The sequence below is a fragment of the Oncorhynchus tshawytscha genome, linkage group LG24 (genome assembly GCF_018296145.1).
Source record: "Oncorhynchus tshawytscha isolate Ot180627B linkage group LG24, Otsh_v2.0, whole genome shotgun sequence".
In the NCBI taxonomy this organism is placed as follows: Eukaryota; Metazoa; Chordata; class Actinopteri; order Salmoniformes; family Salmonidae; genus Oncorhynchus; species Oncorhynchus tshawytscha.
This window is the reverse complement of record NC_056452.1, coordinates 2348287-2420375: the sequence shown is the minus strand read 5'-3', so window position 1 is coordinate 2420375 and position 72089 is coordinate 2348287. Positions and strand designations below refer to the sequence as shown.

Genomic DNA, 72089 nt, shown 5'->3' with positions numbered 1-72089 from the left:
AGAACATGGGACGGTCCCCAGGTACTACAGAGAACAATTTAAGTCCTGTTTCTTAGCATCAAACAAAGGAAACAGAACCTCTATTTCCTGAATATTGAATTGCACGCACTTCATTTCTCGTTAATTTCAAAGCCATGCAATGTAGCAAATAATTCCATTCTCCTTTTGTTTTGATGAGATGGATGTTTTGTTATCCGTGTTTGTTCAGTTGCGTAAACACAGACAGCACTTATGAATTTACAGCTGACCTACTCACAAAGAAAATAGCCTTTGACCGGGTGATGCTCCTGAGACGGCTGAAGGAGGAAGAGTTAATTGTCCTAAAGGAAGTCTAGTAGCACTGGGAAAGCCTAAAGAGGGAATCTGAGAATGTGCAAGACCTTGCTTCACATGTGGCACTTGACCTAAGCAGGCAAAGTAGGGGAACGTTCATTAATATGTACAATTGATGTTGGCACCTTGTAAATGCTATTGTACTTAAGGAATACGTCATTGTATTTACCCTACACATTACGATTGTTGGTGTTAGGCTGGCAATTGAATCAGTCGGAAGCTGGGAGCAGAGGTCTCTTCTCCATGCTTCAGAGGAGAGTCAGCAGCCTCAGAAGACACCAGGACTTTGTCAAACTGATATACAGCAAAGCTATGGGCCAAGACACCTCCCTCCTAGAAAATAACTTCATAGATGACCTCCTGGAAGAGGACCTAGATGACATCTATGACAGCATCCACTATCACAGACTGAAGGTGTTCGTTTGGGTGGGTGCAGTTTTGTACGGGGTAAAAAGTGACTTTGTTTTGCATATGTGCTTTATCTGCCTTCCTAAGGAAAAAAAAGGTTGAACATTTTATGGAAAATAAACTTTTATGTTTATTCCTTGTTGACAATGTGATCATGTGGCAGATTTGAGAAGGGCGCTCGTCTGTTACTGCTTTTGCCCGGTTACATGACCAGGTCCGATGCACCCCTTTAAAATGGCCAATCTGCAGTTGCTACATCCACTTTTGGATTCTTTAAGAATATAAATGTATAAATGCCTTATGAATATAGTTCACCTGCCGTACCCCGTCAGATCCCAAAATATTTTTTTTTCTACTCGAATGTTTGACTTTGTTTACAATGTAAACATACGAGCGTGTGTCAAAACTCATTCCACGGGTGAGCAGAGTGTCTGCGCTCCTCCCATAATTGATTAATTAAGGTCACTAATTAGTAAGAAACTCCCCTCACCTGGTTGGTTAGGTCTTAATTGAAAGGGAAAAACAAAAACCAGCAGACACTAGGCTCTCCATGGAATGAGATTGACACCACTGGACTATAGCCGCGAAACATGGTTTAAACTATGGTTACATTTCTCCATCCCCATCCCTCTGCTTTTTACAGAACCACTGGTGGGGAGAACGATTTATTGTTTCACCTGGTGATTTCCGATTTAAACATTGTTAAACTGTAATGTACTGTGCTTGTTAGTTTGTATTAGTTTAGTTTTAAAAAATGAAAAGGTTATCCTTGTCTTCAAGTAATCGTTTGCATCCTGATGGAGCTACATTAGTCATGGGCTTTTAAGTCAACGATTCCTTATGTATGTATGTATGTATGTATGTATGTATGTATGAGGAAATGTACAAATGCTTAACTAGTACTGAGTACTTTGACCAGTTACTTATTTACTCTCAAGGAGCTTTACTTGTACTTGAGTACAAGAACTGACTCCCATCAGCTGCAGATGAAACCGGTTAGTTGAAAAATGTTGCCTAGAATCTACGGGCACTCGCAATGAATCATCAAAAGTATGGACACAGAATGATTGAAGTGATCCATATATAATATCTGTGTGGAGAAAAATTGTTTTTATAAATTAAGGACCATGACAAGAAAACCTGCCGATGAAAAGCAGAAAGTTTCACTGGAACTTTGTCAATATTATAATTGCAAAACAACATGAAGTTAAGGCCACCAAAAGTAGAGACATGATGAGGAATAAAATTCCAGATATAAGTGGGTCTTAGAAATTGTTTTATCCAATTGATCTTAAAAGTATTATTTGAAGTAGTCATATCCAGAAAATTCAGTCCACCATTCTCATAAGTGTTCATTCCAACAGTTTTCCTAATGTAATGGGTACGGTTTCTCCAAAGAAAGTTGAAAAGCATCTGGTCTATCTCCTTGCTTATTTTACTGTCAAGATATAGAGCGCCATATGTTAGTCTAGAGATTCCTAATAACCAAGGCCGAAGGTATCTCCCTTTTAAAAATAAGTCCCTCTGTAGCCATTGATTTAGCTTCTTCTGGGGTCTTCTTTTACTGGAATACCATAATATGAAGGTTACACACAATCTTTGACAGCTATGAGTTCACATTAATGTTAAGATATAGACCAGACGCTTTAGAAAAGGATTGTATCACATTGATCGATATGGGAATTTGGTTAGCGTCTTTCAGATAGTGTAGAATCTGCCAGCTGGCTTATAATAATTTCTTTACCAGCTATGGAAATACCTTGTACAGGACTATTATTTAAAGAATTTGCAAGAAGTTGGGTGATTAATAAAACAGGTACGGAGAGAGGACAACCTTGCCTAATTCCTCTCTTTAACTCAATTCTAGGCGAGGCGCCATATTTCAATTTGATAGAGCTGTTACCATTTGCATAGAGTGTCTTAATAGCCTTACAGAAAAAAATCCCTAAAGCCAAGTCTCTCAAGGGAGTGGAAGAGAAACTGATGCTCTACTGTGTCAAATGCTTTATAAAAATCTAAAAAATAATATGAAGCTATCCTCAGTTATTAGGTCTGAGTAGTCAAGTATGTCAAATACTAGTCTGACATTGTTAGAAATATGTCTGTTCCTCATGAAGCCAGACTGTGTTTCATCAATGATTGCATCCAAACTGTAGTAGGATGAGTCAAAGATGTAGGAGCAGTGAACGTAAACGATAAGGAACCGAGATCTGCACCATTAAGTCAATTTAAAGTGAAAATAGCTTATTCCATAACCTTTGAGCTAGACATTATCCGGCTTTGAAATTCAACTGAAAATTATGTTCAAGACCAAACCAAGGGTTATTGTAGTAAGAGAGACTAAAAACCCTCTTTAGTGTAATCAGGAACTATTCTGAGAAATAAAACAAATAATTTAAATAAAAGGGTACCTACTATTTTAAGTGCATATGAAACTGATCATAAAATAATTGAATAAAAAATGTTTTACATAAACGTTCCCAAGACCTTTTTTGGAATTAAGTATTAACTAAATAGAACAATAACCATGTAAAGTCATAGCAGACCTGTATGCCCTTTAAAACAGTATCTTAGTTACTGTATACATAAAAAAATAAATACAGCTTTCAATCTTCTTCGTAAGTTTGTAAACAAAATAGGTCTTCTGGTCATACAAGAACAAACTAATAAATTGAAATACCTGAGTATTCCTGAAAAATAGTCACCAGATGCTTGTTAGGTAAACAACATAAGGAAAATGAGAATGCCATGGCTGAAACCATCAACCTGTTCCTTCTAGTGAGATTTTAGGGAGGAATATGGATTTCTGAACCGTTGATGAAACCTCGTCCTCCGACGAAGTAAGCAGCTTTTCCGTCATTTCGTGCTATCTTGACCGTTGGCCACAACTTGTTCCTTCTTTCTATGTCCTCCGGGCTGAGATGCTCGGCGAAACGCATACCATGGCTCTGAAGGAAGGCGTTCATCCTAGCAGCTTGCATCCCTGTAGAATCTGGCAGTGAAGAGCACGATGAAACCCCTAGATCTTGAATAATTTTGCTGTTGTTTCTTGCCGAGGCGATGCACAACGTTGATGGTATCACCAACTTTGTTCTTCTCTGCAGGCAAAACTTCTTGGCAGATGCGGATAGCCTCTCCTCGCACATCTTCATTCTCCACCTCTGGCAAACCGTAGAGTCTCAGGTTCCATTTTCTTGTGTATTGTTCCAGATCAGTGAGACGTCTATGGTAGACATTGTTATTCTTTTCCACCCTTTTTTCAACTTTTGCCACTCTCGTTTTCACATCCTTGATTTCACCACATGCAAATTCCAGTCTTTTTCAAGCCTTCGATAACCATAGTGTTCGCGCCTACCATTTTCTCAATGGTAGGCGCACCTGGAGTTGATGAGTAAGGAGAGGATAGCCACGATGTCAGAGTTCATGTTGGGTTTTTTGGAGGGTGGAGGTTTGCACAGAGTAACCGGTAAAGAGGGGAATTTGTCATCTTCAGCAGCATTCTAAAGCATGATATTATCCATAGGCCAAGCGTAGTTGTGGCAGTTGTCTATAAGCACGTTTCTCTCGTTGATTAGCAATAGAACGGCTAACTTCTTCCTTTTTTGTCACGACTTTGCCTGGACATGCCGAAATAAATTATCATTCCAGTCACAGGAAAGGTCTTATATCTTGAACAAATAAAAATAGTAATGACTGTAAACTTGTTTTTTTTCACAATCTTTCTGAAGTTTGGTACGGTGCTCGGTAAAAACAGCGTCTGTTCAAGCCGCCATATTGGCACCTCAATCCCTCAGAGTTTATGTGCGTCGCAATGCCCGTGACGTAATAGACTATGTTTCTAAATTTTCTGATTACATTTTTAAACTATTCAAATTATTCTTGCGCAATGTTACATTAATTTGAATGTCGTAAACATTGTCGGATTCTATTAAATAATTGATGTAACAGATAAATTCTTATGTTACAGAAACCGGAAAAGTTGTGAACTACAAATGTGGCGCCATTTTGTAGTTTTTTACTAACCCTAACCAGTTTGTTTTTTATCAATATCTTCGACCAATATCATTCTAATTGATGTGTAGAATGATCTGTACATTCATTAGGACATACATAAAGCGGTACTGCATCAACACATGCCAATTCAATGTCTGAAGTAGTGCACTTTCTGAAATGTGTTTTTCGTCATAACTATTTAAGTTTGACATGTGCGATTCTTTTGATTTAATAAGGACCCCTTACTAAACCTTCATGTCAAATAACGTTCAGATATGTTTATCGATTGTTGATTTTTTAAAAATCATAAAAGTTTTGGGAAAAGTCAACTGTTGGTGGTGCTACTGAGCACTCGATGGCCACCAGGGGTATGGGATTGCATAATTATGTTTAATTCATGCATAGGATTATTTGTGCCAAGCCATAAATCTAAGCTAACAAAAAAATATATAATTATTTTGGGTGGGGGGGGGACTCTATGATGAGAGTTGAACTCTTCCAAAGGTTTCCGAGGCGTGTATAAAAGGTTCATGGCAGAAAAGTGTATGTATAGAAATACTTATATAAACATTGTTACATCGATATTGACGCTTCTAGAAGTTCAAAAATAGACATTCAACAGTCTATATGTGGCCTTTCAACCCCGATACCCATGACCCACATGGCCACTCCTCTATTGCCATGGTCCTCGGCACATCATGTTCCTGTTAAGCAACAATGATGAAAATTAACTCACTGCCTATTCAAAAAAAGGAGCTGTGAAATTATTTGCCTTTCACCTTCATTAAATATTTTCCATGGACAACTAGCCTAGAGACCGAGCAGATAGACGGTCTGCCTTTATGCGCTAAACATGTTGCATGCCAATATCACTCAGGGGTAGGCTTATATCCAACATATTTAATGCAGGTAAAGTAATATATGTAATAGATTATATATACAGTATACATAATGCTATGTTGATTTACACGTAGGCCTATATATTATAATATATAGCCTAGCCTATGGGCCTATAATAAACTTGGATATGAATTGCGAAGTTCATCGTCAGTTGGCCAAAATGCTGTCCCAAAATGCAACATTCTCAACACAAATCTAATCATGCATCTTGTATGCAACAAGGCACTGGAGTTAGTACTGAAAAAAAGTCAACAAACAGATCACTGACCATCTCGAATCCCACCGTACCTTCTCCGCTGTGCAATCTGGTTTCCGAGCCGGTCACGAGTGCACCTCAGCCACGCTCAAGGTACTAAACAATATCATAACCGCCATCGATAAAAGACAGTACTGTGCAGCCGTCTTCATCGACCTTGCCAAGGCTTTCGACTCTGTCAATCACCATATTCTTATCGGCAGACTCAGTAGCCTCGGTTTTTCTGATGACTGCCTTGCCTGGTTCACCAACTACTTTGCAGACAGAGTTCAGTGTGTCAAATCGGAGGGCATGCTGTCCGGTCCTCTGGCAGTCTCTATGGGGGTGCCACAGGGTTCAATTCTCGGGCCGACTCTTTTCTCTGTATATATCAATGATGTTGCTCTTGCTGCGGGCGATTCCCTGATCCACCTCTACGCAGACGACACCATTCTGTATACTTCCGGCCCGTCCTTGTACACTGTGCTATCTAACCTCCAAACGAGCTTCAATGCCATACAACACTCCTTCCGTGGCCTCCAACTGCTCTTAAATGCTAGTAAAACCAAATGCATGCTTTTCAACCGTTCGCTGCCTGCACCCGCACGCCCGACTAGCATCACCACCCTGGATGGTTCCGACCTTGAATATGTGGACATCTATAAGCACCTAGGTGTCTGGCTAGACTGTAAACTCTCCTTCCAGACTCATATCAAACATCTCCAATCGAAAATCAAATCTAGAGTCGGCTTTCTATTCCGCAACAAAGCCTCCTTCACTCACGCCGCCAAACTTACCCTAGTAAAACTGACTATCCTACCGATCCTTGACTTCGGCGATGTCATCTACAAAATAGCTTCCAACACTCTACTCAGCAAACTGGATGCAGTTTATCATCCGTTTTGTCACTAAAGCACCTTATACCACCCACCATTGCGACATGTATGCTCTAGTCGGCTGGCCCTCGCTACATATTCGTCGCCAGACCCACTGGCTCCAGGTCATCTACAAGTCCATGCTAGGTAAAGCTCCGCCTTATCTCAGTTCACTGGTCACGATGGCAACACCCACCCGTAGCACGCACTCCAGCAGGTGTATCTCACTGATCATCCCTAAAGCCAACACCTCATTTGGCCGCCTTTCGTTCCAGTTCTCTGCTGCCTGTGACTGGAACAAATTGCAAAAATCGCTGAAGTTGGAGACTTATCTCCCTCACCAACTTCAAATATCTGCTATCTGAGCAGCTAACCGATCGCTGCAGCTGTACATAGTCTATCGGTAAATAGCCCACCCAATTTGACCTCTACCTCATCCCCATACTGTTTTTATTTATTTACTTTTCTGCTCACCAATATCTCTACCTGTACATGACCATCTGCTCATTTATCACTCCAGTGTTAATCTGCAGAATTGTAATTATTCGCCTACCTCCTCATGCCTTTTGCACACAATGTATATAGACTTTTTTTCTACTGTGTTATTGACTTGTTAATTGTTTACTCCATGTGTAACTCTGTTGTCTGTTCACACTGCTATGCTTTATCTTGGCCAGGTTGCAGTTGCAAATGAGAACTTGTTCTCAACTAGCCTACCTGGTTAAATAAAGGTGAAATAAAATCAAATTTAAAAAATACTTTCTGGCCTAAAAGCCTGTTTTCCACCAGACACTGGGAAAGGAATCCACCTTTCAGCAGTACAATGACCTACAACACAATAACAAATCTACACTGGAGTTGCTTACCAAGAAGACAGTGAATGTTCCTGAGTTGCCAAGTTCAAGTTTATACTTAAATCTGATTGGAAATCTATTGTAAGACTTTTAAATTGTTGTCTAGGCATGATCCCCAACATATTGACAGAGCTTGAACAATTATAAAAAGAATAAATGGGGTAATTTTGCACAATCCTGGTGTGGTAAGCTCTAAAATACTTACCTAAGAAGTGTCACAGCTGTAATCACTGTCAAAGGCGTTTCCAAGGGGTCTGACTACTTTTGCAAGGCACTGTAACATCCAATACCAAGGTACAGCCAAAGCCATATTTCATATTTCGAGTGTGAAGCTAAAATTTGAAATTTGGATCTATACTCCAGAATTTTGTATTTGAAATAAAAGGTTTAATTTACTATAACTTTAATACACTAAGTGAATTTGTCCAAATACTTCAAATTGGGGGGACTATATACGTAAAATGATTTCCTCTCTAAATTGTGAAAAGGTGACCTGTACTATCGCCTCATATGAAACATTTGATTTCAAATCCAAATTGCTGGAGTTTAGAGTTAAATTGTAAATTTTAACTTCACTGTGCAAATACATATGGTGTTGAGTGTACAGTATATCCTCAATACATATGGTGTTGACTTCCGGCGCCGACAGAGATGGCCGCCTCGCTTCGCCTTCCTAGGAAACAGTCGAGAAGAACTACTGAACATAAGAGCAGCGTCAACTTACCATCAGTGCGACCAAGAATATGACTTTCGCGAAGCGGATCCTGTGTTCTGCCTTTCACCCAGGACAACGGAATGGATCCCAGCCGGCGACCCAAAAGAACGACTTCGTAAAAGGGGGAAACGGAGCGGTCTTCTGGTCAGACTCCGGAGACGGGCACATCGTGCACCACTCCCTAGCATTCTTCTCGCCAATGTCCAGTCTCTTGACAACAAGGTTGATGAAATCCAAGCACGGGTAGCATTCCATAGAGACATCAGAGACTAACGTTCTTTGCTTCACGGAAACATGGCTCACTGGAGAGACTATCGGAATCGGTGCAGCCAGCTGGTTTCTCCACGCATCGCGCAGACAGAAACAAACATCTTTCTGGTAAGAAGAGAGGCGGGGGTGTATGCTTCATGGTTAACGTGACGTGGTGTGATCATAACAACATACAGGTACTCAAAGTCCTTCTGTTCACCTGATTTAGAATTCCTCACAATCAAATGTCGACCACATTATCTACCAAGGGAATTCTCTTCGATTATAATCACAGCCGTATATATTCCCCCCCAAGCAGACACATCGATGGCTCTGAACGAACTTTATTTGACTCTTTGCAAACTGGAATCCATTTATCCGGAGGCTGCATTCATTGTAGCTGGGGATTTTAACAAAGCTAATCTGAAAACAAGACTCCCTAAATTTTATCAGCATATCGATTGTGCAACCAGGGCTGGCAAAACCTTGGATCACTGCTATTCTAACTTCCGTGACACATATAAGGCCCTGCCCCGCCCTCCTCTCGGAAAAGCTGACCACGACTCCATTTTGTTGATCCCTGCCTACAGACAGAAACTAAAACAAGAAGCTCCCACGCTGAGGTCTGTTCAACGCTGGTCCGACCAATCTGATTCCACACTCCAAGACTGCTTCCATCACGTGGACTGGGATATGTTTCGTATTGCGTCAGACAACAACATTGACGAATACGCTGATTCGGTGAGCGAGTTCATTAGAACGTGCGTTGAAGATGTCGTTCCCATAGCAACGATTAAAACATTCCCAAACCAGAAACCGTGGATTGATGGCAGCATTCGTGTGAAACTGAAAGCGCGAACCACTGCTTTTAATCAGGGCAAGGTGACCGGAACAATGACCGAATACAAACAGTGTAACTATTCCCTCCGCAAGGCAATCAAACAAGCTAAGCAGTATAGAGTCAGTATAGAGACAAAGTAGAATCTCAATTCAACAGCTCAGACACAAGAGGTATGTGGCAGGGTCTACAGTCAATCACGGATTACAAAAAGAAAACCAGCCCAGTCACGGACCAGGATGTCTTGCTCCCAGGCAGACTAAATAACTTTTTTGCCCGCATTAAGGACAATACAGTGCCACTGACACGGCCCGCAACTAAAACATGCGGACTCTCCTTCACTGCAGCCGACGTGAGGAAAACATTTAAACGTGTCAACCCTCGCAAGGCTGCAGGCCCAGACGGCATCCCCAGCCGCGCCCTCAGAGCATGCGTAGACCAGCTGGCTGGTGTGTTTACGGACATATTCAATCAATCGCTATCCCAGTCTGTTGTTCCAACATGCTTCAAGAGGGCCACTATTGTTCCTGTTCCCAAGAAAGCTAAGGTAACTGAGCTAAACAACTACCGCCCCGTAGCACTCACTTCCGTCATCATGAAGTGCTTTGAGAGACTAGTCAAGGACCATATCACCTCCACCCTACCTGACACCCTAGACCCACTCCAATTTGCTTACCGCCCAAATAGGTCCACAGACGATGCAATCTCAACCACACTGCACACTGCCCTAACCCATCTGGACAAGAGGAATACCTATGTGAGAATGCTGTTCATCGACTACAGCTCGGCATTTAACACCATAGTGCCCTCCAAGCTCGTCATCAAGCTCGAGACCCTGGGTCTCGACCCTGCCCTGTGCAACTGGGTACTGGACTTCCTGACGGGCTGCCCCCAGGTGGTGAGGGTAGGCAACAACATTTCCACCCCGCTGATCCTCAACACTTGGGCCCCACAAGGGTGCGTTCTGAGCCCTCTCCTGTACTCCCTGTTCACCCACGACTGCGTGGCCACGCACGCCTCCAACTCAATCATCAAGTTTGCGGACGACACAACAGTGGTAGGCTTGATTACCAACAACGACGAGACGGCCTACAGGGAGGAGGTGAGGGCCCTCGGAGTGTGGTGTCAGGAAAATAACCTCACACTCAACGTCAACAAAACTAAGGAGATGATTGTGGACTTCAGGAAACAGCAGAGGGAACACCCCCCTATCCACATTGATGGAACAGTAGTGGAGAGGGTAGTAAGTTTTAAGTTCCTCGGCGTACACATCACAGACAAACTGAATTGGTCCACCCACACAGACAGCATCGTGAAGAAGGCGCAGTAGAGCCTCTTCAACCTCAGGAGGCTGAAGAAATTTGGCTTGTCACCAAAAGCACTCAAACTTCTACAGATGCACAATCGAGAGCATCCTGTCGGGCTGTATCACCGCCTGGTACGGCAACTGCTCCGCCCACAACCGTAAGGCTCGCCAGAGGGTAGTGAGGTCTGTACAACGCATCACCGGGGGCAAACTACCTGCCCTCCAGGACACCTACACCACCCGATGTCACAGGAAGGCCATAAAGATCAAAGGACAACAACCACCCGAGCCACTGCCTGTTCACCCCGCTATCATCCAGAAGGCGAGGTCAGTACAGGGGCATCAAAGCTGGGACCGAGAGACTGAAAAACAGCTTCTATCTCAAGGCCATCAGACTGTTAAACAGCCACCACTAACATTGAGTGGCTGCTGCCAACACACTGACTCAACTCCAGCCACTTTAATAATGGGAATTGATGGGAAATGTCAAATATATCACTAGCCACTTTAAACAATGCTACCTAATATAATGTTTACATACCCCACATTATTCATCTCATGTATATACTGTACTCTATATCATCTACTGCATCTTTATGTAATACATGTATCACTAGCCACTTTAACTATGCCACTTTGTTTACATACTCATCTCATATGTATATACTGCACTCAATACCATCTACTGTATCTTGCCTATGCCGCTCTGTACCATCACTCACTCATATCTTTATGTACATATTCTTTATCCCCTTACACTTGTGTCTATAAGGTAGTAGTTTTGGAATTGTTAGCTAGATTACTTGTTGGTTATTACTGCATTGTCGGAACTAGAAGCACAAGCATTTCGCGACACTCGCATTAACATCTGCTAACCATGTGTATGTGACAAATAGAATTTGATTTGATTTGAGTGTACAGTATATCCTCAATACATATGGTGTAGAGTGTACAGTATATCCTCAATACATATGGTGTTGAATGTACAGTATATACTCAATACATTCTAGGAGATTAGTTGAAGTAAACATACCATCCAGAGCATGGCTTCCACCTCACTTTCTGCTCCTGACCCTTTATTATGAAACAAACAGTTTTATTTTAAAGCTGCACTATGCAGAAATCGCTCCACAATGTCATGGTAGCTAATATCAGCTGTTTGAAGCTGCTGTACAAAACCAAAGTAAAAGACTCAATAACAAAACGTAAGAACGGGAAGCATAGAAATAACGCACACTGTAGGAGAGATCTACCGCTTCTTAGACTTGCTTTCAAGTAGAATGATGATCTGTAACTAACATTTCTATGTGAATTTGGTCGGGCCACCCAGAAAGTTACATATTGCCACTAACTACAAGGTCTATGCACTGCAAGTTAACTACAATTGGTGTTGCACTAGGATTAGCCTGTAAATACAGTCACAGGAATGTCAATGTTCTGCAGATTTACCTCCTTTGAAGGTCTATTGGCAAGAATCTTGAGAATAGGGAAAATCGTTTGCCCCGGATGCACTGGACACTGAAACAATAAATGCATTAATATATTTAATCACCACCCACCAGAACATGAATAAAGTTAGGACAGTCAATTGCATTATTCATTTTTACATCTATGCCTAACCTTAGACTACACTCTTAGAAATGGTTATTTGGCTGTCACCATAGGAGAACCCTTTTTGGTTCTGGGTAGAACCCTTTTGTTTCCATGTAAAATCCAATAGAGTTCTACCTGGAACCAAAAAGGGTTCTCCTTTGGGGACAGCCGAAGAACCCTTTTGGAACCCTTCTTTCTAAGAGTGTACAGTATGCCTGCCTCCTGAAAAGTAGGGGACCATCAATCACTGGAATGGTTTTATACATGTATTAAAAACATCATTGAAATGATTGTTTATTCATAAATGTTAGTGATGTCAATATAAGTTAAGATACTAATTTACCTTTATGCATGTAGTCATATTTCCTCTTCCTTGGTCGGGGTAGGATGGGGTTGGATGGGGTTGACTGTGTCATGCTCAGCGAGTTGGAGGGTTTTTTGAGGGTGACAGGGAGACAGGACTTTCTCCCCGTCTTCTTTGGTTTGGTGTGGGTGAAGCTGGTCTCCTGGGTGGTGGGGGATATCAGGGGTTTACCCTGGTTGAGGATGAGGGTGTGGCTGGTCTCCTGGGTGGTGGGGGATATTGGGTGTTCAACCTGGTTGAGGATGGGGGAGAAGCTGGTCCCCTGGGTGGTGGGGGATATCGGGGGTTCAACCTGGTTGAGGATGAGGGTGTAAAAATCATACAATGTGATTCTGGATTTTTGTTTTAGATTCCGTGTCTCACAGTTGAAGTGTACCTATGATAAAAAGTACAGACCTCTACATGCTTTATTAGGAAAACCTGCAAAATCGGCAGTGTATCAAATACTTGTTCTCCCCACTGTATAATGCATGTTAGAATCAGGTATAAACGGGGCAAATAGAGGTAAGAAGGGCTCAAGGAAAGGGTGTGAAGTGTGAGTATGTGAGTGAGAAAGCAGGTGTGTGAGCGAGCAGGTGTTGCACGTATGTTTGTGTACGAGTGTGTGAAACAGAAGAGGTGTGTGTGGGAATGGTGGAGGGGGAGGTAAGGGTAGGCCATGGTGAAGAGGTGGGTTTTTAGGCAGGACTGAAAGATGGACTTCCAGAGTTCCAGAGCCTAGGAGCAACCCTGGAGAAGACCCTGTCACTGAAACTCTGGAGCTTGGACCTGGGTATGAAAAGGTGGCCAACTGTGGTTGAGCGGAGAGAGCATGGGGGCTGGTAGGAGAGAAGAAGGTCAGAGAGGTAAGGGGTAGCAAGGTGGGGGGAGAGCTTTTTAGGTCAGGAGGATCTTGTAATTAATGCGGTGGCAGACAGGGAGCCAGTGGAGTTCAGAGGATGATATGCTGCCAGGGTGATTTTGTGGGTTAGAAGACGTGCTGCCAGGGTGATTTAGTGGGTTAGAAGACGGGCTGCCAGGGTGATTTAGTGGGTTAGAAGACAGGCTGCCAGGGTGATTTAGTGGGTTAGACGACGGGCTGCCAGGATGATTTAGTGGGTTAGAAGACGGGCTGCTGAGTTTCAAACCATTTGGAGCTTATCGAGGGAGTTTGTGTTAGTGCCGTGGGGGGAGTGAGTTGCAATAGTCTGAATAGAAGGGTGGCAGGTGTAGGTCTGAATAGAAGGGTGGCAGGTGTAGGTCTGAATAGAAGGGTGGCAGGTGTAGGTCTGAATAGAAGGGTGGCAGGTGTAGGTCTGAATAGAAGGGTGGCAGGTGTAGGTCTGAGTGGTCTGAATAGAATTTGGAGCTGCAAATTAAAGAGAATAGAACAAGTTTAGAATTGTATTTCACCACTGTATATGTAGGATGCTTATTTTACTTTAAAAAATTAACAGATTAAAATGTACTTAATTTGTAAATGGATTACATCACAAAAAAATACAGGTGGTGTACAAAATTTTAAATGACGTGAATGATGCATAACACAATGACCATTGGATAGATACACATTCACTGTGGATGGGAGCATTGCTGTCTGGTGGTCCCAATTCATCCATTGTTTGGAATTATTTTCTCCATAAGATCTAAAGCTGTCTAATTTAGAAAGGCTTTGCAAAGACAAAGTTGAACTAGCTCTATTAGGCAGGGGTGTCAATCATTCCACAGAGAACACCTGGACAACCTAACCAGGTGAGGGGAGTTCCTTAAGTCATTTGTAACCTTCATTTATCAATCAAGGGTGGAGCAAAAACCTGCAGAAAATCGGACCTCCCATAGTAGGAGTTTGACCCGTGGATTAAAGTAATTAACCACTCAAACTAGTTTAATCAGGTGTGTAGATGTTGCCCAGAACAAAGCCCTGCGCCCACCATGAAACTCCATAGACTGTAGCCTAGCTCGCTAAAGCTAGCTGAAACTTGAGTCGGCCTATAGCTAAGATTTTGATTGAAAACCTTGACAGATCAGTGAAAATGTATCGTAGTTTGAGAAATGTCGTACAAAGCAATAAATCAATCTCCATAACATTACATACTAGAGATTACAACCACATGGTTTATTTGCATGCTTCACTTACCGGGAAAGAGAATGATCGCATGGGAGGATCGGGTACGTTCCAAGTTGCCTTCTTAGTTGAAGTCATGATGCGCACTTGTGCTGTAGGTCAAATTACACAGATTCTGCAAAGAATAAGAATATACATTCAAACTGCCTGGAAAAGCGTTTCTTAGATTCGTTTAATTTGATATTCTTATATAAACTGAACACAGAAAGTAACCTCCCCTGCAGCCGATTGTGTTGACGAGCTGGAACGCGCTCCGCATTACGTTGGCTTGAAGTTGCAGATGTACATTACTGATCTTGGGTGAGTCTTCCGTTATTTTCCCGTACGATTTGGGGAGAGAAAGCAACATCACCTGCAAGGGTTTTGATCGGCAAACATATGTTTTCTGACTGCAATGAGCGCAACACAAAGAGTGGAGTGGAAGATTAAGTACAGTACACTTCTTTCAATGGAAAAAATCACCCTTAAAATAAACCTGAAGACAGATATAGGCTATGTATGTACTATTGCCTCGTTCAGGTGCAGAGGAGAGGTGTGCGCAACATAATAACTTTGTGCTGCATCTATTCACTGCAGTTATTTCATCTCATCCAATATTAAAATACAAAAAACGGCAGCAGTGTGTCCCTTTTGTCAACACGCACCACAACACAATGCAGAACCGAAGTCAGAACGCAGTAGCCAGCGCATTTATACATAGGCACAGCCCGGCTACACTAACAATTAAGTTGCATTCATGAACATAGTAACTTAATTACTTGTGATTGTGTTAGTGTCTGGGAGAAATTGCATTAAATTAAGTCAGATATACATACAAGTAAAGTTATAAAGATATGAATAGTAAGAAACAATGGTGAAACTATTAAGAAAGCAATAGTAATTTACATGATAACAGGAGAATCTTTTCTTTAAAATTACAGTGTCAAAGCCCTGTAGGTAGACTGAAACTATAAAGAAATTACCAATAAGTTACGTAATAATTACTTAACTACAGTGCTTAAATAACAACAAGGTCGCATGGGAGCTACAACCAGCTACAAGCAAAGACCCAAAAGGTACGTTTTGGGTATCCTCCCCATCCAATACATTTTAAGAAATTTTAAGCTAATTTGTTGCATTTCTATACCAATTAATAACTCTTAAATGCTATTTGGGGAACAGCAAAAACAAGCTAAAATTACCATAGCCATTATCATATTGGTTGGTGTAGCTTCATTCACCTCAGTTGACACAAACTATACACTACACATTAACTCTGTACCGAGATTAAAAATGGTAATTTACTACATACAGAATGATCTGTTAGTAGAACTGTCACGCCCTGGTCTAAGTATTTTGTGTTTTTCTTGATGTATTGGGTCAGGCCAGGGTGTGGCATGGGGTTTTTGTGTTGTGGTGTGTTTTGTCTTGGGGTTTTGGTGTGTGTGTATTGGGATTGTAGCTAGTGGGGTTATCTAGCAAGGTCTATGGCTGTCTGGAGTGGTTCTCAATCAGAGGCAGGTGTTTATCGTTGTCTCTGATTGGGAACCATATTTAGGCAGCCATATTCTTTGAGTTTGTCGTGGGTGATTGTCCTTAGTGTCCTTGTTCCTGTCTATGTGTTAGGTTACACAAGTATAGGCTGTTTCGGTTTTCGTTACGTTTATTGTTTTGTGTTAATTCGTGTTTACGTTCATTAAACATGGATCGCAATCTACACACTGAAGTTTGGTCCGACTCTCCTTCACACCTAGAAAACCGTAACAAGAACAAGTATTTTATTAACAAAAATGAACAAATACGCTTGCTGTAAATAACTTTTTTATGCAGTTTTACAGTTAATTTCCTGCAATTCTACACATTTTTCCAAGACTTCTGGCATGTTAATAAGATCTGAGAGAGTGACTAACAGCATATGGGGCCCCCCTGGAGGTCAGGGCCTCTGGGCACGTGCCCTGCGTGCCTGTCCGATAACTCGGCCATGGTTACCACTTAAAGCTGCAGTACTTAACTTTTAGGGCAACCAACCAAATTTACATAGAAATGTAAGTTAAAGATCTGTCACTCATTGAATGGATGTCTAAGAAGCTGTAGATCTGTTCTATATGCACTATTTCTATGTTCCCAGTCTTCAGTTTAGTTTTTGCCTCTTTTACTTTAGGTTTTGTACACCAGCTTCAAACCGATGAATACAATATTTTTGGTTAAGGGAAAGATATTTTGCAGCGGTTTAGATGTTACAATGATTCTCTACACTATGCTTGTTTTGTCACAAACTGAAATTAGGAAAACTATTTAAAAAAATTTGCAACGAGAAAATAGCGGAGCGATTTCTGCATAGTGCATATTAAGTTTAAATAGCTGTCTAGACTAATTGATCAATCACTTTTTTTATCGACACGGGCTAACTAAGCGACTGTCAGTGAGTGACACTAACTAGAGAAACTGCTGATGCACAACCATGTTTCGAAATTGCACTTTGTGTATTCTATTCTAACTTTCAACAGTAAATTGAGACCCCGACTGAGTGGTGTCACTGCTGAATTTAATGTTATTGAGAAAACAAAGGTGTCAATGTATAATATATTTCCTTAACATCCTTTCTGAATTTAAAAGCAAACCAATATGTAATCATCTCGTATTTCTAGTGTCTAATCTGATTGCAATATTTTAGCTGGTAACGTAACTGATTAGTTCGTTTTTCCTCCAGATTACATGTAATTGATTACATGTAATAAATTACTCCCCAACCCACCATATGTCATGGCCATCTTCGTCACCAGATGTCAACCCATTTGAACACTTATTCTGATTCTGAAGCGGCACCTGAGATGTAATTTCCCCCCACAATTAACAAACTCGCCTTGGAGACCAGATGCTGATAACAGGTTACCCATCAGTTGGTGGGGAGGTGGAAGGTTGTTGGAAGACTGATGACGCAAACAGCAGGGGAGAGACACAAGTGGTGAGTTGACATACAGTATAAATACTCCAGTAGATGTATGTCCATTGTTTGAAAGAAAGGGAAGTGATGAGAGCATGAGTGTGCTCAAAGGTTAATCAGCAAGCGTGGTGGAATTGCCTTAGGGCGCCATGCACATAGGCTGAATTTTAGGTGAATGACATTCCACAAGCTTGCTAATGGTAAAGAAGAGAGACGTGAAGCTATGCTGATGAGTGACATCATTAACACTACCAACACTACCGTCCCTGTGGTCGGCGTCCTGCGGCCGGAGACGAACGCGCTGGGGAGAGGGTACTGTCACGTATGCTCTCTCCGGCGATCTAGGTCGTCATGCTTCCGCGCCTCAGACGGATCGACAGGTTTCCGCGCCTTAGCAGAGGTGGCCAGTCCGCTCCTGATCCCCGGGATCGTCATCTTGGTCGGCGTCCTGCGGCTGGATCCGTGCGTCGCGGAGGGGGTACTGTGACGTGTGCTCCCTCTCCGGCCTCTAGATCACCAGGCTGCTCGTTATGGCACGCGCGTTTGCACATAACACTCACCTGGACTCCATCATCTCATTGATTGCTGGTTAGTGTTTATTGGCTTATTTCACTATAGAGCCTCTAGTCCTGCTCACTATCTTATCCAACCTATTAGTTCCACCACCCACACATGCAATGACATCTCCTGGTTTCAATGATGTTTCTAGAGACAATATCTCTCTCCATCACTCAATACCTAGGTTTACCTCCACTGTATTCACATACTACCATACCTTTGTCTGTACATTATACCTTGATGCTATTTTACCGCCCCCAGAAACCTCCTTTTACTCTGTTCCAGACGTTCTAGACGACCAATTCTCATAGCTTTTAGCCGTACCCTTATTCTATTCCTCCTATGTTCCTCTGGCGATGTAGAGGTGAATCCAGGCCCTGCAGTGCCTAGCTCCACTCCTATTCCCCAGGCGCTCTCTTTTGACGACTTCTGTAACCGTAATAGCCTTGGTTTCATGCATGTTAACATTAGAAGCCTCCTCCCTAAGTTTGTTCTATTCACTGCTTTAGCACACTCTGCCAACCCGGATGTTCTAGCTGTGTCTGAATCCTGGCTTAGGAAGACCACCAAAAATTCAGAAATTTTAATTCCAAACTACAACATTTTCAGACAAGATAGAACTGCCAAAGGGGGCGGTGTTGCAATCTACTGCAAAGATAGCCTGCAGAGTTCTGTCCTACTATCCAGGTCTGTACCCAAACAATTTGAACTTCTACTTTTAAAAATCCACCTCTCTAAAAACAAGTCTCTCACCGTTGCCGCCTGCTATAGACCACCCTCTGCCCCCAGCTGTGCTCTGGACACCATATGTGAACTGATTGCCCCCATCTATCTTCAGAGTTCGTGCTGCTAGGCGACCTAAACTGGAACATGCTTAACACCCCAGCCATCCTACAATCTAAACTTGATGCCCTCAATCTCACACAAATTATCAATGAACCTACCAGGTACCTCCCCAAAGCCTTAAACACGGGCACCCTCATAGATATCATCCTAACCAACTTCCCCTCTAAATACACCTCTGCTGTCTTCAACCAAGGTCTCAGCGATCATTGCCTGCATCTGTAATGGGTCAGCGGTCAAACGACCTCCACTCATCACTGTAAAACGCTCCCTGAAACACTTCTGCGAGCAGTCCTTTCTAATCGACCTGGCCGGGGTATCCTGGAAGGATATTGATCTCATCCCGTCAGTAGAGGATGCCTGGATATTTTTTTTAAATGCCTTCCTAACCATCTTAAATAAACATGTCCCATTCAAGAAATTTAGAACCAGGAACAGATATAGCCCTTGGTTCTCCCCAGACCTGACTGCCCTTAACCAACACAAAAACATCCTATGGCGTTCTGCATTAGCATCGAACAGCCCCCGTGATATGCAGCTGTTCAGGGAAGCTAGAAACCATTATACACATGCAGTTAGAAAAGCCAAGGCTAGCTTTTTCAAGCAGAAATTTGCTTCCTGCAACACTAACTCAAAAAGTTCTGGGACACTGTAAAGTCCATGGAGAATAAGAACACCTCCTCCCAGCTGCCCACTGCACTGAAGATAGGAAACACTGTCACCACTGATAAATCCACCATAATTGAGAATTTCAATAAGCATTTTTCTTCGGCTGGCCATGCTTTCCACCTGGCTACTCCTACCCCGGTCAACAGCACTGCACCCCCAACAGCAACTCGCCCAAGCCTTCCCCATTTCTCCTTCTCCCAAATCCATTCAGCTGATGTTCTGAAAGAGCTGCAAAATCTGGACCCCTACAAATCAGCCGGGCTAGACAATCTGGACCCTTTCTTTCTAAAATTATCTGCCGAAATTGTTGCCACCCCTATTACTAGCCTGTTCAACCTCTCTTTTGTGTCGTCTGAGATTCCCAAAGATTGGAAAGCAGCTGCGGTCAACCCCCTCTTCAAAGGGGGGATACTCTTGACCCAAACTGCTACAGACCTATATCTATCCTACCGTGCCTTTTGTAAGGTCTTCGAAAGCCAAGTCAACAAACAGATTACCGACCATTTCGAATCTCACCATACCTTCTCTGCTATGCAATCTGGTTTCAGAGCTGGTCATGGGTGCACCTCAGCCACGCTCAAGGTCCTAAATGATATCTTAACCGCCATCGATAAGAAACATTACTGTGCAGCCGTATTCATTGATCTGGCCAAGGCTTTCGACTCTGTCAATCACCACATCCTCATCGGCAGACTCGACAGCCTTGGTTTCTCAAATGATTGCCTCGCCTGGTTCACCAACTACTTCTCTGATAGAGTTCAGTGTGTCAAATCGGAGGGTCTGCTGTCCGGACCTCTGGTAGTCTCTATGGGGGTGCCACAGGGTTCAATTCTTGGACCGACTCTCTTCTCTGTATACATCAATGAGGTCGCTCTTGCTGCTGGTGAGTCTCTGATCCACCTCTACGCAGATGACACCATTCTGTATACTTCCGGCCCTTCTTTGGACACTGTTAACAACCCTCCAGGCAAGCTTCAATGCCATACAACTCTCCTTCCGTGGCCTCCAATTGCTCTTAAATACAAGTAAAACTAAATGCATGCTCTTCAACCGATCGCTACCTGCACCTACCCGCCTGTCCAACATCACTACTCTGGACGGCTCTGACTTAGAATACGTGGACAACTACAAATACTTAGGTGTCTGGTTAGACTGTAAACTCTCCTTCCAGACCCATATCAAACATCTCCAATCCAAAGTTAAATCTAGAATTGGCTTCCTATTTCGCAACAAAGCATCCTTCACTCATGCTGCCAAACACCCTTGTAAAACTGACCATCCTACCAATCCTCGACTTTGGTGATGTCATTTACAAAATAGCCTCCAATACCCTACTCAACAAATTGGATGCAGTCTATCACAGTGCAATCCGTTTTGTCACCAAAGCCCCATATACTACCCACCATTGCGACCTGTACGCTCTCGTTGGCTGGCCCTCGCTTCATACTCGTCGCCAAACCCACTGGCTCCATGTCATCTACAAGACCCTGCTAGGTAAAGTCCCCCTTATCTCAGCTCGCTGGTCACCATAGCATCTCCCACCTGTAGCACACGCTCCAGCAGGTATATCTCTCTAGTCACCCCCAAAACCAATTCTTTCTTTGGCCGCCTCTCCTTCCAGTTCTCTGCTGCCAATGACTGGAACGAACTACAAAAATCTCTGAAACTGGAAACACTTATTTCCCTCACTAGCTTTAAGCACCAACTGTCAGAGCAGCTCACAGATTACTGCACCTGTACATAGCCTACCTATAATTTAGCCCAAACAACTACCTCTTTCCCAACTGTATTTAATTTTAATTAATTTATTTTGCTCCTTTGCACCCCATTATTTTTATTTCTACTTTGCACATTCTTCCATTGCAAAACTACCATTCCAGTGTTTTACTTGCTATATTGTATTTACTTTGCCACCATGGCCTTTTTTGCCTTTACCTCCCTTCTCACCTCATTTGCTCACATTGTATATAGACTTGTTTATACTGTATTATTGACTGTATGTTTGTTTTACTCCATGTGTAACTCTGTGTCGCTGTATCTGTCGAACTGCTTTGCTTTATCTTGGCCAGGTCGCAATTGTAAATGAGAACTTGTTCTCAACTTGCCTACCTGGTTAAATAAAGGTCAAATAAAAATAAATAAATAAATGGATTACCTGCCCTTTATTTATCACTCCCATTGGTTTCTTGCCCAGTCGTCATTGTTTCTGTTTCATGTCTGTGCGTTGTTCGTGTATCTTGGTTTCATTTATTTATTAAACGATTCACTACTTGAATTTACGTCCCGACTTCCAGCGCAACACGTTACATTGCCCCTAAAAAACAGCTTTAGAAAGTAATGTAACACAAAGATTATCCCAATGAATGGACATAGACTACTCATCTTAAACCACATATTTGTGGATACAAATACGTCAGGATTTCTGAACATATGCTCACAAATCATTTTACATTTATTCAAATTGTAATTTTATTTGTGAGCTATGTTGACTATATTTACATATCATGGATTAATGTGTGATTTATTTTTACATAAGGTATTCGCAGATTATGGTTTACCTTGTGAAATATTTGTATATATTCACAGATCATAGATTTCTTTGAGTTATGTCGAATAGACATTCTTACAGAATAACGAAACAAATCTAACCCCATAGAATATTTCTTAAATCTTACAATAAAGCCGTTCTCAATGCAGTACACATATGAGGAAGCAATTTGCTTTTGCCTTTTGTCACGCGAATGTTTCACATAAATGGTCAATGAATTATTGTAACTGGTGAGACAACCGGTTTGTAGAGCTTTCGATCAAGGTGCATTCCATCACAGAAATGAACAGTATATAAGCCTAGTGTCCAATTGTACCACATACATGAGAGGGTGAATCCACAGAAATAGGTGAGCTCATCAATACAACATGTAAAATATGCGTAAAATACATTTTAAGGATGGGATAATAATATTAATGGTTTCTGACGAATATGGTAAAAATGATTCATCTTTTCTCATAGATTTGAATTATCTTGGCCAAGGAGCTAGTGACAATGGGGAACCAAACCATGCTTTTGGTGCTGCTTTTGTTGATGATGAGTAAGTATTGTCTCTTCTCAATATGACGCTGATGAGAAGCTGGTGTTGAATTGCATACGTTTTCCTTTGTCCCCACTTCAATTTAGTCTATAAGGCTATAAAACCAACTTATTTTTCCATATTAATTTCCCTTGCGTAAACATTTTCTTTGGTATCTCAACAGGTAGGGTGACCAATGCTGTTTCTGGTAAGTTTACCATGTCCAATAACTGATTTCAACCCCCAAACCCCAAATTGTTTGTCAGCAAAACAAACAATTCCCTTTAAAGGATAGTTTCTCAAAATGACGATCTAATCGTAATTGTTTCCTTACCTTGAGTGGAGTTATGCGACTGTATTATATTTTTAATACAAGCTCTATGCGACTGTATTATATTTTTAATACAAGCTCTATGCGACTGTATTATATTTTTAATACAAGCTCTATGGAATGCCCTGTGAAGTAAACTATTCCTACAATGTCATAGTTTACTTCATGTATGAATAGTCATCCTAAAATAGCTCACACACTTCCATTCAATTTATATTGAAACAATATCACTCAAGAAAATCTGTGTTTGACTTTGAATTAAATGTTTTGGAACATAACTGTGTTTAATCATTTTAAAACTCCTGTAAGAAAACAATTCAGATTAAGTGAAAATATGCTTCAGTAAGAGAACGTTGTTCTGAATGTGCATAATGCTGTCTGCACACTTCGTAATTGTCATTGTTTTATTTTATTTGACAAAAATCCATTATGACAAGGTGTAGACAATGCATGTGAAAGTAAATACTTGGTCTGTAGATAATTAGAATGTGACAAGTGTCACTGATAAACTATATTTAATTTATACTCCGGTGGAATGACTGTAGACCGTTGCTGCGACTGTTGGTTTCCTTGTCGTGGTTACTGGGCTGGTACAGCAACAAAAACAAATCTATCTGTGACGAGACAGTGCCGGAGTTCTAAAATCCTCAGAATGAACTACTTTTATTTAGTCACACTCACAGCCATAAGCTATTTTCTGTATGCTCGCTATTACTTTGTAAATAATAATACTTTTATTTTCCTGTAAAATGAAGACTTTATCAGCTATATTTAGGTCATTATTTGAACTGGCTAGCCAGTTAACTTTAGCTAGATGACATGTTTTGTATTTTATTAAGGATCCCCATTGGGGTCCAACAATATTAAGGATATAAAGAAACCAAAACATTGTTTAGAAAGTTGCTTTTAGTTGCCTTGCCAGCTAGTATAGGTTGACATATGGGTTTATTGGTGTTAAAATAGAGCAAGCATGCTATTTGAAGCTCTGGGCTGCTGGTGCCATTCAGATTGTTGCTTTGTGTTTATACTTTTTCACAATGACAACGACAAGTTTGATGTCAGATGACAATAATGTTCATGATGTCACCACAAACTGTCTACAGACATGTCGATAGGCCAAATGTAAACCAGCCAAAAAGGTAGAGCAAATGTTTCAGTGCCCCATGCTATCATCGGTGGTCTCTTTGATTGAACTCTAGCTCAGTGTTGCATGTGCAATAGCTTGAACGTTAAAAAAATGTTTTTATGACCTCAAAACAATAGTTAAAATTATAATTTTGATCTCATGGATGATTCATAGCTCTGTCTATTAATTTGAGTGTGGTTACATTTCTCCAGCCCCATCCCTCAACTTTTTACCAAAACAGTGCCGGGGTGTCCACTGTTGTTGTTTGAACAGCAGATTGTATAATATCACACCACAATACTTAGCATTCGAACTATCCACTGAAAAGATTATTGCCAAAGGTGTTTATTTGTTATAGCAGGTGTTCATTCAATGGTATTAAATGTCCCCTGACAATGACCTGCAATGCTTTTGTTTACTTGCCAACCTTCATTGCCCTCTTGGCAAAACAAGTCTGCAAATATTTTGTTTGCCCAACACATTCGGCCAGGTTGCTCTTGTCAAAGATACTGTATTTTAATCTCAACGATTAGAAATAACCCATTAAAAGAACCTGCATCGCTCCGCATGACACACCCCTTGTGACACATTCCTAATCTTGCCAGAAACATAGCTGAAAGACTGCCAATAAGGCATGACTTCCTAGAAACATATGTGCTTTCAGGTCATTTGCGGGAGAGTACAATGCAGGACAGTACAAGTATTCAGAGCCCTTGACCTTTTCCACATTTTGTTGCCTTACAGCCTTATACTTAAATGGAATTTAAAAAAAAATTTCCTCATCAATTTATACACACAACCCCATAATGACAAAGCAAAAAGTAACAAAAATACCTTATTTACATAAGTATTCAGATCCTTTGCTATGAGATTTGAAAATTGAGTTCAAGTGCATCCTGTTTCCATTGATCATCCTTGAGATGTTTCTACAACTTGATTGGAGTCCACCTGTGGCAAATTAAATTTATTGGACATGATTTGGAAAAGCACATAGCTGTCTATATAAGGTCCCACAGTCGACAGTGCATGTCAGCGTCAAAGCCAAGCCATTAGGTAGAAGGAATTGTCCTTCGAGCTCTGAGACAGGATTGTGTCAAGGCACAGATCTGGGGAAGGGTACAAAAATATTTATGGAGCGTTGAAGGTCCCCAAGAACACAGTGGCCTCCATAATTCTCCAAGTTGGCTGTCATGTGCCTCATTACCTGATCGAACATCTCTGGAGACCTGAAAATAGCGAATCCTAAAAGGAGTGAATCCTCACCACTCAGCGGAGCCTCGTTCGGCAGCGAAACAATTCATTCAGCCTCATTTACTGACTTTTTAAAACCATAGCTGATATGGCTGACTTGCTTAAACAAATGGCGTTTCTACTAACTCCTTGTGGATTTGTGTAAGTCGCTAATGTTATTGTCCTTCAGTAACAACGAACACCATGAGTTTTGACTTTTGAACCATACAAACATTAATACATTTATGTTCAGTAAATGTATAATGCTTGTTCTCATCATCAATACTTAGATCTAAATATAAGCTAATTAAATCAAACTTGTTGCTATGAGGTAGGACTATTTGTTCAGCACTTTCCAAAATGGATACCGACAGAAATTCAGAGAGAGAGATGCAGTTAGCCTACCATTTGAAGTATTTTATTAGGGCTACGTGGTCTAAAAAGGAAGGACAATACAATCATGAGGATCCACTTTTATAGACAATATACTGACGCACAGACAGTGCATTGCGCAAACAAAACAACTCTCGCAATATCAACTGGAATTACATGGGTCTATTACTTGAGAAAATATTTGAATGGGAAGAGACTGTCACTGGCAGACATGGTTACAGACCCAACAACTTTATATCGTGTCCCGTCCTCGTGTAGAAAAGCACATGAGATAATTTATGTAGCAGCATTGCAGTACATTTTTGGACTCGTTATAAGGGCACAAGGCGAGACCCAGATGCAGACACAGGAGGCAGATGGTTATTGTCCAGGATGTTTATTAACAATGCAAAAGGAGTAGGCAAGAGAAAGGCCGTGTTTGGCCGGGTATTTGGCCGGAGATTGACTCTTTTTTTTTAATGGGAGGTTGACTGTTTTTTTTATGGCACTTTGCCGTTGAGCTTCACGGTTTGGTATTGTTTTGTCGTCGTCATTTTGATAAATAAGAAGAAAATGTACGCTCACCACGCTGCACCTTGGTCCTCTCCTTTCATCAGCCGTGACAGACTTGTTGTGTAATGTTTATGTCGAATGGCCGATGAGCACCTACACCTTTTATCTATAATTAAAATTCATATGACAAGGATTGAAGAGGACTTGGCAGTAGATTGTCGACGTGATTCATGATGACTGCTCGTCTAGCTTTCTAGCTAAGATTTTGAAAGTTACATGATCAGTCCATTCAAAACTACGGTAGATATAATGTGAATTGAGGTCATTTTTATCTGTGGCCAATGAGGCTTCTTGGATGGGCACTAATGATAATCTATGGCAGCACCCAAGGGGGCTTGAACTGCCTAGCTCTCCCTGTAAATTCTGCGGTGATGTAGTGTCCCCATGAGTGACCGAACACGGTGGAACTAGAGAAGATTACCAAACCCTACGCTCTCCATATTCGGCTGGCTGCCCCTCCACCACTGAAAGCACTGAGCGAGGCTAAAACACCTGCATTTTGAAGCTGTTTTACCTACTTTAAGAATGAGGCCATGTTTATATGTAGCTTTATTAAGTCACCTTTTTTTTAACATTGTTTGCAAACTGATGTGACTTGAATTAATGCCACAATAACATGCAAAACCAGCACACACAAAAAATATTTGCATATCTTAGCAGTCACAATTGTGATCATTGGGACATAGTGTCTAACTTGTTATATGTATTTAATCATGGTAGATTTTTCATTCTATAGCAGAAAGTATTCAAGACCCCTTTACTTTTTCAAAATGTTATGTTACAGCCTTATTCTAAAATAGATTTTTTTTAAATCCTCAGCAATCTACACACAACACCCCATAATGACATAGCAAAAACAGGTTTTTAGACATTTTTTAAAATGTATTAAGAATAAAAAACAGATACCTTATTTACATAAGTATTCAGACACTTTGCTATGAGACTCAAAATTGAGCTGTTTGAGATGTTTGAAATGTTTCTACAACTTGATTGGTGTCCACCTGTAGTAAATTCAATTGATTTGGCATGATTTGGAAAGGCACACAACTATCCATTAAAGGTCCCACAGTTGACAAGCCATGAGGTCGAAGGAATTGTCCGTAGAGCTCCGAGACAGGATTATGTCGAGGCACAGATATAGGAAGGGTACCAAAACATTTCTGCAGCATTGAAGGTCCCCAAGAACACAGTTTGACCATTATTCATTAGCCTTTACACATGCATAAATCTGTGATTCTGGCTGTAAAACATCTACTTTGTTAATTCAGGTGGAATTGGCAATGTATAGGCCATAATCTCAATTAGTGTAATAACATAAAACGTACTGTATTTCATGTTAATAGTTTAGATCAGCACCCCTTGCTCAAGGGTAGACCTAGATTTGTGAGTTTTGTATACCTGGTTTATCAGAGTATTGGGACATGTGTAAACCTGGTTTGTATGAGTATTTGGGCTTAGATGCAGGTGTAGTCCTCAAACTGGTTTATATTAGTATTGGGACTCAATGAAACGTGTAGAAATGGTATACAGTTTGAGTATTTAGGCTTTTACACAGATTTAAACTTGGTTTATTTGACTAATTGGATTCAAGCCCAGGTGCAGACTTTGTAGGTATGCATATTTAAACTGAAATACAGTTATAAACCTGGTTGGTATGTGTAGCGATTTTCCTCCTCTTCTGAGGAGGAGTAGGAAATATCGGACCAATGTGCAGCATGGTAAGTGTCCATGCTGTTTATTATAACCGGAACACTGAAACAAAAAACAAAAGTGGAACAAAACGCAACAGTTCTGTCAGGTACTCACACAAAACAGAAAACATAGAAACATACAAAGCAATCTACGGTCAGAGCGTGATAGTACGCCCCCCCCTCAAAGGTGCGGACTCCGGCCGCAAAACCTAAATCCATAGGGGAGGGTCTGGGTGGGCATCTGTCCGCGGTGGCGGCTCTGGCGGGGGACGTGGCCCCCACTCCACCATAGTCTTGGCCCACTTAAGTGGCGCCTTTGGAGCGGCGACCCTCGCCGCCGCCCTCAGACTGGGCACCCTTGCAGCGGGCCCCGGAGACACAGCACGCAGCGCCGGCGCAGGATACTCTGGGCCGAAATGGCGTACCGGAGACCAAACACGCTGGGCCGGCACAATACGCCCTGGCTGGATGCCCACTCTCGCATGGCACTTGCGGGGGGCTGGCCTATAGCGCACCGGGCTATGAGCGTGTACTGGCGACACCGTGCGCTTGACCGCATAACACGGTGCCTGACCAGTACTGCGCTTCTTCCGGTAAGCACGGGGAGTTGGCTCAGGTCTATCGCCTGACTCCACCAATCTCCCTGTGTGCCTCCCCCCAAAATGTTTTGGGGCTGCCTCTCGTGCCTGTTGCGCTGCCTTACCTCATACCGCCGCCGCTCAGCTTTTACTGCCTCCAGTTCTTCTTTGGGGCGGAGATATTCCCCAGCCTGTGCCCAGGGTCCCTTGCTGTCCAATATCTCCTCCCAAGTCCAGGAGTCCAGAACCCTCTGCTCCTGGTTACCACGCTGCTTGGTCCTTTTGTGGTGGGTGATTCTGTAGCAATTTTCCTCCTCTTCTGAGGAGGAGTAGGAAATATCGGACCAATGTGCAGCGTTGAAATCAAATCAAATTGTATTTGTCACAACGCGCTGAATACAACAACCTTACCATGAAATTCTTACCAACAATGCAGTTCAAGAAATAGAGTTAAAACCTCTTCAGGATCGGACCCTTTTTTTCAATTTTCATGGTACAATAGCGTGGCATTTTTTCACTGTAATAGCTACTGTAAATTGGACACTGCAGTTACAGTATATTAACAATTTAATGTAGATAGTTGGGTGGACATTAAATTAATCTTTGACAATTTTTTGGGCCTTCCTCTGACACTGCCTAGTATATACAGTAGGTCCTGGATGGCAGGAAGCTTGGCCCCAGTGATGTACTAGCCATACGCACTACCCTCTGTTGCGCCTTACGATCGGATTGCCGAGCAGTTGCCACACCAGGCAGTGATGCAATCGGTCAGGATGCACTTGATGGTGTAGCTGTAGAACTTTTTGAGGATCTGGGGACCTGTGCCAAATCTTTTCAGTCTTCTGAGGGGAAAAATGTGTTGTCGTGCCCTCTTCATGACTGTCTTGGTGTGTTTTGACCATGATAGTTTGTTGGTGATGTGGACACCAAGAAACTTGAAACTCTCGACCTGCTCCACTACAGCCCCATCGATGTTAATGGTGGCCTCTTCGGCCCTTCTTTTTCCTGTAGTCCACAATCAGCTCCTTTGTCTTTCTCACATTGAGGGAGAGGTTGTTGTCCTGGCACCACACTGCCAGGTCTCTGACCACCTCACTATAGGTTGTCCCTATAGGTTGTCTCATCGTTGTACCACTGTTGTGTCGTCAGCAAACGTAATGATGGTGTTGGAGTCATGCTTGGCCACGCAGTCGTTGGTGAACAGGGAGCACAGGAGAGGACTAACTAGTGTTGAGGATCAGCGTGGAAGATGTGTTGTTGACTACCCTTACCACCTGGCAGCAGCCAGAATGCAGTTCCAGAGGGAGTTTAGTCCCTGGGTCGTAAGTCCCTGGATCCTTAACTTAGTCCCTGGGTCCTTAGCTTAGTGATGAGCTTTGAGGGCACCATGGTCTTGAACGCTGAGCTGTATTCAATGAACAGCATTCTCACACAGCAAAACCGTCTCTGCTAGCAAAACCGTCCTGTAGCGTAGCATCCGCGTCATCTGACAACTTCTGTATTGAGCAAGTCACTGGTATTTCCTTACAAGTTTTTGCTTGTAAGCAGGAATCCGGAGGATATAATTATGGTCAGATCTGCCAAATGGAGGGCGAGGGAGAGCTTTGTATGCATCTCTGTGTGTGGCGTAATGGTGGTCTAGAGTTTTTTTTCCCCTCTGGTTGCACATGTGATATGCTGGTAGAAATGAGGTAAAACTGATTTAAATTTGCCTGCATGAAAGTCCCCGGCCACTAGGAGTGCCGCTTCTGGATGATCATTTTCTTGTTTGCTTTCGGCCTTATACAGCTCGCTGAGTGTGATCTTAGTGCCAGCATCGGTTTGTGGTGGTAAATAGACAGCTACGAATAATATACAGTACCAGTCAAAAGTTTGGACACACCTACTCATTCCAGAGCTTTTCTTTATTTTTTACTATTTTCTACATTGTAGAATAATAGTGAAGAATTCAAAACTATGAAATAACACATATGAAATCATGTAGTAACCAAAAAAGTGTTAAACAAATCTAAATATGTTTTATATTTTAGATTCTTCAAAGTAGCCATCCTTTGCCTTGAGAGCTTTGTGCACTCTTGGCATTTTCTCAACCACCTTCATGAGATAGTCACCTGGAATGCGTTTGAATTAACAGGTGTGCCTTGTTTAAAGTTAATTTATTGAATTGATTTCCTTCTTAATGCGTTTGAGCCAATTAGATGTGTGGTGACAAGGTACAGTGGCTTGCAAATTATTCACCCCCTTGGTATTTTTTTTTTTTTTTTTTTTTTTTTTTTTGCCTTTTCAACCTGGAATTTGTCTAATTTGATTTCCACAACATGCCTACCACTTTGAAGATGCAAAGTATACATTTTTTTGTGAAATAAACAAGAAATAAGACAAAAAAAATGAAAACGAACTATTCAACCCCCCCAAAGTCAATACTTTGTAGAGACACTTTTGCAGCAATTACAGCTGCAAGTCTCTTGGGGTATGTCTCTATAAACTTGGCACATCTAGCCACTGGGATTTCTGCCCATTCTTCAAGGCAAGACTGCTCCAGCTCCTTCAAGTTGGATGGGTTCCGTTGGTGTACAGCAATCTTTAAGTCATACCACAGATTCTCAATTGGATTGAGATCTGGTCTTTGACTAGGCCATTCCAAGACATTTAAATGTTTCCCCTTAAGCCACTCAAGTGTTGCTTTAGCAGTATGCTTAGGGTCATTGTCCTGCTGGAAGGTTTCCCTCAAGAACTTCCCTGTATTTAGCGCCATTCATCACTTCAATTCTGACCAGTATCCCAGTCCCTGCCGATGGAAAAACATCGGCAGGGACTGGGTTTCCCGGGGTGATGAGAGGTGGTGGGTTTGCACCAGACATAGAGTTTTCCTTGATGGCTAAAAAGCTACATTTTAGTCTCATCTGACCAGAGTGCCATCTTAGATATGTTTGGGGAGTCTCCAACATGCCTTTAGGCTTATTTTTTTCATTAAGCAATGGCATTTTTCTGGCCACACTTCCGTAAAGCCCAGGTCTGTGGAATATACGGCTTAATGTGGTCCAATGAACAGGTACTCCAATCTCTGCAGTGGAGCTTTGCAGCTTCTTTGCAGCTTCTTCAGGGTTATCTTTGGTCTCTTTGTTGCCTCTGATTATTGCCCTCCTTGCCTGGTCCGTGAGTTTTGGAGGGCGGCCCTCTTTTGGCAGGTTTATTATAGTGCCATATTCAAAGTTTTGGATACTTTTTTATAACCCAATCCTGATCTGTACTTCTCCACAACTTTGTCCCTGACCTGTTTGGAGAGCTCCTTGGTCTTCATGGTGCCGCTTGCTTGGTGGTGCCCCTTGCTTTGTGAGGTTGCAGACTCTGGGGCCTTTCAGGACAGGTGTAGATATACTGAGATCATGTGACAGATCATGTGACACTTATATTGGACACATGTGGACTCTTGAAGGTAATTGGTTGCCCCAGATCTTACTTAGGGGCTTCATAGCAAAGGGGGTGAATACATATGCACTCATCACTTTTCTATTTAATTTAAACAACATTTTTTGGAAACAAGTTATTTTTTGCATTTCACTTCACCAATTTGGACTATTTTGTGTATGTTCATTACATGAAATCCAAGTCAAAATCTATTTAAATTACAGGTTGTAATGCAACAATATAGGAAAAATGCCAAGGGGGATAGATACTTTTGCAAGGCACTGTAGGGGTGGTATACAGAAGATATCCCTATTTGGTAAAATAACAAGTTCATATTATGGCAAGAAGAGCTCAAATAAGCAAAGAGCAATGACAGTCCATCACTTGAAAACATGAAGGTCAGTCAATGCGGAAAATTTCAAGAACTTTGAAAGTTTCTTAATGTGCAGTGGCAAAAACCATTAAGTGCTGTGATGAAACTGGCTCTCATGAGGACTGCCACAGGAAAGGAAGACCCAGAGTTACCTCTGCTGTAGAGGATAAGTTCATTAGTTACCAGCCTCAGAAAATGTAGCCCAAATAAATGCTTCATGGAGTTCAAGTGACAGACACATCTCAACATCAACTATTCAGAAGAGACTGTGTGAATCAGGCCTTCATGGTCAAATTGTTGCAAAGAAACCACTACTAAAGGACACCTATAAGAAGAAGAGACTTGCTTGGGCCAAGAAACACGGGCAATGGACATTAGACAGTTCTGTTGTTGGGTCTGATGAGTCCAAATTTGAGATTTTTGGTTCCAACCGCTGTGTTTTTGTGATGCGGAGTAGGTGAACAGATGATCTCTGTGTGCTTCCCACCATGAAGCATGGAGGAGGAGGTGTGATGGTTTGGGCATGCTTTGCTGTGACGCTGTTGGTGATTTATTTTGAATTGAAGGCACATCATTCTGCAGCGATACGCATCCTGTCTGGATTGTGCTTAGTGGGACTATCATTTGTGTTTCAACAGTACAATGACCCAACACATCTCCAGGCTTTGTATGGTCTGTTTAACCAAGAAGGAGAGTGAGGGAGTGCTGTATCAGATGAGCTGACCTCCACAATCGCCTGACTTCAATCCAATTGAGATGGTTTGGAATGAGATGCACAGCAGAGTGAATGAAAAGCAGCCAACAAGTGCTCAGCATATGTGGGAACTCCTTTAAGACTGTTGGAAAAGCATTCCAGGTGAAGCTGGTTGAGAGAATGCCAAGAGTGTGCAACGGTGTCCTCAAGGCAAAATGTGGCTACTTTAAAGAATCTATCATCTAAAATATTTTTTCATTTGTTTAACACTTCATTGGTTACTATAATATAGAACGGAGATATCAAATTGATTTCCCAGTGATTGCACGTTGGCCAATAGAACAGAAGGGTAGAGGCAGTTTACCCACTTGCCAAAGAATTCTCACAATGCACCCTGATCTCCGCCCCCTGTATTTCCATATTTTCTTCTTGGAAATTACAGGGATTTGGGCCTGGTCTTGGGGATGCAATATATCCTTTGCGTTGGACTCATTAAAGAAAAAATCTTTGTCCAGTTCGAGGTGAGTAATCGCTGTTCTGATATCTAGAAGCTCTTTTCGGTCATAAGAGACGGTAGCAGCAACATTATGTACAAAAGAAGTTACAAACAATGCGAAAAAACAAACAAAATACCACAGTGGGTTGGGAGCCCGTAAAACGGCAGCCATTCCCTCCGGGTCGATTATTCAAATACAGCACCCGATCTGCCAGTCACATTGTATTAAATGTCACCAAACACATCCCTGGGTCATTCTTCTTTTCAGTTCATAACAGACAGGGCTGTTGTGGTGACTGTATTACCGCCACTCCGGCGGTCATGAGTCACGAAGGCAGTCAAATTTCATATGACCATTTAGTCACTGTCCCACCCTGACCTTAGTATTCTTTGTTTTCTTTATTATTTTGGTTAGGTCAAGGTGTGACAAGGGGGATATATGTGTTTTGTCGTGTCTAGGGTTTTTGTATGTTTATGGGGTTGAACTTGTCTAGGTGGTCGATCGATCCAGGGAGAGTGCCAGAGCCCGCCTGGGATTCAATGGAACAGTGCGAGGAGGGATACCGGAGAATGGAGGAACGGTGACGATATGTGGGTACACGACTAGCACGGAAGCCCGAGAGGCAGCCCCAAGATTGTTTTGGGGGAGGAGCACACAAGGACATTAGCTGAGTCAAGTAGGAGACCCAGGTAGGAGACCTGAGCCAACTCCTCATGCTTACCGTGGGGAGCGTGTAACTGGTCAGGCACCGTGTTATGCAGAGATGCTCACGGTGTCTCCAGTGCGCTATTCTAGCCCGGTGCGCTCTATTCCAGCTCCTCGCATTTGCCGGGCTAGATTGGGCATCCAGCCAGGAAGTATTGAGCCAGCTCTATGTTCTGGATCTCCAATGCGTCTCCACGGTCCAGTGTATCCAATGCCTCCTCCCCGCACTCGCTCTGAGGTGCGTGTCACCAGCCCAGTACCACCAGTGCCGGCACCATGCACCAGGCCTCCAGTGCGCCTCCAGGGTCCAGGACGCCCTGTTCCTGCTCCTCGCACTCGCCCTGAGGTGTGTGTCCCTAGCCTGGTAACACCAGTGCCGGCACCACGCACCAGACCTACAGTGCGCCTCAGTGCCCAGTCCAGAGCGTCCGGCGACGGTTTACAGAATCTCTAACGACGGGACAAAGACCGGAACCTCTAACGACGGGCCACAGGTCACACCCTGACCGTAGTATTCTTTGTTTTCTTTATTATTTTGGTTAGGTCAGGGTGTGACGAGGATGATATGCGTTTTGTCATGTCTAGGCTTTTTGTATGTTTTGTATGTCATCTACAAGACCCTGCTAGGTAAAGTCCCCCCTTATCTCAGCTCGCTGGTCACCATAGCATCTCCCACCTGTAGCACACGCTCCAGCAGGTATATCTCTCTAGTCACCCCCAAAACCAATTCTTTCTTTGGCCGACTCTCCTTCCAGTCATTGGCAGCAGAGAACTGGAACGAACTACAAAAATCCCTGAAACTGGAAACACTTATCTCCTTCACTAGCCTTAAGCACCAACTGTCAGAGCAGCTCACAGATTACTGCACCTGTACATAGCCCACCTATAATTTAGCCCAAACAACTACCCTCTTTCCCTACTGTATTTAATTTATTTATTTTGCTCCTTTGCACCCCATTATTTTTATTTCTACTTTGCACATTCTTCCACTGCAAATCTACCATTCCAGTGTTTTACTTGCTATTTTGTATTTACTTTGCCACCATGCCTGTACCTCCCTTATCTCACCTCATTTGATCAAATCGTATATAGACTTGATTATACTGTATGTTTATTTTACTCCATGTGTAACTCTGTGTCTTTGTATGTGTCGAACTGCTTTGCTTTATCTTGGTCAGGTCGCAATTGTAAATGAGAACTTGTTCTCAACTTGCCTACCTGGTTAAATACTGGTATTGTTGTCTCTGATTGGGAACCATATTTAGGCAGCCATAATCTTTGGGTAATTTGTGGGTTATTGTCTTTGTTTAGTTGCCTGTGTCTGCTCTCATTATATATAGCTTCACGTTCGTTTTATTGTTTTGTATAGTTTAAGTGTTTATCGTTCATTAAAAGATATGTATTCTCATCATGCTGCGCCTTGGTCTCCTCGTTACCATGAACGTGAGAGTCACAATAATTAGGCTTCTCCAAGCTCTGACTCTGCTGATGGTCATTAGTAGTCTACCAAACTTGCTAACTGCCTGGTACTCAGAACTATATTGTCCCTCTAATCACTAACATTATTGAAAATGTAATCGAAAATCAAATCAAATCAAACACTTCACAAGAGCCCATTATGTAATTGCGCAAGAAAACAGTGATGGCTATTAAAAAGAGGAGGATTCCCATCAGCTTTCTTTTGGAAAGGCCTACTATATTTTTTTCTCAACTTTCCTAATATTAAGCACATTGCTTATCTTTACAACAGGAGTATAGCCTACCTGGCTGTCATGAAAATGAACCACGGGAAAAGCGTCCTCCATTTTCTATTTAAATGCATAGATGACATGTATTTTCTTCCTCTGCCCCTGTTTTAAGACCGGTGCATGATAATGATCCATTCTAAATCAAAACAAATGTCATATATTATTTGGTACATGTAAAGACAAGATTAAATCAAGAATAGTCTGATGGGTGACAATATTAGCCTATCACTTGTGAATAAAATATTGAATGATGCCCAGCGTAATGCATGAAACAATTTGTTCCAACTTTTTCAAATCATAGTCGCACACCTCATGTAGCCTAGCCCATAGGCCTATACGTTTTGATAAGGTTTGTTTCACAACTAAAGTGGCCAAATAACATTAACCCCCTTTATAAGGGGTGTAGAGCCTAACTGGAATACATAAGCAGGAAGAAGAAGAAAAAAAGAAATGAAGAAAAAAAAATGCTAGTGGTTGTATTAGTTTTGTATTAGTTTTTATTAGAAGGAAAAAAAATGCTAGTGGTTGTATTAGTTTGGGCTCTATCGCATCCCAGAACTGTCCCAGACTATGTTTGGAATATTTGTTTCCTCGTACAGAAAATAATAGGTTAACTTTTGTACTGTGGGGGATAGTAGATTGATATAGGCTTGTGTTTTTGTTGTTCGTTAGGCCTACACATCTTGTTGGCTGACAAAAGTAAATGTGGACAGTTTCTTCCAATATCTTCAATATGCACTTCGGAATTAGATAAGGACTTCTGCAGTTGCGTCCCCGACGTGTCTTGGGGTGGTTCATTTCTTTACTATCAAATGAGGAGTGACAAACTTATCACACAAGTCAGAGTTATAACTGAAACTAAATCTTTATTCACTTATTAATAAGGGAGCAGGTAAATACAGCACGCATATACATAGTGAATCGATTGAGTTCTCTGCGATAATGTGGGCTGGTCGACAAATAACCCTCAGATGATTCGTTGAGAGCCCGGAGACAAAAAATATAACACTTTTTATAGCAAACTACATCGACCTGAATGTTCATGACAAACAATAGATGTATGGAATGGGTCACAAGGTTAAGATTTGTAATAAAGATAATAATAATTCACATCAGACTGCTGTAAAGACCGTTCTCTTTGTGTAGAAACCAGGGTCTGGCCCTGAGCCCTCTCTCCCTGGTACCTTCCAATCAAACCGGAGCAATCTCCCTCACATGAATGGAATGTGGCCTAAGGCATCGTAAATCTACTGTCAGCATTAAACCCCCAGAGGCCCATTCTAGGTAGAACACACACAGATGAGTGTTCTAAGAACCCCCTATTATGTTGCATTAAACAACCATTTGATGCAATAACAGTATTTATAACATGATCCTGTAATTTCTCTCACAGTCGGTCTTCACTTGTAGACTGTGAGAAAGACCTGATCACGTGATGGAGAGCCATGTGAGTGAGAGGTGCTTCGGATCACGTAGCACTCAGAGAGAAGGGCACAACGCAGCACTCTGGGCCAAGGGCACAATGGCCAATGGCCGAAAAAGGCATGGATTGTTTTATGGTGCATTACAAAGGGGATGCCGCCAGGAAATTTGAGGCATTAGCAAGTGCTTGTAAAATTGTGAATGTCTGTACAGTCTACGCAAAAAACAAAGCAGAGCTCATTCTTTTCAACCAACTATTTTCAAATCATGATTAGATTTGCATTATTCAGCCTTATAATGTATAAAAAAATCTAAACGTGCTTCCCGAGTGGTGCAGCGGTCTAAGGCACTGCATTGCAGTGTTGCGGCATCATTGCAGCCTGGGGTTCGATCCCAAGCTGTGTGAGTCCCATAAGGTGGCACACAATTGGCCCAGCGTCATCCATGTTAGGGGAAGGTTTGGCTAGGGGGGCTTTACTTTTTACTTTAGCGAGTGGGTGTTAAGAAGCATGGTTTGGCGGGTCATGTTTCGGAGGACGCATGACTCGATCTTCGCCTCTCCCGAGCCCGTTGGGGAGTTGCAGCAATGAGACAAAATCGAAATTGGATATCACAAAATTCGGGAGAAAAAGGGGGTAAAAAAATCTTAACATATAGCCCAACATTTGTAGTACAACTAAAGTTACATTAATACCTCTAAATTAAGCACATAGGAGTACCTACTTCTTTGTTAACCGCTCAACACAGAATAGCCACATGTGCGCACTCCCTCAAATTGTTGGAGAAAATATCCTTTCTATTTTATTCAACTTTGTGGAATTGTATTCTTCATACTATAAAATAATATAAAATAATGCCACGGGAATTCTAAGCAAATCTTGTCTGCTAAATGAACTAGTCTAGCCCACAGCCATTTGGCATAGCCAGATCAGGACCAAACATAAGGACAACTCAGAGTATGCTATTCTGTTCTTCTGAAATAGACTACAATTTCTTCATTTCTTTCTTTAGACCTGTCTACAGGTTTAGGCTATATTACATGGATCTATTAATCTTTTTAAAATTGAGATGTTCCAAAGGTATGCATCAATGGCTTGTAGACTGTGTGTGGAAGCCAGTAGATGCTAAATATGTTTATGTTAATTAACGGTCAATTATCATGAGACTGACAGTTATTTGCTTGACAATCAACGGCTGACAAAATTCGTGACCGCCACAGCCCTAATCAGACCACAAATATGCTTATCAAAAGTACCCCATGAAAACATTATTGCCAAAAGTGTTGATTTATCATAGCAGGTGTTCAATCAATTGCCTTTTTAGGGATCGGTGTCCTGTGTATGGGACGGTTGAGCTAACGTAGGCTAATGCAATTAGCATGAAGTTATAAGTAACAAGAAAATTTCCCAAGACATAGATATATCTGATATTGGCAGAAAGATTAACAAGAATTTAAGTTAACTGCACTGTCCAATTTACAGTAGCTATTGCAGTGGAAAAAGACCATGCTATTGTTTGAGGAGAGTGCACAATTTTGAACATGAAAAGTTATTCATAAACAAATTAGGCACATTTGGGCAGTATTGACCAAAATGCAATGGGTCATTTTATCAGTCTAAAACTTTGCACATACACTGATTCCATCTAGTGGACAAAATCTAAATTGCACCTGGGCTGAAATAATATATTATGGCCTCTCTCTTGCATTTCAAAGATGGTACAATTTTTTTTACAAAAGAACGGTTGATTCTTTCTTTGTATTATCTTTTACCAGATCTATTGTGTTATGTTCTCCTACATTCCTTTCACATTTCCACAAACTTCAAAGTGTTTCCTTTCAAATGGTACCAAGAATATGCATATCCTTGCTTCAGGGCCTGTGTACAGGCAGTTAGACTTGGGTATGTCATTTTAGTTGAAAATTGAAAAAAAGGGGCGGATCCTTAAGAGGTTTTAAATGTCCCCTGACAATGAAGAGGTAATTTGCTAAATTACCTGCAATGCTTTTGTTCACTTATCAACCTACATTGCCCACCAGGAAAAGGAAGTCACAAACATTTGACTTACTGGTAATAGGTGGGCCTTCAGGTAATTTGCTATACAGCATGTGATTAGCTAGAAATATGAGGAGGCTACCAGGCTAAATATATGTCCCCTTTGTTGTGTGCATTTATTGTTGCCAACCAGTGAAGCCATTTCTGTTGATTGGCACATGCATTTAAAAACCAGACTTGAGTGATTTAATCACACTTGAATAATTCCTCCAAATATTTCTTAGATTCCTACCAGATATAATACAATTAGATATGCTTTGTGAAATCAAATGTAATTATTATTATTTTTTATTACTATTAATAGTACTAAAAAAATAATAGTTATCTTGGCTTATTGTTGATCCACTTTGATGGACAGGTTATACTTTGCTGACCTGATCACTGGTTGGTGATCGAATAACTCACTTGAAATAATTGCCAGTGTTGTCAAATATGGCTGGATAATAACTTTTTTATGACAGAGGGGCATTTTGTTAATCTCAGGACCGCTCTATCCATTTGGGGCTGGAGACACCATGAGTTCCAGATCAGATGATGGAAGTTCCCCTCTTATTCCCCTGAGCCGGCCATTTGTCTATTTTGGAAACGCGTACCACCAGATATATGTGGGTAGAAATGTATATTTATTTATCTCTGTTGCATGAAACCTGTTGTGTATTTTGAATATCTTTGTGGGCAAAACTGTATGCAATGCATTATAACTTCTTTTGCTGGTCAGGTTGAATATTGGTTGTCAAAAATCAAGATGCCATTGTTTACCTGGATGTAATCTGGTTCTATGATGTCTGTTCAACCAGTAAACCACTTTACAATCAGAATATGCTGTTAAGGTGTTGCATGCCCCCCAAAAGTATGCTGGGATGCCTCCTGGAGTTGTTAAAGATTATACAACTTGATGTTAGATGGTTCTTCACCTTGAAAGTAGTCTATGGTCCAGGAGAAACTGTAATCCATGTTTTTTGTTGTTGCTGCTACTAACTTCAGCTCACTATAGCTCACTGTGTGAGTGTGTTTTATTTTTTCAAAGTCCACATCATCTGAAATCAACTCAAATATGAATATTTTGTTTAATGTTACTCAAAGGTGATTTGGCCTTTGAGTAACAATTGAGTACCTTAGTGTGTGTGTTTTCACTTAATAGCTTTTTAGCCAAGAGCAATCATTTTGCTAGGATTGTTTGGAAGGGGTCTGAGTGGGGAGGGGAAAACTAGCTCTTATTATAGGCAGAGAGGTTTTGAACTCTCCTTCTTATTGGTCTATTAACTGATTTACCACCTGGTGATGTCACCAGACAGACCAAAACTCCATCCCATCAAAAAATGGGAAATTTGAACTGGTCTTTTCAAACAGCTCTCACACTAAGGACATTATCCGAATTTTCACAATTTCACAGTATTATTCCAACCTTAGTGTTTGGAAATGTATACAAAACACAGTTTCTCCTGATCCATAGACTACTTTCAGGGTGTGGAACCATCTAACATCAAGTTGTAAAACTACTCCTTCAAGCAATTCAAAACCTGTTCTGATATACAGTACAACTAAACAAAATAATTGTGTAATCATTTACAATTTTTCAATGAACTCATTTGATTTAAGGTTAACCACAATGGACACCTGACGTTCAACCAAGCATGGTCCAGCAACACACCATACAGATTTCCTGCACATTCCACAATAGATCTAATAGCTCCATTTTGGACCGATTTGGACAACCGAGGGAATGGTAACATCTTTTACCAGCAGTACATCAGCGGTAGTGTTCTTCAACAGGCCACACAAGATATCAATCAGTACTTCCCAAACCTGGGATTCTCTGCTAATTTGGTCTTCATTGCTACGTGGGATAGGGTGGCCTACTTCCCCAATTCAGGAACAGTAAGACTTTTCTTGTGGTTCTATATCTATCAAAAGTAATGCTTATTGTAAAGGCAATCGATACAACACCTGTGAAGCAATGATATGAAATAGAAATTACATGGGATTTGTTATGGTGGGCAAAATTGTTACATTATACGGTAGGCTATGTATTAAAATCTTTCTCTCATTTCCTTAATGTAAGGAAACCACCTTCCAAGTGGTTCTGATTGCTGGTGTCCAATCCTCTTTTGTCCTGATGAACTATGGGCAGATTGCACTAGCACAACGCAGCATTCAGGTCAGAAGAATGAATGCATACTTGTAACGGTCTATCCCAATGGGGGCTTATGTACAAAAGTTTAGATTCAGAGCTTATATATAATTCATTGTGATTGCAGGAAACATGGTAAAGTTATTCTACTTTAAAAGTTGGTAAACGTGTTATCCCACTTAGGAGACAAGTAGGAGAAAATACCCTTGAAAGATTGAGTGCTGGAGAGAATTTAGTTGTTTACGATCCTTCAGCATCGTCCACACCCTCTTAAGCCATAGATCCATCCACGTCTTTAAGAATTCACATGTCGGCATGGCCAACCGTCAGCATGGTCAACCTCTCCATTGTCTCAGCCGATCATGGCTAGCCAGAAAGGATCCTGTCTTTCTCCCTATATAGCTCAGTGCTTTCTCCTTGGCAAAACTCAATATTTTCTGATCCCATACAAGTTTGTAATTAAGGCACACGAAAGTTCACGTTTAAGAAGGCATTTCTGCAACAACAACAAAAATATATATTGTCTGGTGATGTAAATTAGTTTTTTCATAATTCCATTTTTAAATACGTGTCTATTTTTTTTTACTAGGCTGGCTATGACACAATCAACTCCATCCACCACTTCTCGATCCCTGGATCATTTCAAAGCAATTTTACAATGTTCAGCTCCACCAGTAACGTCAATGTTGCAGGTCGCTGGGCCTTTCGCACAGACCATGGATCAAGAGGCTGTACTTTCAATGGTGAGAACAACACAAAAAATACAAAACATAGGAGCCCCATTATTGTTGATTTGTGTTAAGAATTTACTGTTCTTCTCCAAAATAGACAAACTATATTCAATCTATTTTTTTAAGTGATGGTTGCGCATCATGTTACTGAGAGACTCTGACTAGGTTTAAATTAAATTCATTACATCTTGTCCAGGCTTCTGTCCTTACCCCATAATATTGCCTGCCTAAAACATCTTCTATCACTCTCTTTCAGGTTCTCCTGTCCAGTTGGGTGACTCCTTCTGGAGTGACAACAGCTGCAGACAGAGGTGTTCCTGCACCAGTACAGGCATTCAGTGCCAGAGCCAACCCTGCTCCTTTTCCCAAATCTGTCAACCCGACGCCTTCCGGTTCTCCTGCCAAACGATTGAACGCAGCACTTGCACCGTTTCCGGCGACCCCCACTACTACACCTTTGACGGAAGTGTGTTCCACTTCCAGGGCACCTGCACTTATGTCCTGTCAGAGGAGTGTGGCCATGGACTGCCCTACTACCGTGTGGAGGGAAAGAACGAAAACCGTGGTAGCACCCAGGTGTCCTGGACCCGTCTGGTGAGGGTATCTGTTTACGACGTGGAGATAGAGCTGGTCAAAGGTCACCAAGCCGAAGCAAAGGTCAGTGCCGGTACACATGTAAGAGTTTCTTTGTCGCTCAAGCATGATTGATGTTTATTACTGTTGATTTCACATTGCATTGCACATAGTTGACAAAAATGTGAACTTGCACTTCACTGAATTGTCTCTTCATAATGCTGTAGGAAGTATTATTTTTACTTTTATGATATACACTACATGACCAAAAGTATGTGGACACCTGCTCATTGAACAACCCATTCCAAAATCATGGGCATTAATATGGAGTTGGTCCCCCCTTTGCTGCTATAACAGCCTCACCTCTGCTGGGAAGGATTTTCACTAGATATTGGAACATTGCTGCTGGGACTTGCTTCCCTTCAACCAGAAGAACATTATTGAGGTCGGGCACTGATGCTGGGCGATTAGGCCTGGCTCACAGTCAGCGTTCCAATACATCCCAAAGGTGTTTGATGGGGTTGAGGTCAGGGCTCTGTGCAGGCCAGTCAAGTTCTTCCAAACCAATCTCGACAAACCATTTCTGCATGGACCTCGCTTTGTGCATGGGGGCATTGTTATGCTGAAACAGGAAAGGGCCTTCCCCAAACTGTTGCCACAAAGTTGGAAGCACAGAATCATCTAGATTGTCATTGTATGCTGTAGTGTTAAGATTTATATTCACTGGAACTAAGAGGCCAAGCCCGAAACATAAAAAACAGCCCCAGACCATTATTCCTCCACCACCAAACTTTACAGTTGGCACTATGCATTCAGGCAAGTAGCGTTCTCCTGGCATCCACCAAACCCATATTTGTTAGACTGCCAGATGGTGAAGCGTAATTCATCACTACAGAGAACGTGTTTCCGCTGCTCCAGAGTCCAATGGAGGCGAGCTTCACACCCCTCCATATCTTAGGCTTGTGTGTGCGGCTGCTCAGCCAAGGAAACCCATTTCATGAAGCTCCTGACGAACAGTTGTGCTAACATTGCTTCCAGTGGCTGTTTGGAGTAAGTATTGCAACGAAGACAGACAACTTTTATGCACTACGCCCTTCAGCACTCGGTGGTCCTGTTGTGTGAGCTTGTGTAGCCTACCACTTCGTGAGCTGAGCAGTTGTTGCTCCTAGACATTTCCACTTCAAAATAACAGCACTTACAGTTAACCTAGGCAGCTCTGGAAGGGCAGAAATTTGACAAACTGACTTGTTGGAAAGGTGGCATTCTATGACGGTGCCACGTTGAAAGTCTCTGAGCTCTTTCTTCAGTAAGGCCATTCTACTGCCAATGTTTGTGTATGGAGATTGCATGACTTTGTGCTCAATTGTATACACCTGTCAGCAACAAGTCTGGCTGAAATAGCCGAATCCACTAATTTGAAGGAGTGTCCTCATACTTTTGGAAATAATGTAGTAGTGTCCTAATTATGTCCTTCTCTCTCATACTCCTCAATGTTATGATTTCTACTCATTCTGCTCATCCAGGTCAACGGAAGCTTTGCCTCCACCCCGTTCTCCCTCCGTAATGGCACCATCCAGGTCTACCAGTCTGGTTTCTCCCTGGCAGTCAGCACCGATTTTGGCCTGCTGGTGATGTATGACGCCAACCACTATGTGAGAATCAGTGTACCTTTCAACTACTTCAACGCCACCTGCGGTCTGTGCGGAACCTTCAACGGCCACCGTGAGGATGACTTCCGCTCTCGCACGGGACAGATCCTGACCTCTGACGTTGACTTTGCCAACAGCTGGCAGGCGTCTGGGGACAACGACCCAGCCTGTGAGAGGGTCCAGTGTGCTGGGTTGGACTGTGCCTTCTGCACCCCCTCCCAGAGGAGTCTTTATGGCAACACAGCTCACTGCGGGATCCTCCAGGACCCGTCTGGACCATTCGCCCCATGCCACGTTCAGCTGCCCCCCCAGACCTATGAGGAGAGCTGCGTCTATGATCTGTGCGTGGGGGGAGGGTACCAGCCCATTCTGTGCCAGTCCCTCAACGTGTATGCCACCCAGTGCCAACAGCATGGCATACAGCCAGGATTATGGAGGAGGCAAGGCTTCTGTGGTATGTACTGTATGTGCCAATCAATCTTGTAACTATGGTCTCTGATCCACCGAATTGCACCATAAAAATAACATATGTTTTCACCATTTCTCTTTCCATTGTATTCCATCAGAAATCTCCTGCCCAGCCAACAGTCACTTTGAGTCCCAGGGCACAAGCTGTCCTGCCACCTGCAGCAACCTCAATGCCTCCCATGGCTGCCCCCTCCCCTCCCAGGAGAGCTGTATCTGTAACCTTGGTTACGTCCTGAGCGCTGGGGTGTGCGTACCCCTCGCCCAGTGTGGCTGCACCTTCGAAAACCGTTATTACAGCTCGGGAGCGACCGTCATACTGGACCAGAACTGCGGCAGGCGTTGCATCTGCAGCCGTGGCTCCATGGCCTGTTATTCCCATGGGTGTGGAGAACTTGAGGCCTGCAGCGTGGAGGATGGGGAGAGGGGCTGCAGACCAACCAGCTACGCCACCTGCTGGGTGGAAGGACCCAGGTCCTACCGCACTTTTGACGGAGTGACCTTCCAGTACCCCGGGGCTTGTGGGCTGATCCTGGCCAGGGTCATGGGGTGGTCCCCCCACACTCACTTTGTGGTGTCGGCAGAGAAAGTACCCAGAGGCCAGCAGGGTTTGACCCAGATGCTGAAATTTGAAGCGGTGGGGACACAGGTGCACATTGAAATGGGAGGTGGGAGCAGAGTGCAGGTCAGTGCCATTCATCAGTAATACAATGTAACTACAGATAACTTGCCAACCACAATGTGTATTGAATGTGTCATGAATCATGACATTGCTCAAATGTATCAGATATATCAGATTTAGTTTTTGGCTCCCGAATGTATGATTTAATTATTTTTTAATATAAACTCAGCAAAAAAAGAAACGTCCCCTTTTCAGGACCCTGTCTTTTAAAGATAATTAGTAAAAATCCAAATAACTTCACAAATCTTCATTGTTAAGGGTTTAAACACTGTTTCCCATGCTTGAAAGATGCCCAGGGTCCCTGCTCATCTGCAAGAACGTGCCTTAGGCATGTTGCAAGGAGGCATGCAGATGTGGCCAGGGCAATAAATTACAATGTCTGTGAGATGCCTAAGACAACGCATCAGGGAGACAGGACGGACAGCTGATCGTCCTCACAGTGGCAGACTACATGTAACAACACCTGCAAAGGATAGGTACATCTGAACATCACACCTGCGGGACAGGTACAGGATGGCAAAAACAACTGCCCGAGTTACACAAGGAATGCATAATCCCTTCATCAGTGCTCAGACTTTCCGTAATAGGCTGAGAGAGGCTGGACTGAGGGCTTGTAGGCCTGTTGTAAGGCAGGTTCTCACCAGACATCACCGGTAACAACGTCGCCTATGGGCACAAACCCACCGTCGCCGGACCAGACAGGAGTGGCAAAAAGTGCTCTTCACTGACGAGTTGCGATTTTGTCTCACCAGGGGTGATGGTCTGATTCGCATTTATCGACGAAGGAATGAGCGTTACACCGAGGCCTGTACTCTGGAGCGGGATCGATTTGTGCGTTACAGGGAAAGACATCCTCCTCCCTCATGTGGTACCCTTCCTACAGGCTCATCCTGACATGACATGGAATGGAACTTGTTCAGTTTATGTCTCAGTTGTTGAATCTTGTTTTGTTCATACAAATATTTACAGTGGGGCAAAAATATATTTAGTCAGCCACCAATTGTGCAAGTTCTCCCGCTTAAAAAGATGAGAGGCCTGTAATTTTCATCATAGGTACACTTCAACTATGACAGACAAAATGAGAAAAAAAAAATCCAGAAAATCACATTGTAGGATTTTTAATGAATTTATTTGCAAATTATGGTGGAAAATAAGTATTTGGTCAACAACAAAAGTTTCTCAATACTTTGTTATATACCCTTTGTTGGCAATGACAGAGGTCAAACGTTTTCTGTAAGTCTTCACAAGGTTTTCACACACTGTTGCTGGTATTTTGGCCCATTCCTCCATGCAGATCTCCTCTAGAGCAGTGATGTTTTGGGGCTGTTACTGGGCAACACGGACTTTCAACTCCCTCCAAAGATTTTCTATGGGGTTGAGATCTGGAGACTGGCTAGGCCACTCCAGGACCTTGAAATGCTTCTTACGAAGCCACACCTTCGTTGCCCGGGCGGTGTGTTTGGGATCATTGTCATGCTGAAAGACCCAGCCACGTTTCATCTTCAATGCCCTTGCTGATGGAAGGAGGTTTTCACTCAAAATCTCACGATACATGGCCCCATTCATTCTTTCCTTTACATGGATCAGTCGTCCTGGTCCCTTTGCAGAAAAACAGCCCCAAAGCATGATGTTTCCACCCACATGCTTCACAGTAGGTATGGTGTTCTTTGGATGCAACTCAGCATTCTTTGTCCTCCAAACACGACAAGTTGAGTTTTACCAAAAAGTTATATTTTGGTTTCATCTGACCATATGACATTCTCCCAATCTTATTCTGGATCATCCAAATGCTCTCTAGCAAACTTCAGATGGGCCTGGACATGTACTGGCTTAAGCAGGGGGACACGTCTGGCACTGCAGGATTTGAGTCCCTGGCGGCGTAGTGTGTTACTGATGGTAGGCTTTGTTACTTTGGTCCCAGCTCTCTGCAGGTCATTCACTAGGTTCACACGTTCTTGTGATCATTTTGACCCCACAGGGTGAGATCTTGCGTTGAGCCCCAGATCGAGGGAGATTATATGTCTTCCATTTCCTAATAATTGCTCCCACAGTTGATTTCTTTAAACCAAGCTTCTTACCTATTGCAGATTCAGTCTTCCCAGCCTGGTGCTGGTCTACAATTTTGTTTCTGGTGTCCTTTGACAGCTCTTTGGTCTTGGCCATAGTGGAGTTTGGAGTGTGACTGTTTGAGGTTGTGGACAGGTGTCTTTTATACTGATAACAAGTTCAAACAGGTGCCATTAATACAGGTAACGAGTGGAGGACAGAGGAGCCTCTTAAAGAAGAAGTTACAGGTCTGTGAGAGCCAGAAATCTTGCTTGTTTGTAGGTGACCAAATACTTATTTTCCACCATAATTTGCAAATAAATTCATTAAAAATCCTACAATGTGATTTTCTCTATTTTTTTTCTAATTTTGTCTGTTATAGTTGAAGTGTACCTATGATGAAAATTACAGGCCTCTCTCATATTTTTAAGTGGGAGAACTTGCACAATTGGTGGCTGACTAAATACTTTTTTGCCCCACTGTACACATGTTAAGTTTGCTGGAAATAAACGCAGTTGACAGTGAGAGGATGTTTCTATTTTTGCTGCGTTTATATATACAATTATATTTTAAATACTTTACTGGCAGAGAGATTTAATCTAAAAGCTTTTAAAACCTCTCCTTCATGTACTAAATTCCTTTAAAGGGATAGTTCACCCAAATTACAAATCTCTTTAACCAGTTTTTTTGTCAAATCTCAAATCCCACATTTCCTAACGAATTGATCCCATTGAATCCCACCATAGGTGAATGGTCAGCTGATGCGATTGCCCTTTAGCACCGAGTCCGGCCACATCCAGGTCTTCCACAGCAGTGTCAACAGCATCGTCATCCACACCTCCTTCGATGTCACCGTCCAAATTGACTGGCCTCACTTGGTCCGGGTCACCACACCAGGCACCTACAACAGCTCCCTCAGTGGTTTGTGTGGCAACTACAACGGCCACAGGCACGATGACTTTCGAACCCCGAACGGTGTTCTGGTCAACAACTCGCAACTCTTTGGAGACAGTTGGCGGGACGGGTCCCTCTCGGCGCACTGTGTGGAAACGGAAAATAGGGTGCTGCCACAAATTGGACAGAACACCACTGTTTACTATTCTGACCAGTCATGTGGCCTTATGGCTTTGCCTGGTGGGCCGTTCTCTCTGTGCCAGAGCAGGATGGGCCCACAGGATCGGGTGGAAGAGTGTGTGGAGGATTTGACTGAAGCGGGTGGGGCCCCAGGGGTCCTGTGTGAGGCTCTTCGTGGTTACGCCCTAATGTGCCAACAGAGTGGCATCACAGTGGGAAACTGGAGGGATGTCACTGATTGTGGTGAGCACCAGTAGCATTATTGCATACGCTGCACGTCAACTGAACCCCTACATTAAAATGCACATGTATCACAAGCTGGTTCATGTATACTTATTATGCCCTTCAATGCCAGTATAGTATAAGAAGTATAGTGTAGTATAATTAAGTATAGAATACTAGCATTGACGGGCATAATACATATAGCCTGAATCTCAAAACGAGCACTTCGATCACACAATCACTCGATATGAGCATTCATGACTCAATCAGGTCAATCTCACTGCGCCCTGCGCCCTTCGGGAAGCCTATTTATCGAGTTGGCATCCTATTGCGACCCAGTGCCCTTGGAAGCAACTTGTTCCCATGAATCTTAGCATGTTAACTAGCAACAACAGTTATTACTACGTCACCCTCAAAAATAGTCTGAATAAATCAAGAAATCTGTAATTAATTTTGAACTTTGATTTGGAGGAGGTCTCAGTCACGCAATTTTAAATCTAGCTAAGGAGTTTCATGTTGCTGAAACTTGTCTATTATTAACGTGTTAGCTAAGCTTGAGCCAGCCACTTCATATGAAACGTAAGATAAACCTTCCAACCAGCTAGTGCAACAGTAAATCAGGGGGTTAAAGTTCCCTGTCACTGTGACGGATTTCTGTCATATTTATTCTGGAGAGGTCGTTTTTTACGATCAGTGTAGATCCGCAATAAAACAATCTCTGGGGGATTGGGTTTGGAGATGACAGCCTAATACAGAAGCATGTCTGTTCTACGAAATATTTGCGCTGAACTGACATGCATGATTGTTGCTTACACTCCTATGTTCAGAAGAAGGGAATACTTCATAACGATAGTCTATAATGCGCTCAAATCAAACAGCAGTGTACTGTAGCTCTTGGCAAAGTAATTCAAAGCCTAAAGTTTATTACTCAGGATGAAACTTTCCAGCGCCATGTAATGTTGTTAGACAACCCCATAGTAGGATAGTTTACCTATTTACCTAGTCAGCTTGTTATTGTGTGTTCTATGTGAGATAAATATTCCTCTCGAGGTGCATTTAAGTTGCGATGAGGGAAACATGTATTCTGACAAGCAGTCAATGCACAACAATTCTTAATGCTATCAAGGGAAAATGCTTTTCAAAGCAGTTTTCCATTGGTACCACATTCTTTTCTCTACACCTTCAATTGCGTGAGTTGGCCTCCGATAATCAATCTGAGATCGACTTAAGTTTTTGTCATATAATTTTTTTGTTTGTTGCTTTAACCTCTGTATTAAATACAATGCTCATTCCATAAGCAAACTAGCTAGTTTACCTAGCTACTGTATTAACATTATTTTATCACAATGAACGTTTTTTAATGAATTAGCAAACAGCTTACTCTGCCCTTTATCAGTGCAATGCCTAACATCTTTAGCTAGCGCTAGTTCAAATTCCATCCCTGTGTTTGTCAGTGAATCTAGCTAGCAGCAGGCTACAGCAAGCTAAAACTAGCTGATGAAATCACTGGCGACCGTTATACAATGCTTGCACTTATTTTGTGCAGGAGTAGAGATGTTGTTTTTACAAGTTTCTCACTGTCTATCGGAGTATCTGTGTCTGCCTCAAGTCTCCAGTGCCTGTGTTTCATAGCAAGTGAGTCATGCCCCAAGACAGGTTGTGAAAGACAGTACTCGCAAATGGTTTTAGAATGTTTGAATATTGATAAGTGGCAGTTGGGACGTCGAGTGTGCATCGTCTCAATGCAAATTGTGGCCAAAACAATTTCATACTTGAGTGATCACTATAGTACACAACAGCAAGTGGCCAATCTATAAAGGGCTTAGGGGCCAAGTGTTTGCTTTGAGATTCAGCTATGATACATGTGTGCAATCATGATATGGTTCAGCTTTATAGCCTATTAATGGTATTATGTTAGTGTTGTGTCTGAAAGGGTTCTTCAATGAAATCCATGTTTTTTCCCCCCTCAGAACAAACCTGTCCCCCCAACAGCCACTACGAGCTGTGTGGCACTTCCTGTCCCGCCTCCTGCCCTAGCCTCTCCTTCCCCTTCCTCTGTGTCACTGCGTGCCAGGAAGGATGCCAGTGCAACGATGGCTACCTACTCAGCGCCAATCAATGCGTTCCGCCAGTGGCCTGCGGATGCCACCACCAGGGACGCTACCTCCAAGGCGGTGAGCGCTTCTGGGAAGGTGGGGAGTGCCAGAGCCTGTGCACCTGTAACGGCACCACTGGAGCAGTCCGCTGCACCCCATATGCCTGCAATCCCCAGGAGTCCTGCCGTGTGGTGGAGGGTGAGTACGGGTGCCACCCCAACCCCCATGGCACCTGCTCCGCCTCTGGAGACCCCCACTACCTCACATTTGATGGGGGGGCATTCGATTTCCAGGGCACCTGCCGCTACGTCCTAGCAACCCTGTGTGGTAACACCACGAGAGGGCTGCATCATTTTCTGGTGGAGGCCAGGAATGAGCCATGGAACGGGTTGACAGTTTCCATCACAGCAGAGGTGTTTGTCAATGTGTGGGGCCACTGGGTGCACATTTCCAGGGAGAGGCATGGAGTGGTACAGGTAAGGTAAAAAGCTTTGATAAAGACTATGTCAAATTACATTTTTCAGTTTGTGGTACTCCTTTTTTCCGAAACGCACCAGCTTTTTCAAAAGATAGTACTATGAACTGAAACATGTCAAAGTTGCGGTCCATTTTTTTTGTTTTATCTTCTTTTTTTGAAAGAGTACCATGTCTTTTTACCCAGACTTACAGAACAGCGGAAATACTTGAACAAAGGCATGATGAAGTTAATAGACGGTATTCACTTCAGGTGTTATCATGGCCATGGGGAATACAAATGTTATCTACCACATCTCTGTTGATTACATTCATCATCAATTTGACAAATACCAGAGATGATGATGATGAACAACATTGAGAAATACTATTGCTGTTATGCCACATTGTAAACAATGTCGAAAGACTGATTACTTCAATTGTCTTCAGATTGATGGAGTGACCAGCAACCTGCCTATCCTTTTGCATGGTGGACGGGTGTCCATCTACGCAAGTGGACTCCGCACGTTTGTCAACTCCGATTTCGGCCTGAGGGTCAGTTACGACGGCTCGAGTGTGGTATCTATCTCTGTCCCCTCCAACTACAGGTGTGTGTTAGGTACACATTGGTGGTAGTGGTGGCGAATGTAAAATTGATGGATGTAATAGACGGATTGATGTTTAAAATTCTTAAGTCAGGGTTGTGGTCAATTTAGTTTTCAATTCAGAAAACTAAATTGACCCCAACTCTGCCTAAAGTACGTAATAAAACCTAACAATGGAAATGTTTGTTTTTAACCGCTTTAAACAGTTCTTTCTTATATCTGTAATTCACTGTGTCACTATTATCATTACAACAGCGGAATGACGTGCGGCCTGTGCGGAAACTTTAATGGCAATCGCAACGACGACTTCCTCACCCCCTCGGGAACGCTGGCGTCCACTCCCTCCCAGTTTGGGAATTCTTGGAAGGTGGAGGGCAACTACACCTGCAGCGATGGCTGCGGAGCCTCCTGTCCACAATGCCACAACCCGAGTCCCGCCCGCGCCCGGTGTGAGGTCATCAAGGACGTTGAGGGACCCCTGAGCTTCTGCCACGGCCAGGTGGACCCCGAGCCCTATTTCCGCGACTGCGTGTTTGACGTGTGTCTGTCGGGGAACAGAGAGCAGGATGTTCTTTGCAGGGCTATCCAGACGTATGTGAGCACCTGTCAGTCAACCAACGTCAGGATCTACCCCTGGAGACAAAACACCACCTGTAGTGAGTGACAAATTGTCTTCACTTTAGATTGGTAGATAGGACCTAACATATTCTGTGGTGTAACCTTTGTGGTAATATGGTAAGACCCAAGACCTCATACAGTACTGTATATACGTCATTCTGCATTTTATTTAGAGTGAAAAGCCTCATACAGTTTCATGTAGGTTTTTTCTCTCTGAAGAATGTACTTCATGCACAATTGCAAGTTTGATTGTATTCTAAAGACAGCCCCGTGAGTTTTAATAACAAAGTCTCAAGTTGTGAAGCTTTCACATTATCAAATTTGTAGAATGTCTGGTATTTATCGAATGTACATTGGGGACAATAAAATATCACACATATTTCAAAGTATCACATAAGTTCCAACACTTAAGAGAAACTGCTGATGGTGCAGTTAAACACTCATTATAACAATTGTTTTGTCAACATCACGCAGTGTGGAAACCTTTTCAGTGATTGCAACTGTACGACTAAGGCTTTTACGTAGTCTCCAGGTGACTTTCTCATTCTCTCTCTCTGCATGTGCAGATATTGAGTGCCCAGCAAATAGCCACTATGAGCTCTGTGGATCAGACTGTGGGCACACCTGTGTCAGCAGCATTGATGCCAGCTGCGAGCAGAGCTGCACCGAGGGATGCTTCTGTGACAACGGTTACCTCAGGAGCGGGAGGCACTGTGTCCCCGTAGAGAGCTGTGGCTGCCAGTACGATGGCTTCTACTACGATGTGAGTTACTCATCTCATAGTTTATGCCAGGGGAATAGGTTTCGCTCTGTGTTGTATGCAGAGTAAAGGATCAAGGGTGACACCGCAAAGACTTTCTCGACGGATCGGAGTTTTTCCTGCCTGCATATTGAGTTAGAGAAACATGAAACAACGTTCTTTCAGTTCATTGTGTCTCAACTACATCTGCACATTCTCCCATTAGAGCAGAAGTCAAGATCAAGTAAATCATTGTGCACATGCAATGCATGCGTGGCACCACAAATTACATACACCATATATACTGAGCGTACAAAACATTAGAAACGCCGTACTAATATTAATTTGCACCCCCTTTTGCCCCCAGAACAGCCTCAATTCGTCAAGGCATGGCCCTCTACAAGGTGTCAAAAACGTTCCACAGGGATGCGGGCTCATATTGACTCCAATGTGTCCCACAGTTGTGTCAAGGTGGCTGGATGTCCTTTGGGTGGCGGGCCATTCTTTATACACACGGGAAACTATTGAGTGTGGAAAACCTCGAGCAGCATTGCATTTCTTAACACACTCAAACCGGTGCGCACCATACCGCGTACGGTACCACCATACCGCGTACGGTACCACCATACCGCGTACGGTACCACCATACCGCGTACGGTACCACCATACCCCGTTCAAAGACACTTAAATCTTTGGTCTTACCCATTCACCCTCTGAATCGCACACACACAATCTATGTCTCAATTGTTTCAAGGCTTAAAAATACCTTGTTAACCTGTCTCCCTTCATCTACACTGATTGAAGTGGATTTAACAAGTGACATCAATAAGGGATCATAGCTTTCACCTGGATTCACCCGGTCCGTCTATGTCATGGAAAGAGCAGGTGCTCCTAATGTTTTGTACACTCAGTGTAATAGAAAAAGTACCATGCCTGCATAAGCAGGCTTTCAGTTCAGTGTCTCAACTGCATCCGTGCCTGTTGGATGGTAAAGTCATATAACCCTCAGTCAGTGTCTGACCAGTGAGAATACAATGACTGCTCGTTTTCCCAAAGGAAATAGCTTACAGCATAGCTAATATACTAACATGCTAAGTTGCATAGCACTCTATGCTGCAGCAAATGCTAAAAACAACACAAGAGTTAGCAGCTCGTGCTCAGACTAAGGTGAACATTCCATTGAGCTCGAGTACAAAGATGACATTCTAAACACACAGAATTCCCAATGTAGATGGTACAATAAATATTAATAAAGTTGACAAGGAACATATTTCACTACTCTGTAGTGATAATTACATCATTTTTATGACAGGATTAGCAGAGCTGGAAAATACAAACCACTTCCCATTGATGCAGAAGGAGAGAGAAAGGTTGCAACAGGTTCATCGGAAATTCATCGGAAATGGAACAAACCATTCTGATTCTATCATTCTTATCGTCATATTTTCTCATATCAACTCTGCTACACTCAGGGGACAGATGGATTTGCACTGCAGTGCTTTTTGAAATAATATACCAACATAGCTCTAGTCATGGTAAAATATTAAGACAATATTACAGTAGAAAATGTATTCAGGAATAAATGATAACCCCTAAAGTGACCTGATTGACCCAGGCCAGTCCGTTAGATCACTGCTGAATCATTAATAAAAACATTACCTTGCTACATTTTCGAAAGGTTGATAGAAATCATCAGTATTTTTGTTGTTTATTTTATGCAAGTAGGCCTACTTCATTCATTTAACTGTTATTACTCTTTGATTTAATCCCTTTGTAATTTGAAATAGCTAGGTGTACCTGTAGAGACGTTGTTATATGAACATGGTGTGCTGTAGCCTATATTTTGCAACGCATCCACACTGTTTTTTTGTACTTCAGGTTAGTGAGTCTTTCTGGACCCAAGGCTGCTCACGACACTGTGAGTGCTACGCCTCAAATGACCTCCGCTGCTCTGCCGCATCCTGCACCCCCAACCAGGAGTGCGCCATAAAAAATGGCCGCCTGGGCTGCTTCAACGCCTTGTCCACTTGCACGGTCTGGGGCGACCCCCATTACATCACTTTTGACGGGGCCGTGGCCCATTTCCAGGGCACCTGCTCCTATGACATCGCTAGGACCTGTTCCAACCACTCCATTAATGGCCTCACATTCCGTGTGGTGGCCACCAACCGTCACCGTGGCAACAACCTTGTCTCGTTTGTGTCGCTGGTGGATGTGTGGCTGTCCCATGGAGGGGAGGAGACCCATGTCTCCATTGGACAGAGCAAGAGCGTGATGGTAAATGCACTAAAATCCAAATAACACTTTTAAAGTTGATGCAAATGTGACAAATCTGTCAGTTTTTAGCAATGATATGAGACTTTTATTATAGAGCCCTTCAAGATGGTAGTCGCCAAGCCTTCCCCAACCACACGTTTTTGTCCTCATGCTTTTGCATTGTTCACACTACCTACAAATACTTATTTTCTTGCTTACAAGGACAAAATCTTCTTGAGGTCTCTTTGTCGTCAACTGTCCTCTATCAAACTAGTCAAGTCTAGGCCTGAGGTCTTTTCCAATAACCTCAAATCTCTTTCCGACATTTCCCCTTTTTTCTCGGTCAGGTGGATGGGAGCGAGGTCTCTATCCCCTCCTCCATCGGCTCCATTGCCGGAGTGGTGTGGGAGCGGGGCTTCGTGATGCTCAACTCCAGTGACCTGACGGTCCAGTTCGACGGCCGTAGCACCCTGATGGTCAGGCTGGGCCGGAGCCACCACGGTGCAGTGTGCGGGATGTGTGGCAACCTCAACGGTGACCCGGAAGATGACAAAGTCCTGCCCAATGGCACGCCGGCGCGAAGTGACAATGACTTTGGTGACGGTTGGAAGGCAGACACTAGTCGGCCAGGGTGAGCTGCTGCTGCTGTTGTTGTCAGGCTTTGAAACAACTAAGGCTTCTGGGGAAACAACCTCTATTGAAATTCAGTTTATTCAAAATATGCCATACAATGTATAATTTCATAAAAAAACACAAGAAGATGATTCAGATGCAAAGTTTTTAGCAGAATGAAAATACATACTTTCATCCATAACAGAAACCCAAGGGATTAGATGATTGCAAGGGAATAACTGTCACTGTACAATGTTTTCATTATTTCCTAACAGATAAACGAGCTATGCTATACTCACTCACTCACTCACTGCCTTCCGACTCTCTACCCCTCTCCAGAAGTGTGCTCTCGTTCACTCGCCCTCATGTATTTAAAACCATTGGATTGGTGCAAGCATGGCTGGAGGGAGTTTCAACCATATTCTTCACACTAGTCGGAGAAGGGTACAGAATCGTAATGTAGCCACTCACTCACCAGGTAAATAACTAACTAACTCTTCTACGTGTCCTTTTCCAGATGTGGGGCTTCTGATAACAGAGGCGGTGGAGACGACTGTCCCTTCAGTGTGGAATACACAGACCTGTGTAGCATCATCACCAACACTACCGGCCCCTTCAGCGCCTGCCACCTGCACTCTGACCCCCAACCCTACTTCACTTCCTGTGTCTACGACCTTTGCTTATACACTCCAGCCAATGGGATGCTGTGTTCTGCCGTGGCGGCCTATGAAGAGTCCTGTTCCGTCCTGGGTCTCGATATCCCAGAATGGCGTGCGGTTATGCTGTGTGGTGAGTGTCCGTGTGTCTTTGGGGGCATTTTGTCTAAATGGAAAAATTGGCAAATAGTAGGCATTACTGTTCTTTTCCAAATGTCTGTCCATACTATTTCTAGTTAACCCTGTAGTAGTTACTGTTGCCAATTGTCCCTCTCTCCCCTCTTTCTCTATCACTTTCTCCCTCCTGTTCTCCCTCCCTCTCTAGCAGAGTCGGACCCCTGCGATGATCTGGACTGTACTGATGATGAGTGGTGTGGGGATCAGGACGGCGTCTACGGCTGTTTCTGTGATGAGAACCACCATCGGCCCAATAACGAAAGCTACGGTAAGACTTCCCTAGCACTTCGCCAATGTGACCACCGACGTCGTCCAAAACCCACGTCTCCTGTGCAAATTCACCTCCCTCTGATGTTTCGAAAAGAAGGAAGGATGAGTATAGAGGATACAAGAAACTGAGGACGGACGTTTAGAGATTAATCCATGGTCTTTGTCCATCTCCGCCCTTAGATTCGGTCACGTCTTGCTCCAGCAGTTCAGGCATCATGTCTCTGTCTCGGTGCCAGCTATTTGAAGCCGGTTTCCCACCCCACGCCCTGCACCTCACTGACTCCACCTGCAACGGGTCTGTCCGGGATGGACGCCTGGAGTTCCACTTCGACAACGACAACCAACTCTGTGGGACATCTCTTATGGTACTGTATTCTCACAGTTCAATCATGATATTATCACTTGGATTATGTTGTCTCATTGTGCACTTCACAGACAACCCCATGCTCAAAAAAGGCTCAACAAATACAAATCATAGTCCAAATAATGATTCATATTATAAATATTTGTCAACTTTTCATTGTCGAGTGTTGCTGACTTCTTACTGCGTAAATGCAGTATACTGTAGTTTATGAATGTGCTATGAAATCCTTACATACAGTAGGTGCCCATCAAGTGAAGTTTTTATTTATAATATTCTATATCCACCAGTTTTTCACATTTGTGTTTTTCCACTACAAATGACTGCTTATGGGTACCTTCATGTGTGTTTAAAATATGAATATTCTCAGATTTTTAATTCAGCGATTTAACGTGTATTCAAATGTTTTTTTGTTAAGATCAATGCACTAACTGTAAGTCCCTCTGGAGAAGATTATAAGATCTGCTAAAATGTCAAATGTAAATGTTTTACATTCAGATCTCATATTACTGCATAGATTTGTTTTTAATGTTGACTTCACAAATGTGTCATTTGTACAGTTATTTATAAAAAATGTTGTTTGTCACATTTAACTGTGTAAAACCAAGCAGGACTACTTATTTCTCTGAGAGTGAGAGAGCTACTGTACTGTATATAGCGTTTTGCAAAAAAAGATGCTTATTTGTCTCTGATAGATATCAAACAAATACATGTCTGTCATTGAACAACCCCATGCCATGATTAGATAGTGAAAAAAACACACCATTTTTTTTCCTAAGCTAATTTACCAACATTTCAGAAAAGGGACATAGAGCGTTTTGGAATGAGACTCTTTGGAATGAGACAAATGTTCTTATTTTGTTTGTTTTTTTCTCCGCAGAGCAACGGGACTCACTTCATCTATCAGAACTACATCCAGGGTGAGGTGGAACCCCACGGAGGGGTGATGGGGGTCATCAGCCGTGCGAAGCACCTCAACCTGCGCTTCTGCTGCGAGTACCCCCTCTACCAGTCCTTGTCCATGACCATGGATCTCAAACCTCTAGAGAGGTCAGAGCACCCTCTCAAACAGCCTATGCTGACTGGAATTGAATTGATTTTAGCATTAAAGTTCTCCTCCAGTCTCCTTTTCACCTCAAGTAACACCTTATTTACTTAACAAAGAACACATCAATAGGTGGTCCAGGTCAGACATGACACAAGTTGTATCTCAAGCAAGGGAGAGGCTGATGACATCACATCTGACCATCAGACCAACTCCTTGAATGCCCTATTCCTTGAAGTTTGCAGTTGTGTAAAAAAAAAAAAACACTATTTTGCTCAAAACATTTTTTTTTTAAACCCTTAGTGTGTGTACTGTATTTATACTTGGGATATCGCTTTTCAACAGGAAAAGTAAAAAACATCGCTGGAGGATGTATTTAAGGCACAAGAGTGCTATGTGTGCTAGTACAGTATATCATTGTTAATATTCTGTAGTCAGTGTGTGAAACTCTGTTTTATGCTCATGTTATCCTATTATCAAAATTATCCTTTTATATTAAAAGTATATTTGTATAATCCTTTTATAAACGTATACTTTTTTATGTACAACTATTTGGGTTGCGCTTCACCTGTATAAAATGTGCTCTACAAATAACCTTTATTTTAGGCCTTTTTAGGCGGGATTCTAGCCATTTTTCTATTTATCCAGAGTAGATGAACTCGTGGATACCATTTTTATGTCTCTGCGCGCTGTATGTCGGAACAAGTTTCGCGAGACAATACTAACTAGTGTTAGCGCATTGACTTGAAGTCTACAGTTACGGTAGTCAGAATCTCGCAGTATACGTTAATTATGACAAATGAGCTGAATAGTCTTACAAGGGTTAAAGTTCTCTGTCACTGCGGGGAAGAGAATTCTGGTGAGTTCAGTGCATACGCTGTCAACTGAAATGCATGATTGTTGCTGACACTGATGTTCAGATGAAAGGAAATAAACAGTCTATAATGCGCACCACCCCAGCGCTCAACTCAAATAGTGGTGGGTAGCCTACTGTAGCTGCTGGCAAAGTAATTCAAAGCCTGTATTTCATCACTAACGATGAAACTTTCCAGTGTTATTATTTAAACAAAATCAGACAACCCAATAGTTGACATATTCACCTAGTCGGCTTGTTGTGTGTTCTATGCAATATAAATATTATTCTCGAGGCTCATTCAGGTTGCGAGAGCCATACGGAGGAAACCGTATTCTGACAAGCAGTCAATGCACAATAATTTTCTATGCAATTATGTTTTGAAAGCAGTTTTGGGGGATCCCAGCTTTCCATTGCTACCACATTTATTCCTGTTTTCTTAAAATGTGTGGCATCATTTAAAAATTGCAGGTACAACCAGAGTTTCAAGCATGTTTAAAGGTGCAATATGCAGAAATCACTCTGCCATTTCCTGGTTGCTAAAATTATAATAGTTTGCCTAATTTCAGTTTATGGGACAAAACAAGCAGTCATTGTGTAGAGAATCATTGTACCATCTAAACAGCTGTGAAATATATTTTCCATAACCAAAAATATTGTATTTTCTGCTCTTTGCAGCTGCTGTACAAAACCGAAAGTAAAAGATGCAAAAACACAACTTAAGAACAAGAAGCATAGAAATAGCGCATATAAAAGTGATCTACCACTTCTTAGACTTGCTTTAAATGAGAAAGAAATGTGAGTTAAACATCTGTCAATGTGAATTTGGTCTGGTCGCTGAAAAGTTAAATATTGTAGTTTTAAGGCGCAACTGTGCAACAGAGCTCTTAAAGAGGCAATGTCATCTTAAAAGGGCAATGACATACTTCGTAATAGAAACAAAAAAATATATAACTTTGAGTGTGTAATAATAATTAATAATATTAACAATCAGGATGTTGTGTCCAATCGGGTAAATGCATATGGACAAACCCCATGCTTCAGCATATGTATCTATAGCACATGTGATAATAGACAGACCATGCATAGGCTATATGTTAAAAATAATACTTTTTACCAATATGTTATTGGGCTCATTTCTGGAGGTGGAAATTATATTTTATTTTAGAGTAGAAACTACTTCTAAAAAGTCACCAGAACTGAGCTACTCAGACCGTCTACACAAAAAAAATCCCAGAAGAGGAAGCTGGAACCCCCTAAGCAAGGGTACTGGAATAGATCAAACTCACAGTTTATGTACAATACATGTACCCTTCCCCTAAAAGTATGATGGTCATTACTTTTTTACATGGCAGGGGAGGTTAACTAGTCCCCTCAGACAATCGGTTTGAGATCGACTTCTGTTTCAGTCATGGGATTTTTTAATCTGCTGAGTTTTGTCTAGTTATTTGAATAACCTTTTGTTCCTCTGCTCCATAGCATTGTGACCAGGAAGCTTCCTTCCGGCAAGGGCCACTACCAAATGCGGATGATCCCATACCAGGATGCCGGCTTCCGCTACCCATTATCTGGTTCTCACATCAACGTGGAGATTGACCAGCAGATCTATGTGGCCGTGCAGGTGGACGGAGTGGACAGTCATCAGATCTCTACTGTGCTGGACTCCTGTTGGGCCACGCCTGTGAACGACCCAAACTACGCCGTCCACTGGAATCTTATTGCTGGAGAGTATGGAGACATTATGTTTACCAGGGAAATGTTAGCATGTTCAGAGCCACAAATTGTCCCCATGATGGCAATAAGAGATTTGAAAGTGTAGGTTTGATATAAAAAATGTCACCAATTACCATTCCAAAAGGATCAAAACTAAACAAAAATGGTCATAACTTTTACCTTATGGTGGCGTCATAGCTACGGGAAGTAGGGGTCCTGAATAATCAGAATTGAACAAAATATTCTCAGCAACCCAACCCCCCACCCCCTGACAAACTACTTCCTGCAGCTATGGGTGGCGCTCTTAACATGCACAAATTCCAATGGGAACACAGCCATTTTAAAAGTGCGGGACTTGTGCAACATCCCAGCTTTCATTTTCGCCTTACAGGAATTATATACATGTGATGAGAAAGCTTTAGTCATAACCTTTTCGCTGATGTAATCAGATCTCATGTTTGATTCTCAATTCATCCACTAGATCGCAGTAGAATATCACATGATGTGACTTGGCCAGATGAGTCTGGTTTGATCTAGTTTGGGTAGGGGCTTGCTGATTTTCAAGCCAGACATCTTAAAATGACGCTAGCAATTGGTACCAGGTCCAAAACAACCACACAGTTTAACAGGTTGTCATTTCCTGGTCAACTAAAATTGTATTTATTTAACAAGGAAAATACACTTGATGGAACAAAATAGTTGAGATATTGATAAATGCTTGACTGTTAAACCATCCTAATGTAATCACATGTAATCACCAAAATGACATTTCATTTAGAAAGCAAAAATAACAGCATAATTTATCATTTACTTCCTCCTTCACTTCCTCCCCTGCTTCCTTGTTTACTCCAGGTGCCCTAACCCTGAGGACAGCACGGTGGAGCTTATCCAAAATGGCGTCTCCACATCGGCCCACTTCTCCTTCCGGATGTTCACCTTCACCAGGAACTCCTCCAGTGTCTTCCTGCACTGTCAGGTCCACCTGTGCCTGCTGCACCTCAACAACTGCACCACGGTGAGTCTCCTCCCCTCCCCAACACACCTGGGCCATGTTCATTTTGCAAAACGTTTGAAAACATTGTGTAAGGCACAAATGAAACATGTCCCAGGGTTAAAAGAGTATTTGTTTACTTTCAAATACTTTGGGCATTTAATTGAGCCTGTCTGGAGTGGCAGATGTGTGTGGTTTGCTCTTTTGCGACTATTCCATTGTTGATTCCATTGTACCAGGCAAGCTCAAAGCTTTACGTTAAAGTGGCAATCCGCAGTTGAAACAATATCAAAGTGTTTGCTCTGCCACTGTTTCGGTAAAAAGCTGAAGGATGGGGCTGAAGAAATGTAAACACTCTCAAATTGATAAACAGAGCAATGGATGCAAGTACTGACCATCCATGATATAAAAAGTATATTTTTAACCATGTTTGAGGCTATACAGTGTTTTTTTTAAAACATTTAATTTGTTTCAAAAGATTGGTGTACAAAAACGTACATTTTGGGGTTCTGAAGGTGTAGAACAGTTAAACTAATCTCATGAGGCATATTAATAAGTTATATTCGTAAAGAACTAATGGTAATAAGTGATATTCGTAAAGAATCAATGGGTAAATATCATTCATTTATAAATCCTAAAATGGATGTAGCAACTGGAGATTGCCCCTTTAAAATGCAACTCAATTATTTTATTTGTTAATTTACCCAGGTCTGCCCCACACACGCCAGAAGTCAAGCATCCTGTTGATGCCTTTGATGTTTAAAAAAATTTGAACTTTGACATTTTTCTCTAAAATCAGCTGATGTCAGATTATCCTCTCACTTTTGTGAGTTCATGTCAAATAGCCAAGACAACCACTTATAGTTAAATGTAAAAAATATGTTCTGGAATCATCCTAGATAAGTTGAACTTGTTTACAAACAGTCATTTGGAGGAAACTCTAGTAGTCCATAGCCTAAACATGGTAATACAGTCTTCTGTCTGGTTTCTGTGTCCTGCAGCACTGCTACCCTGGGCACCACCACAGAGGACGCAGGGACGTGTCCTTCCACGACAGCGCTGCCATTTCCATGGGACCTCTGGTTTTGAATGGAAAAGACAGAGGTAATATTTACCACTGTGTATTTCTGGCCTTAGAATATGATCTTTTATACAGAAGACACTATGGTATACTGTACCAACTGCACAAATTGAAAATAACCACAGCCTTTGTTGAATACTCGTTTCTGACTGGCGAGAAGGGCATTCTAGAATGCACATTAAAACCAGATAACAGGACGGTTAGAAAATATTTTTGGACAGTTGGAAAAGATATCGGGACACCTTGCAATCATGACCCAATATGCGTCTACACATGCAGACTGTACTTGCTATAAAGTTAGAGAAAGCTAAACCAACAACCACACAAAACTAAATTGCATAAATGCAAGTCCAACAAAGAAAAATGTAGCTAGCTAGCAATTGATTTGTATAGAGATATATTTTTTTGGAGCATCTGATGACATAACGTCGTGAGTGATGAACATGAATTTACAGGTAATTTGTACATGTAGGTAGGGGTGATGTGACTATGCATAGATAATTAACAGCAATGACCAGTGTCGACGAGTGTCCAGGCAAAATTGGGCATCATCAGCTCATTGTTATGGATGTCTCCAAATGAATGTCAATAGAAAACCGCTTAATCCTTAAGAGTCTATTGATGCCACAGGAGGTTGGTGGCACCTTGTTTGGGGAGCACGTGCTCATGGTATAGTGTGTCTTTGATGCCATTCCATTTGCTCCGTTCCAGCCATTATTATGAGCCATCCTCCCCTCAGCAGCCTCCACTGATTGCCACACCCGTGCGTCAATCTAAGTAACATAATAAAAGAATCCCCATCAAAATCCATCAATTTAAGATGGCGATATCATGTTTTTTTTGCGTGGGCTGAGTCTCAATCCACCGCATCCGCCTATGTCGGCCTTCCTCATTATGGGGAGACTACTCCGCTTTGCTATATGACCTCACAAGTGTCACGGGACGCGTCTGAAGGTAACCCATACAAATTAATGGAAGTATGGAGGTGTTTTTTTGCCCCCAAAAATATGGGGTTAAGTATGTGTAGAAGAAAACTATAATATATACAGTTCCAGTCAAAAGTTTGGACATACCTACTCATTCAAGGGTTTTCTTTATTTTTTACTATTTTCTACATTGTAGAATAATAGTGAAGACATCAACACTATGAAATAACACACATGGAATCATGTAGTAAACAAAACAGTGTTATACAAATCAAAATATATTTTAGAATCTTTAAAGTAGCCACCCTTTGCCTTGATGACAGCTTTGCACACTCATGGCATTCTCTCAACCAGCTTCATGAGGAATGCTTTTCCAACAGTCTTGAAGGAGTTCCCACATATGCAGAGCACTTGTTGGATGCTTTTCCTTCACTCTACGGTCCAACTCATCCCAAACCATCTCAAATGGGTTCAGGGCAGGTGATTGTGGAGGCCAGGTCATCTGATGCAGCACTCCATCACCCCCCTTGGTCAAATAGCCCTTATACAGCCTGGAGGTGTGTTTTGGGTCATTATCCTGTTGAAAAACAAATGATAGTCCCACTAAGTGCAAACCAGATGGGACGGCGTATCGCTGCAGAATGCTGTTGTTCCATGCTGGTTAAGTGTGCTTTGCCTTCTAAATAAATCACTGACATTGTCACCAGCAAAGAACCCCCACACCATCACACCTCCTCCTCCATGCTTCACGGTGGGAACAACAGATGCAGAGATCATCTGTTAACCTACTCTGCATCTCACAAAGACACGGAGGCTGGAACCAAAAAACAATTTGGGCTCATCAGAGCAAAGGACAGATATTCACCAGTTTAATATCCATTGTTTGTGTTTCTTGGCCCAAGCAAGTCTCTTCTTATTATTGGTGTCCTTTGGTAGTGGTTTATTTGCAGCGATTCGACCATGAAGGCCTGATTCATGCAGTCTCCTCTGAACAGTTGATGTTGAGATGTCTGTGAAGCATTTATTTGGGCTGCAATCTGAGGCTGGTAACTCTAATGAACTTATCCTCTGCACCAGATGTAACTCTGGGTCTTCCTTTACTGTGGTGGTCCTCATGAGAGCTAGTTTCATCATAGCGCTTGATGGTTTTTGTGATTGCACTTGAAGAAACTTTCAAAGTTCTTGACTGTCCTTCATGTCTTAAAGTAAAGATGGATTGTCATTTCTCTTTGCTTATTTGAGCTGTTCTTGCCATAATATGGACTTGGTATTTTACCAAATAGGGCTATCTTCTGTATACTACCCCTACCCTTTCACAACACAACTGATTGGCTCAAACGCATTAAGGAATTTCACAAATTAACTTTAAACAAGGCACAACTGTTAATTGAAATTAATTCCAGGTGACTACAGTACCTCATGAAGCTGATTGAGAGAATACCTAGAGTGTGCAAAGCTGTCATCAAGGCAAAGGGTGGCTACTTTGAAGAATCTCAAATATAAAATACATTTTATTGGTTTATAACACTTTTTTGGTTACTACATTATTCAATATGCATTATTTCATAGTTTTGATGTCTTCACTTTATGTAGAAAATAGTAAAAAAAAAAAAAAAATGAAATGAGTAGGTGTGTCCAAACCTTTTGACTGGTACTGTATATTTCCTGAGCCTTCTTATACAGTATCTCCTAGATAGACAGACACTTCAAAACCGTATACCTTATCATTTCTTTTTTTTACTGTATTTCTTTGCCATTATGAATGTCTTATTCAATGTGTTTCTATGGGCTATAGTAGTAAAGGCCAAAATCAGTATTTTATCAAATAATTGTTCTATATTTTTTGGGGATACCTAAAGGAGTCCTAAAATTCAAAATCAAATAGCTAAATATTCCATCACCATCCCAAAACAATTCCATAAGTTAGTACCCCCCTACCCCAACAGTTTACACTTTTAGAGCTTTTAAGCAAACGCAAATGGAAGTACTTTGCTGTTATTCTGCAGAGGCCGTGACTGTGTTAGCCCTGGCTAGTTGGCTAGCTAGCAAGCAAGGGATAAGAACGTTGCCATCGAGCATGGCAGGATCAAATATTAAGAAATGGCAGAAACTTTCCTCCATTATGCACAGTTTTGAACAGATTAAAACAACTCTGTGCAAGGAGCTCAAGAACAGCCTTATGCAATACGGGATCCTACGGAAAACATGCAGATGGCGAGGACGATAAGGCCATGGGAAATTGATCCACAAATCAAAGTCTATTGTGTGCACTCGGAGTGCGAGCAGTACAGCATGCACACTGGAGTTGGACAATAAGGATCACTTGCCAGTTCTGCAAGCTGACCCTCAGGCAATTGACATCATCCACTCCAAGCCAATACAGTCCATACAGAGGACCAACCAACATGCAATGAAAATGCGATTTCCCTGCCTCTGACTTGGATGTCATCGAGCTAGGCATCACTGACCACAACGCTGTGACACTGTCTCTAACCGCTCCAACTCTTCTCTACCGCCCAAAGAGGACCATTCAATTCTGCAACCTGAGGAAACTTAACCCCATCCCTCTTTCAGGTACACATGCAGCCCACGTTTGAGTTTGACTGCAGTGAGCTGGCCCTCGATGACATGGTCAATCTGTATAACAGCGCACTGAGTAATATTTTGAACATCCTTGCCCCTGAAAAAACATGTGAAGTAACATTCTAACGCTCGTCTCCTTGGTTCACTTATGAACTGCACATAATGAAGACTCATGGCAGTAAGATTGAGAGACATCTGAGATAGGATGGAGACATCTGAGGAAGGATGTATAAAGACCACAAGGCAAGCTACTCTGCTGCCTTCAAAGCAGCACGATCAGCCTTCTACTCTGCCACGGTTGACAATGACAAAGTTAGCCCTACCATTAAACCGCCTTTTCAACACTGCAAACTCATGCTCTCCTGCAAGCCTCCTCTGAGCAGTGCAATCGCTTCTGAGATTTTTTTAAAGACACAGATTGATACCATCAGGACAAATATAATGGCCTCTAAGACGGCCGGCACCCCACGTGCCCCTCCCTTCAGCAACTTTACAGAAGTCACATCCGCTGCTGTGCATTCAATCATCTCACAAATGAAGGCCACCACTTGCTCCCTTGACCCTTTCCCTACACCCCTACTCAAAAACTGCTCATCTAGCCTGCTTATGTTTGTCACCACCCTGATCAACAAGTCCCTGCTGACCGGAGAAGTACCATCGATTCTCAAAACAGCTGTTGTCCCCCCCTTACTGAAGAAACCCAAACTTAACCAGGACATCCTATCCAACTACAGGTCCATCTCCAACCTCCTCTTCCTATCAAAAGTTCTGGAGAAAGTGCAGTTGTACAAGGTTTTCCAGTCTGGCTTCCGGCTCTTGCACGGCACTGAAACAGCTTTGGATAAAGTTACCAACGACCTACTGATGGCTGACGATTATGGATCAGCATCCTCCTCCTCTTAGATCTCAGTGCTGCTTTTGACACCGTAGACCACGTCATCCTCCTGCGGCTTATCAGACAGCATACTACTGTCTCTGGAACAGTTCTGAACTGGTTCTCCTCCTACCTCTCCAATAGGAAACGATACATCCCTTTTAGAGAGTCCAGATCCTAGGAGTCTACAGTCACAGGGGTCAGTGCTGGTCCCTATCCTGTTTTTAATTTACATGCTCCCTCTTGGCCAAATCGTCAGATATTATGACATTAACTTCCACTGCTACACTGACGAAACCAGGTTTACAACACAAAACTAGACACCATCTCTGACCCTAGCAAGACTCAGCGGCTGCCTAAAGGACATCAGGGCATGGATGAAACAGAACTTCCTCCAGTTGAACAGTAGCAAGACTGAGGCTATGCTTATTGGGAAACCCAAGCAGGTCACCAGTACTGGAAACATCTCCCTTACAATCAACGGCCAGGCCATCCACCTGTCCTCTGTCATCTCCTACTTAGGAGTCAAGTTTGATCCTTCTCTGTCCATCGATGCACATGTAAAACATAATTGCCTGGGTCATACCATCACTCTCCCATCCAGATGCAGAGGAATTCATCCACACCTACACCACCGTTCAAATTAGAGTGTCTAGTTTGAGAAACAGACACCTCACAAGTTCTCAACTGGCAGCTTCATTAAATAGTACCCGCAAAACAACAGTCTGGCCTTCTAGGCAGAGTCGCAAAGAAAAAGTCATATCTCAGACTGGCCAATAAAAATAAAAGATTAATATGGGCAAAAGAACAGACACTGGACAGAGGAACTGTGCCTTGAAGGGTAGCGTCCCAGAGTCGCCTCTTTACTATTGACGTTGAGACTGGTGTTTTGTGGGTACTATTTAATGAAGCTGCCAGTTGAGGACTTGTGAGGCGTCTGTTTCTCAAACTAGACACTCTAATATACTTGTCCTCTTGCTCAGTTGTGCACCGGGGCCTCCCACTCTTCTTTCTATTCTGGTTAGAGCCAGTTTGCACTGTTCTGTGAAGGGAGTAGTACACAGCGTTGTACAAGATCTTCAGTTTCTTGACAATTTCTCGCATGGAATAGCCTTAATTTCTCAGAACAAGAATAGACTAACGAGTTTCAGTAGAAATGTCTTTGTTTCTGGCCATTCTGAGCCTGTAATCAAACCCATAAATGCTGATGCTCCAGATACTCAGCTAGTCTAAAGAAGGCCAGGTTTATTGCTTTTTTAAAATCAGGACAACAGTTTTCAGTTGTGCTAACATAATTGGAAAAGGGTTTTGATCAATTAGCCTTTTAAAATGATAAACTTGGATTAGCTAACACAAAGTGCCATTGGAACACAGGAGTGATGGTTGCTGATAATGGGCCTCTGTACGCCTATGTAGATATTCCATAAAAAATCTGCCGTTTCCAGCTACAATAGTCATTTACAACATTAACAATGTCTACGCTGTATTTCTGATCAATTTTATGTCATTTAAATGGACACAAAAGGTGCTCTTTTTTCAAAAACAAGGACATTACTAAGTGACAATCAAATGTTAGTGTACATCGTTTCTCGGATCAACTACGGCAATGCGCTGTTTGGGTGCCCCCCAGCCAAATTATTACAGAGGCTCAAACTAGTCAAGAACAGTGCTGACAGGAGGTGAGACCCCCCGATCATCGCCCTAACTCCACTGGCTATCTGGTCAACTACAGGATCAACTTAAAAATGGTCATGCTTGTATTTTAAAGCCTCAAATGGATTGAGCCTCACTACATCAGTGACCTTGTCTAAATCAGCGAGCCACCTCACACTCTACACTCCAGCCACTCTCTACTATTTCAAGTCCCCAAGACATGTCTCCAAACTATGGGGGACCGAGCCTTCTGCTCCCTTGCCCCTCACCTGACCATCTGAGATTCTCTCCATCACTCAGAACTTCTATAACTGGCCTTAAAACCCACCCTTAAATCTATTTAGCACCAAGCTCACTATTGATATTTTACTTGCCTTGATTCTAAATGTTGTTTTTATTCTGTATCATTTCTTTTTCCTCAGTAGAGCTTTGCAATAACTCTGTAATGAAAAGCGCTATACAAATTAAATGTATTATTATTATTACTATTTTGTTCAGTGCTCTTATTTTTTGGACTGACTGATCTCTGATCTGTTTTGATTTCTCCTCAGATATGTGGATTCCAATATCAGAGAGAGTGAGCGGAGCCCCAGGTCAGATTGGCTCCCTGGTGACCCTGCTGCTCTCTGTCCTCCTGAGTGTCACAACACTGATCTAGGACCAATCTGTCTCTATGGCAAACCCAGCCTTTTGATGTATGACATGTTTTATGTGGAACTAGCAGTTGGAAATTAAATATGAATCATTGAAGACAGAAGTTGTTCGGCTCATCTTTATATCCATGCTTTACATAGTTGGTGACAGTGGGTTCTGTTAGGAATTACAGACTTTTATGCTGTTTTGCATCAATAGCTACCTACTAAAGCATTGACCTAGTTAGCAAATGGAATATGAATGAATGAGTCTCTGCTGTGAAGCTTGCTATTCATGACCAAGAACAATAAAACGAAACAAACTAACAAACAGACTATACAACTACAAGTGAGTGGAATAACAAACGGACAAAACAGCTAAAACGAGAATGTCGGACTCTGAGGAGGTGCGCGAGGACGTCGTTGCACCGCTGAGAGGACCCAGGGGCGAGCAGAAACCACTGGAGCCCCTGTGAGTACTGCCTGGTACCCGGCTCATCCCACTGTTAACAACGTGATACATTACAAAGTGGATCTGCCCCCACCATTTCATGGCGATGGAAAGGACAAGGAGAGTTTTACTCAAAGGAAAAAATGTTTGGGAATTAGCTGTCAAAGCTTGTGCTGGCACAACAGACAATTGTTTAGCCACAAGTCTTCCAACTAAACTGAGTGATGATGCACTGTCTTGCTGGATTTCCCTGCAACAAGCAATTCAACTGGACTATGGAAAAGTGGAGTGATGTTTTTGGTGGAAAGCAGTACTCTTTTTCAGAGCTTTGTTAAATGTTAGGCCCAGACTCCCAAGATCAGCATTAGAGGTGTATGCAGCTGAAATCACACGTCTAACACAGGAAGCTTTTCCAGGCTACAATGATGCTGCCATCCAAATGAAACGTTTTGAAGCTGCACTGTACCCAGTGCTTCAGGCTTACACGCCACGAACATGGGACTGCTACTCTGAAACAGGCATTTGTAATTGCTGGGCGCGAGCACAGAAGAAAATGCATTTGAACTCCCCAAGTCTAATGGTTAACATGTCTGCCACATCTAACCCCTTGTGCCAGGCTCAGGTGCTGCAACCACTTAATGTGATGAGCGGCTCGTGAAAATAATAGGACCTTACAACCGACATGAAATCGGTGCAAAGTGACATTCTCCGGACTACGTAAAGGACAACAGGTGATGGGACAGGGATTGTCAATGCAAAGACAGAGGCAGGATGATCCACACCATGATTCAAAAGGCAGTCCAAGTTGACAGGTATCTTCTTACTCAACAGGCAGAGTAGGTTGCTCACCTACTCCAGACTACAGCTTGATTCATTTGAGGAACCGCTCCCCTAGCCGCCCGAGGTACAGTTGGGGTCGGAAGTTTACATACAACTTAGACAAATACATTTAAACTCAGTTTTTCAATTCACTAGCTTAGGTCAGTTAGTATCCCCACTTCATTTTAAGAATGTGAAATATCTGAACAATAGTAGACAATGATATATTTAAACATTTATTTATTTCATCACATTTGCAGTGGGGCTGAAGTTGACATACACTCAATTAGTATTGGTAGCTTTGCCTTTAAATTGTTTAACTTGGGTCAAACGTTACGGGTAGCCTTCACAAGCTTCCCACAAGAAATTGGGTGAATTTTGGCCCATTCCTCCTGACAGAGCTGGTGTAACTGAGTCAGGGT

At 42.4% G+C, this 72089-nt stretch overlaps 1 protein-coding gene across 2 annotated transcripts; it reads left to right on the top strand.

Moving 5' to 3' along the window:
• Positions 1-22622: 22622 nt before the first annotated feature.
• LOC112223885 (alpha-tectorin) lies at positions 22623-70515 on the top strand. 2 transcript variants are annotated; one of them, XM_024387192.2, is made up of 25 exons: positions 22623-22657; positions 22771-22849; positions 23013-23036; positions 40114-40235; positions 41230-41508; positions 41693-41788; positions 42351-42504; positions 42749-43149; positions 44589-45168; positions 45281-45864; positions 48654-49224; positions 51174-51775; positions 52203-52360; positions 52613-53013; positions 53542-53738; positions 55593-55991; positions 56318-56601; positions 57100-57371; positions 57567-57683; positions 57866-58050; positions 58927-59096; positions 61424-61672; positions 62510-62672; positions 63650-63752; positions 70317-70515. In XM_024387192.2, exons 2-25 carry the CDS (start codon positions 22804-22806, stop codon positions 70421-70423), a joined length of 6264 nt encoding a protein of 2087 aa, XP_024242960.2. In that variant the 5' UTR covers positions 22623-22657; positions 22771-22803; the 3' UTR covers positions 70424-70515. The 2 variants fall into 2 exon arrangements, with proteins under 2 accessions (XP_024242960.2, XP_024242959.2); XM_024387191.2 differs by having other exon boundaries at positions 57564-57683.
• Positions 70516-72089: the final 1574 nt, after the last annotated feature.

Coding starts and splice junctions, on each gene's coding strand:
- LOC112223885 (XM_024387191.2), top strand. CDS start 22,804: ATGGGGAACCAAACCATGCTTTTGGTGCTGCTTTTGTTGATGATGA. Junction 58,051..58,926: donor TCTGTGGGACATCTCTTATG/GTACTGTATTCT, acceptor TTTTCTCCGCAG/AGCAACGGGACTCACTTCAT. Junction 63,753..70,316: donor TTTGAATGGAAAAGACAGAG/GTAATATTTACC, acceptor ATTTCTCCTCAG/ATATGTGGATTCCAATATCA.